Below are 72,089 nucleotides of genomic sequence, written 5' to 3'. Positions count from 1 at the left end.
TAACTGTGGATGACAATGATTATAGGAGACAGAAGCAGGGACATTGAAATAAAAGGGAAGACATAAAACTCAACAACCCAGAAATTTCAAACCGTGGATATTAGTACGTATAGCAATATAAAGACACGGGAGGATTATAAATATAATAATCCCTAGAGCATAATAGAAATAAACAGATTCTTCAGGTGGGAGTTGGAAAAGAAGAACGATCATTGCGATAGTTAGAATAAGAACAAGGATCAAAACAGGGTTAAGCATTTTCATAAATCTATTGAATTTAGGAATTGAGTATAGAAGTGGTGAAAACAAATGGACCGGAAAAGGTAAATTTATAAAGGAAATATCAGACATAGTAATCGAGGCAGATTACCGTATTTAATTATAGAGATCTTAATTTACTTACTCACCGAAGAATCAAATCTTTTAGGTTTCGATGATCTTCTCGAAATCCCTTGAATTCCGGAATTCAACCCAGGCTCCGTCAAAAGTTAAGACGAATCCTTATTTTTCCTATTTTAATCTTTTGTGATAGCTTCATTCGTATTCTTCGAATAATCGAATTATTTTATCCATATTACTCAATGATGATAAAACTCAATTTATCAACTTATATTCGTCATGAAAACATTTTTATTGTTAGCCTTGACCACCTCACTCAAATTTCGGGACGAAATTTCTTTAACGGGTAGGTACTGTGATGACCCGGGAATTTCTGACCAAATTTAAACTTAATCTTTATAGGTTTTCGACACGATAAGCAAAGTCTGTTAGACTGAATCTCAAGAACTTTGAGTTGTGTTCATGAATCATTTAACATTGACCATTCCCGACGCTTCACGAACATATGTTGTAATTAGATATATATATATATATACAAATATAAGTTTATATAATAAATCAAAATATTAGAATACAACTTAATCAATTGACTTAATTATATAAAATATCATACAAGATAAAAAGTGGTATTTTGAAATGAAAATATAGATATTTTATGTATGATTATTATAATAATGTGATATATTTATAATGTGTAAATGTTAAATATTCAATTAAAGATATTATATAATGTTATATGATTATTGAATATTACATAAGTAGTAATATACTATTAAATTAAAATATAGTTATTATAGTAATATTATTAATATTTTTATTATTATTAATATTAATGTTAATATTAATAATTAATATCAGCATTAGTTATATTATTAAAGATATTATATAGATTTGAAAGTTAATGAATTTAATTTGTTATCTTTACAAGTATCATTATTACCTTTATTGTTATTACTAATGTAAATATTCAATATTAATATGAGTGTTATCATTTTTATGTTGTAAATTAAATAAAAATGAAATTTGATACAATTAACAAATTGTGCAACTAATTAAAATTTAAAATATAGTTATTAATATAGTTATTATTACTCTCAAAATAAATACTAATATTAACATTATAGTATCATCACTTTTAGTAAAAATTGTAAATTTAATTAAGATTATCAAAAGTAGTATTATTAAATGATTACAAAAATTATCATTTCCATTATATTTTTTTTATTAAACTATTTTTTTTTGTATTATTATTATGAAATCATTATTATTAATATTAATACTTATATTATTATTATTACTAATGTAATTATTATTAATATTATTAGTAATATTTATTATCAATATTTATATTTTATTATTAATATCTAGAATAAGTTTATAACATCGAATTTGGAATATGGAGCTGTGTGGGTACCTTTATCCTGTAGTTGATTTAGATCTTTTCTCTAATACAGATTCCCAGTCGAATAACAACAGCCTATACAATCCAAATCTGTTAAACATCTCCATCTTCTTTATTTATTCTGTTTTTTTTTACTCGACGATTCCTCTTGTCGACTGAATGTGCTGTGGCATAATTAAATTACTCTGTCATTGTTAATTCGTCTACATATCTATTTTCATTCTCACATAAACGATTACAACTGCTGCAAATTGAATTAACAGAAAAATTAAAAACAAATTTTTAAGAAAACCGTTAGTTTCTCTGTTTCTTTTTAATTTTCCAAAACCCTCAAATTTGAATCTCATTTTAAATTCTATAAATGTGAAGATGTTAGAAATCTTTTACTTAGACTCTCTGTAAAGTTTCAAATATTAATTTTTCATATTGAGTTCGAATTAATCGAGTCAAAGTTTTGAAAATAAAAGTCAACTTTTATTCTTTGATCAAATTAAAGATTTGAAGATCGATTCTGTTGAAACTAATAATTTGGAAAGTTTCTGGGTGGGATTTGAAGTACAGTTTGTGTTAAAATTCTAGTCTAAAACCTTCTAGATTACCGAATTGGATTTTGAGTTTATATGTGTTCTTCAAAAACTGTTACAGCGTATATTTTTTTTATTTTTTTTGTTTTTACTAATTTAATTTTTCGTATAAAGATTCTATATATATTTTAGATGCTAATACTAATTATTTAATTAATTTTAAACGTGGAAAAAACGTTTGGAATCGAAGTTGGGTCGACTGGATATAGAAGAAAGGAAGAAGATAGAACAGAAAATAATAATCGGGTTAAATAAATAACATTTGAGCTTTAAAACAGAAAGAGAGCAGCAGCTCAGATGGTTAAGGGGTTGTGCGGGTTTTCGAGAGGTCTCGGGTTCGAACCCGGCTGTTGTCAGTCTTCTCTTTTTGAGCTTTTCCTTCAAGGTAGCCAATTTAATTATTATTAATATTATTATTATTATTATTGTTATTGTTATTATTATTATTAACATACCTATTATTATTATGTTAAAGTGTATTATTAACAAAAATGATTATTAATATACTTTACAATGTTATCAATACTATTACTATTATTATTATTATACTTATAAATTATTAGTTTTATCATTTAAAACATATTATTAATATTATTAGTATTATTATTATTGTTATCATTAGTATTAGTATTAGCATTATAACTACTATTATTAGTGTCAAATACTACGATTCTCTATGTCATTTGTATTAATACAAATGTCATGAACATTAATATCATTTTAGTACTAGTCTTAAGTATTATTATTATTGTTATTATCATTATTATGTTTATTATTATTACTAGTGGAATGAGTATAAATACTAATAATATCATCTTTATTAATAATATAAATATTAGTAATGTATTATTAAACTTATTATTTTTATCATTAATTGTAAGATGAATAGTTTTATATAAAAATACAACACAACAATAATAAAATATACATGTCACTATACTATTATTAATAAAATGATAATTACTAAACTATATATATATATATATATATATATATATATATATATGTATATATATATATATATATGTATATATATATATATATATATGTATATATATATATATATATATATATATATATATATATATATATATATATATATATATATATATATATATATATATATATATATATATATAAGGTATAAATTAATACGTAAATATATATTGTTATCATATATAGACACTCTAATATATATTTTTGTAACATATTATAAAGAATGATAAAGATTAGTTATATTATATATATATATATATATATATATATATATATATATATATATATATATATATATATATAAACTAAATATATTAAATTGATCTAAATAACAAATGACATAACAAGTATATTATTAATAATATTTTATATAAACTTACTCAATTACAATTATGTGTATTAACAAATAAACAGACGATATAGGTTCGTGAATCCGAGGCAAACCCTGCATTGTTCCGCTGTCTAATGACGTCATATGTATTTTTACTACAAAATACATTATCGTGAGTTTCATTAATCCCTTTTTAAATGCTTTTGCAATATATATTTTTGGGACTGAGAATACATGCGCTGTTTTTATAACTGTTTTACGAAATAGACACAAGAATTTGAAACTACATTATATGGTTGAATGATCGAAATCGGATATGCCCCTTTTTATTAAGTCTGGTAATCTAAGAATTAGGGAACAGACACCTTAATTGACGCGAACTCTAAAGATAGATCTATCGGGCCCAACAAGCCCCATCCAAAGTACCGGATACTTTAGTACTTCGAAATTTATATCATGTCCGAAGGAGGATCCCGGAATGATGGGGATATTCTTATATGCATATTGTGAATGTCGATTATGAAATGTCCCGTTCTTATTGATTAAAAACGTTCCATATTAATTGATTTCGTTGCGTGGTTTTGACCTCTATATGAGACGTTTTTCAAAGACTGCATTCATTTTAAAACAAACCATAACCTTTATTTCATCAATAGAGGTTTAAAAAGCTTTACGTAGATTATCAAATAGTGATAATCTAAAATATCCTGTTTACACACGACCATTACATAATGGTTTACAATACAAATATGTTACAACAAAATAAGTTTCTTGAATGCAGTTTTTACACAATATCATACAAGCATGGACTCCAAATCTCATCCTTATTTAAGTATGCGACAGCGGAAGCTCTTAATAATCACCTGAGAATAAACATGCTTAAAACGTCAACAAAAATGTTGGTGAGTTATAGGTTTAACCTATATATATCAAATCATAATAATAGACCACAAGATTTCATATTTCAATACACATCCCATACATAGAGATAAAAATAATTCATATGGTGAACACCTGGTAGCCGACATTAACAAGATGCATATATATAAGAATATCCCCATCATTCCGGGACACCCTTCGGATATGATATAAATTTCGAAGTACTAAAGCATCCGGTACTTTGGATGGGGCTTGTTGGGCCCGATATATCTATCTTTAGGATTCGCGTCAATTAGGGTGTCTGTTCCCTAATTCTTAGATTACCAGACTAAAAATGGGCATATTCGGTTTAATAATTCAGCCATAGAATGTAATTTTAGATACTTGTGTCCATTTCGTAAAACAGTTATAAAAGCAGCGCATGTATTCTCAGTCCCAAAAATATATATTGCAAAAACATTTAAAAAGGGATTAATGAAACTCACTTTCACAGACTTTTTACTTCGTCGAGAAGTAAGACTTGGCCACTGGTTGATTCACGAACCTATAACAATATATACATATATATCAAAGTATGTTCAAAATATATTTACAACACTTTTAATATATTTTGATGTTTTAAGTTTATTAAGTCAGCTGTCCTCGTTAGTAACCTACAACTAGTTGTCCACAGTTAGATGTACAGAAATAAATCGATAAATATTATCTTGAATCAATCCACGACCCAGTGTATACGTATCTCAGTATTGATCACAACTCAAACTATATATATTTTGGAATCAACCTCAACCCTGTATAGCTAACTCCAACATTCACATATAGAGTGTCTATGGTTGTTCCGAAATATATATAGATGTGTCGACATGATAGGTCGAAACATTGTATACGTGTCTATGGTATCTCAAGATTACATAATATATAATACAAGTTGATTAAGTTATGGTTGGAATAGATTTGTTACCAATTTTCACGTAGCTAAAATGAGAAAAATTATCCAATCTTGTTTTACCCATAACTTCTTCATTTTAAATCCGTTTTGAGTGAATCAAATTGCTATGGTTTCATATTGAACTCTATTTTATGAATCTAAACAGAAAAAGTATAGGTTTATAGTCGGAAAAATAAGTCACAAGTCGTTTTTGTAAAGGTAGTCATTTCAGTCGAAAGAACGACGTCTAGATGACCATTTTAGAAAACATACTTCCACTTTGAGTTTAACCATAATTTTTGGATATAGTTTCATGTTCATAATAAAAATCATTTTCTCAGAATAACAACTTTTAAATCAAAGTTTATCATAGTTTTTAATTAACTAACCCAAAACAGCCCGCAGTGTTACTACGACGGCGTAAATCCGGTTTTACGGTGTTTTTCGTGTTTCCAGGTTTTAAATTATTAAGTTAGCATATAATATAGATACAGAACATGTGTTTAGTTGATTTTAAAAGTCAATTTAGAAGGATTAACTTTTGTTTGCGAACAAGTTTAGAATTAACTAAACTATGTTCTAGTGATTACAAGTTTAAACCTTCGAATAAGATAGCTTTATATGTATGAATCGAATGATGTTATGAACATCATTACTACCTTAAGTTCCTTGGATAAACCTACTGGAAAAGAGAAAAATGGATCTAGCTTAAACGGATCCTTGGATGGCTCGAAGTTCTTGAAGCAGAATCATGACACGAAAACAAGTTCAAGTAAGATCATCACTTGAAATAAGATTGTTATAGTTATAGAAATTGAACCAAAGTTTGAATATGATTATTACCTTGTATTAGAATGATAACCTACTGTAAGAAACAAAGATTTCTTGAGGTTGGATGATCACCTTACAAGATTGGAAGTGAGCTAAGTATTCTTGATTTTATGTAACTAGAACTTGTAGAATATATGAAGAACACTTAGAACTTGAAGATAGAACTTGAGAGAGATCAATTAGATGAAGAAAATTGAAGAATGAAAGTGTTTGTAGGTGTTTTTGGTCGTTGGTGTATGGATTAGATATAAAGGATATGTAATTTTGTTTTCATGTAAATAAGTCATGAATGATTACTCATATTTTTGTAATTTTATGAGATATTTCATGCTAGTTGCCAAATGATGGTTCTCACATGTGTTAGGTGACTCACATGGGCTGCTAAGAGCTGATCATTGGAGTGTATATACCAATAGTACATACATCTAAAAGCTGTGTATTGTACGAGTACGAATACGGGTGCATACGAGTAGAATTGTTGATGAAACTGAACGAGGATGTAATTGTAAGCATTTTTGTTAAGTAGAAGTATTTTGATAAGTGTATTGAAGTCTTTCAAAAGTGTATAAATACATATTAAAACACTACATGTATATACATTTTAACTGAGTCGTTAAGTCATCGTTAGTCGTTACATGTAAGTGTTGTTTTGAAACCTTTAGGTTAACGATCTTGTTAAATGTTGTTAACCCAATGTTTATAATATCAAATGAGATTTTAAATTATTATATTATCATGATATTATCATGTATGAATATCTCTTAATATGATATATATACATTAAATGTCTTTACAACGATAATCGTTACATATATGTCTCGTTTAAAAATCATTAAGTTAGTAGTCTTGTTTTTACATATGTAGTTCATTGTTAATATACTTAATGATATGTTTACTTATCATAGTATCATGTTAACTATATATATATATCCATATATATGTCATCATATAGTTTTTACAAGTTTTAACGTTCGTGAATCACCGGTCAACTTGGGTGGTCAATTGTCTATATGAAACATATTTCAATTAATCAAGTCTTAACAAGTTTGATTGTTTAACATGTTGGAAACATTTAATCATGTAAATATCAATCTCAATTAATATATATAAACATGGAAAAGTTCGGGTCACTACAGTACCTACCCGTTAAATAAATTTCGTCCCGAAATTTTAAGCTGTTGAAGGTGTTGACGAATCTTCTGGAAATAGATGTGGGTATTTCTTCTTCATCTGATCTTCACGCTCCCAGGTGAACTCGGGTCCTCTACGAGCATTCCATCGAACCTTAACAATTGGTATCTTGTTTTGCTTAAGTCTTTTAACCTCACGATCCATTATTTTGACGGGTTCTTCGATGAATTGAAGTTTTTCGTTGATTTGGATTTCATCTAACGGAATAGTGAGATCTTCTTTAGCAAAACATTTCTTCAAATTCGAGACATGGAAAGTGTTATGTACAGCTGCGAGTTGTTGAGGTAACTCAAGTCGGTAAGCTACTGGTCCGACACGATCAATAATCTTGAATGGTCCAATATACCTTGGATTTAATTTCCCTCGTTTACCAAATCGAACAACGCCTTTCCAAGGTGCAACTTTAAGCATGACCATCTCTCCAATTTCAAATTCTATATCTTTTCTTTTAATGTCAGCGTAGCTCTTTTGTCGACTTTGGGCGGTTTTCAACTGTTGTTGAATTTGGATGATCTTCTCGGTAGTTTCTTGTATAATCTCCGGACCCGTAATTTGTCTATCCCCCACTTCACTCCAACAAATCGGAGACCTGCACTTTCTACCATAAAGTGCTTCAAACGCCGCCATCTCAATGCTTGAATGGTAGCTGTTATTGTAGGAAAATTCTGCTAACGGTAGATGTCGATCCCAACTGTTTCCAAAATCAATAACACATGCTCGTAGCATGTCTTCAAGCGTTTGTATCGTCCTTTCGCTCTGCCCATCAGTTTGTGGATGATAGGCAGTACTCATGTCTAGACGAGTTCCTAATGCTTGCTGTAATGTCTGCCAGAATCTTGAAATAAATCTACCATCCCTATCAGAGATAATAGAGATTGGTATTCCATGTCTGGAGACGACTTCCTTCAAATACAGTCGTGCTAACTTCTCCATCTTGTCATCTTCTCTTATTGGCAGGAAGTGTGCTGATTTGGTGAGACGATCAACTATTACCCAAATAGTATCAAAACCACTTGCAGTCCTTGGCAATTTAGTGATGAAATCCATGGTAATGTTTTCCCATTTCCATTCCGGGATTTCGGGTTGTTGAAGTAGACCTGATCGTTTCTGATGCTTAGCTTTGACCTTAGAACACGTCAAACATTCTCCTACATATTTAGCAACATCGGCTTTCATACCCGGCCACCAAAAATATTTCTTGAGATCCTTGTACATCTTCCCCGTTCCAGGATGTATTGAGTATCTGGTTTTATAAGCTTCTCTAAGTACCATTTCTCTCATATCTCCAAATTTTGGTACCCAAATCCTTTCAGCCCTATACCGGGTTCTGTCTTCCCGAATATTAAGATGCTTCTCCGATCCCTTGGGTATTTCATCCTTTAAATTTCCCTCTTTTAAAACTCCTTGTTGCGCCTCCTTTATTTGAGTAGTATGGTTATTATGAATCATTATATTCATAGATTTTACTCGAATGGGTTCTCTGTCCTTCCTGCTCAAGGCATCGGCTACCACATTTGCCTTCCCTGGGTGGTAACGAATCTCAAAGTCGTAATCATTCAATAATTCAATCCACCTACGTTGCCTCATATTCAGTTGTTTCTGATTAAATATGTGTTGAAGACTTTTGTGGTCGGTATATATAATACTTTTGACCCCATATAAGTAGTGCCTCCAAGTCTTTAATGCAAAAACAATCGCGCCTAATTCCAAATCATGCGTCGTATAATTTTGTTCGTGAATCTTCAATTGTCTAGACGCATAAGCAATCACCTTCGTTCGTTGCATTAATACACAACCGAGACCTTGCTTTGATGCGTCACAATAAATCACAAAATCATCATTCCCTTCAGGCAATGACAATATAGGTGCCGTAGTTAGCTTTTTCTTCAATAACTGAAACGCTTTCTCTTGTTCATCATTCCATTCAAATTTCTTCCCTTTATGCGTTAATGCAGTTAAGGGTTTTGCTATTCTGGAAAAGTCTTGGATGAACCTTCTGTAGTAACCAGCTAGTACTAAAAACTGGCGTATGTGTTTCGGAGTTTTCCACTTTTCAACCGTTTCTATCTTTGCCGGATCCACCTTAATACCTTCTTTGTTCACTATGTGATCGAGGAATTGAACTTCTTCCAACCAAAATGCACACTTTGAAAACTTAGCGTACAATTCTTCCTTCCTCAATACTTCTAACACCTTTCTCAAATGTTCACCGTGTTCTTGGTCATTCTTTGAGTAAATAAGTATGTCATCAATGAAAACAATGACAAACTTGTCAAGGTATGGTCCACAAACTCGGTTCATAAGGTCCATGAACACAGCTGGTGCATTAGTTAAACCAAACGGCATGACCATAAACTCGTAATGACCGTAACGTGTTCTGAAAGCAGTCTTTGGAATATCATCTTCTTTCACCCGCATTTGATGATACCCGGAACGTAAGTCAATCTTTGAATAAACAGACGAGCCTTGTAGTTGATCAAATAAGTCGTCGATTCTCGGAAGTGGGTAGCAGTTCTTGATGGTAAGTTTGTTCAACTCTCGATAGTCGATACACAACCTGAATGTACCATCTTTCTTCTTGACAAACAAAATAGGAGCTCCCCACGGTGATGTGCTTGGTCGAATGAAACTACGCTCTAAAAGTTCTTGTAATTGGCTTTGCAGTTCTTTCATCTCGCTGGGTGCGAGTCTGTAAGGAGCACGAGCTATTGGTGCAGCTCCTGGTACAAGATCTATTTGAAATTCAACGGATCGATGTGGGGGTAATCCCGGTAATTCTTTCGGAAATACATCGGGAAATTCTTTTGCAATGGGAACATCATTGATGCTCTTTTCTTCAGTTTGTACTTTCTCGACGTGTGCTAGAACAGCATAGCAACCTTTTCTTATTAGTTTTTGTGCCTTCAAATTACTAATAAGATGTAGCTTCGTGTTGCCCTTTTCTCCGTACACCATTAAGGGTTTTCCTTTTTCTCGTATAATGCGAATTGCATTTTCGTAACAAACGATCTCTGCTTTCACTTCTTTCAACCAGTCCATACCGATTATCACATCAAAACTCCCTAACTCTACTGGTATCAAATCAATCTTAAATGTTTCGCTAACCAGTTTAATTTCTCGATTCCGACATATTATTTGCTGAAATTAATTTACCATTTGCTAATTCGAGTAAAAATTTACTATCCAAAGGCGTCAATGGACAACTTAATTTAGCACAAAAATCTCTACTCATATAGCTTCTATCCGCACCCGAATCAAATAAAGCGTAAGCAGATTTATTGTCAATAAGAAACGTACCCGTAACAAGCTCCGGGTCTTCCTGTGCCTCTGCCGCATTAATATTGAAAACTCTTCCGCGTCCTTGTCCATTCGTGTTCTCCTGGTTCGGGCAATTTCTAATAATGTGGCCCGGTTTTTCACATTTATAACAAACTACATTGGCATAACTTGCTCTGACACTACTTGCTCCGCCATTACTCGTTCCGACACCATTTGTTCCTTTCGTTCTATTAACCCCTGGTCCGTAGACCTCACACTTCGCCGCGCTATGACCATTTCTTTTACACTTGTTGCAAAATTTGGTGCAGAACCCCGAGTGATACTGATGTTAAAGCAGGGGGGTATAAAATACTATTAAATTTTAGCAGAAAAATACTATTAAATACGATACAATTTTACACAAGATATTTATTTATTTATAGAATGGATATACTTAAACCTTGCTACAACACTTATAGGCAGTGTACCTAATCGTACAGTAGTGTAGTTTTTAGTAAGTCCGGTTCGTTCCACAGGGAAATCTTTAAGCAAAGCTCAACGCTATATTAGTTTACTTTTATAAAAATACAAATATATATATATAAATAATATTATTATTATAAAGGGGGGTTTTTACCGTTTAATGACCGGTTTGTCGATTTTAAAACTTTAGTCGCAGTTAAAACCTAATGTAAAATATAAGCGTAAAGTAAATAACGATAATGAAATTGCGAATAATAAAAATGCGATAAAAATTAAATTGCGATAATTAAAAAGTACGATAATTAAAAGTGCGATAAAATGAAATAACAATAAATAAAAGTGCGATAATTAGAAGTGCAATTAAATATACAATAAAGGAAATAAAATATGATATAAAAGAATTATGCTTATTTAAACTTCCGTAATCATGATGTTTGACGTGTTAATTTTAGTTTTATGCCCATGGGTTAATTGTCCTTTGTCCTGGATTATTCAATATGTCCGTCTGGTTTTTGTCCATAACAGTCCATCAGTCATAAATATAAATTGCAAGTGTCCTTGTCAAATTATTATTATACCCGAAGATAAATATTCCAACTAATTGGGGATTCGAATTGTAACAAGGTTTTAATACTTTGTTTAATGAATACACCAGGTTATCGACTGCGTGTAAACCAAGGTTTTACTACTTTGTTAACAATTACACCAATTACCCTTGAATGTAATTTCACCCCTGTTTTAATTATTCTAGTGGCTATTAATCCATTCCCGTGTCCGGTTAAATGAACGATTATTCGTACATATAAATACCCCGCCCATCGTGTCCGATCGAGTGTATATGGTAATTTATAGGGACGCCCAATTGTAAATCTTTATATTAACATTAACAAACTTTCATTTAGTTAAACAAATATAAAGCCCATTAATAGCCCATAGTCTAGTTTCCACAAGTGTCGTTCTTTTGTCCAAACCCCAATTATGGTACAAAGCCCAATTACCCAATTTTAATAATTAGCCTAACATCATGATTACTTCGTTTTAAACAAGCATAATAATAACTTAGCTACGAGACATTAATATAAAAAGGTTGAACATAACTTACAATGATTAAAAATAGCGTAGCGTTACACGGACAGAATTTCGACTTACACCTTTACAACATTCGCTAACATACCCTTATTATTAGAATTATAATTAAAATTAAAATATAAATATAAATATATTACGTATATGAAGAGGAAGAGAAAAATGATATTTATTTTGATCAGAATTCGGGTTGATTTATAGCCAGGAATGATTTTTGGGGCTCCGCGACTCGCGGCAAAAAGCCCTTCAAACTCCGCGAGTCGCGGAGAGGTATTTTCAATTTACTCCCTTGGAGTTTCTGGCTGCCGACAGTTTTAAATATATATATATAATATATATATAATTAATATAATTAATTATATATTATATTATATTTATATATATAGTTAACTTGTAATTTTTAGTCCGTTGCGTCGAGCGTTAAGAATTGACTCTGGTCCCGGTTCCGGATTTTCGAACGTCCTCGCGTATAATTTAATATCTTGTACTTTGCGTTTTGAATCTTGTACTCTTGTGATTTCGAGACGTTTCTTATCAATAATTGGAACCTTTTTGATTGTCTTTTGTACTTTTGAGCTTTTTGGTCGTTTGCGTCTTCAATTCGTCGAATCTGTCTTTTGTCTTCACCTTTTATTATTTAAACGAATATCTCTTGTAAATAGAACAATTGCAACTAAAAGCTTGTCTTTCTTGAGGAATAATGCTATGAAATATATGTTCGTTTTTAGCATTATCAAATATTCCCACACTTGAGCGTTGCTTGTCCTCAAGCAATATCGTCTTTGAAATACTAGAATCACTTTTTTATTCTTCACACTTTGTACATCAGTGATTTCTATACGGCGGTATAAACAATGGTAGTAACGATATGGTTTACAGTCCCACATGACTATAAAAATTTAGATCCATTAAGGAAATTGGATCTTTATGAAAACATTTGATCTTTTGAAAATTAAATCTAGTTTTTACCCTAGATAAGTTTTCCGGAATAACCCTTTACCGGTGTTTGCAAAATATTTTTGTGGGTTTGGTGGGTTTCAGATTTGAAAATTTTAGCTCAAAACTTGCGGTTTTGTGTCACCCACTTGCTAACCTTGTATTAGGAAAGCAACACGTCCAGTTTACTTGTTCCGTATATTCCCTTTCGGCAAACTACCGTCCGGTTGTAAAGGAAAGCGTTGAACAAGCAACTGTTTAAGGCAATGTCCCGTGACATGCTTTTGATTATGGTCTTATAACGTGTCGGACGCAATTACTATCCTTGGTAGGAGCAATAGTAAAGATCATCCTTTGATTTTTTTCGGTCTGGCACAAAGTCCTGTCTTGACCATGTTATGCAACCACCGTTCTTACGGTTGACACCCGATTTAGTTCAGGTGACCTAATGAATTCCAGGTGAATTCCTAGGATTTTACGTTCAATGGTAATGAACGCATTGAAAATAGGGTTTTCAGAAAACAAATCGGTTTATAATTTTGATCAAAATATTTTCTCGTTTAAGCTCGAGTTTAGATATCATTGAATTCCATGAGTTTGTAATTCTCAATCTTTAAGGTCAATCTCAAGGATTGAGTAATATCAGGCTTAAAAGCTGATTTTTAATCTTTAAGGAGATTATCCTTTCTGGGAATCTGATTCATTAGTCTTATCCAGCTAATTTGCACGGTGCCTCCCCATTGTACGAGATAAATCCTTCTCATGGTTAGGATAAATCTGACCACTTGGCGACCCTGTTTAATGCTGAGGTCCGTGGATTTCCTGCTGATTTTAGTGATGACTTTTCTAGATTTTTCGTCAACCTACAGCTGGTCTGAACGACAACTTCATGACCTAAATCAAGAATCGCGTGTCTTTTTCGGAAGACTTTACTTCCTTTTAGTGATGGAATTGATTCATCGTGTAGATCCATCTCTTCTTTTCTTTCATCGGGTAAAACAGTTTAGTTTAGTTCAAAGCAAAAGTATTTTCAGTTATTTGTTACAAATATATGTGACATATGTTTAAAATAACTTGGTAAATTTTCCCACACTTGGCTTTTTATTTTTCTTTTTATCGTCCTCTATTCCATTTTAAATGAATTTTAACATTTTAGTTTGTTTCTCAATTTATGTCCTTTCCGAGGTAACAATAATTTCGGTGTTTGAAACCTAGTTTTATCGTTCATAAATATGTATAAACATGATTTTGAATTCATTTAATTGAAAATTTTGAAAAATTTTACTAGAATTGGGTAGTCAGTATATAAGACTAGGGCTGTTCTTTTTTATCAGAGAGCACTAGATTCTAATACAACTACTGCTTTACTAGTATTTTTAATGGTAACCAAGTGTTTAATATAAAAATTTTAAAATCCGAAAGAATTTAATCCCTTCCCACACTTAAGATCTTGCAATGCCCTCATTTGCAAGAAATCAGTAACAATTTAAATTATTGAGGGTGATTTGTGTGAAAATGATTAAATTTTTACCAAAGTTTCCAAATATATTGGCGTTTGTTTGCTGAATGATAAATGGTGCACGTCATTTGTTCATTCCGTCTTGTTGTTATTTCACATGTATTTTGCATCATTGTCGTCAAAATTACTTGCTTTTGCTGAACTTAATGCCAGTCTTTGAAAATGCGTTGTTTTACCCTGTTGTGTACATAAGATAAACTGCAAACATATATACATATTTTTGAAGTTTGGTATATTACCCCACATTCAAAAATTATTAAAATCTAAGAATAAAAGTTAGATAAATATAAAAATGAATACAATATTAACAAAAAATATTAAACATATCAATAATTACAAATTACAAAATAAAAATAAAAATAAGTAAACTAAGGATGATATTGGTACCAATAGGGGTTCCACGCATAACCATAAGTGCTATAGAATGCCTCGGCAGGGTCATACGTAGGATATGGTGGCTGCATCTCTATCGACCAAGGAGGGAAGACGGGTTTCGGTGTAGGAATATAGTTTCTACCTATGTGTTGGCAATGCGCTATGATCTGGTTCTGATGAACTTGCCAATCTTCAAATGCTCTCTGTCTAGCATTTTCGTATTCCTGAGAAGCTATAAACCTTTGCATTTCTTGCATCTGGTTCCCCCCTCCTACATTACCTTGTTCCTGGTTTCTCTCTACCTGTGGATGTCTACCATTGTATCGTACTGCGGCGTTATTTCGCCGCTTCAACACTTTCGCACCATGGTATACATTTAAACCTATAGTGTCGCGGGGTTCTGGCTCTTCTACTAATAATCCCCCCCGACTTATATCCACACCGAGATATTCACCAATCAAAGTAATAAAAATACCACCTCCTATTATGCTATGTGGACGCATCCCTCGAACCATAGCTGATAAATAATAACCCACACAATATGGTATACTTACAGCGCTGTGTGGGTCTCGAATACACATATGGTAAAACAGATCTTGTTCATTTACCTTTTCTTTGTTTTTACCCCTTTGTGTAATCGAGTTAGCTAAAAACCTATGTATTACTCTTAATTCGGCTCTATCTATATCCAAATAAGAGTAGTTTCCCCCTTTAAAACGGTGATGGCTTGTCATTTGACTCCACACACCGTGTGTATCAAAATTCTCATCTATTTTCCTACCGTTTAGTATCAATCCTCTACAATCGGCAGACGCTAATTCCTCAGGCGTATATATACGTAAAGCCTGAGCCATGTCCAGTAAAGACATGTGGCGCATCGAACCGCCTAACAAAAATCTAACAAAAGAACGATCGGTTAAACTAGCTACCCGATCATTCAACTCTATACTACATAACAACTCTTCACACCATACTTTATATACAGGTCTGCGTATGGTGAATAAACATATCCAGTCATTAAAAGAAGAATTACCATACCTCTGTACCAGTAATTCCCTAATTGGCCCGGCCAATTCTACAGCTTCCAAGGGTCCCCATTCTATGACCCTTGGTACCTCAACAACCTTAGAGTGAAGAGTATGCAAACCCCGTTGATATTTTGGATAATCTATCCAAAGTCTGTCAAATCGCAGGTTCGGGTGCAACTGTTCCAAGTGCATATCTGAAAAGGTCATGACTGGATGAGGTACATCCTGCTTGTAGTAGTTATCTACCTCCTGTTGTTCCAAGTTCTCAGCAGGAGCATGGCGGGCTTGGGATGAAGATTCACCCCTTTCAGTCTGCAAAACACATCAAACACAAATTTTGTGCATCCAAATATGCATTAGTGTCAGCAAAATCATCAATCAAAATAATTACAATGACATTATCAATTTATATCAAACTTAAGCTTATTTTCACATTTTTATCAAATCTACACTTTTTCAAATAAGCATATACGAAAATTTTCGCCAAGTTCATAAGCATTCAACTCAAATAACATGTCAAAATAATCATTACTAGCAATCAAACAAGTCTCAAATGGCATTATCTTTCAAAAATCAAGTTCATGAATTTTGGACTTGAAAAAGTCCACTTTAATTCTCAAAATCATGTTTAGGCTCAAAGTTTGGATCATTTAACTACCTAGACATGTTACACTACTCAATTTAGCAATAATTCATGACAAAAATCGGCCATAACCTGTTTATATCAAAAAGCCCCAAATTGCTCAAGAACACAAACCCTAGATTCTAAAGATTTTGAAGTTTTTGGCTTCAAATCATGTTAACAAGCATCAATCTAGGTTATACATGCATAATATACTAACAATTTAACACTAATTACACTAAAAATTAACAAAATTCAAATTATGAAAATATGCTCAAGAACACACTAAAATTCGGATTTAAAGGTGATTTGGGGTGTAATTGTACCTGTTTTCTTGAGTAGTTCCTAGATATCATCCTTCTCAACATGATTGTAGTGAAAAATTTGAAGATTAACGGTGAAAAATTGAGTTTTTGGGATGATTTTTCGTGGGTTTTCCGGGGTCTTTTTTCGAGCTGTTAAAATTGCAGTGTTTTTGTGTGTGGTGTGTACAGATCGTGCAGCTGGTTATATTTTTTTTCTGTAATTTTGTCCCTCCGCGAGTCGCGGAGGTTTTCACTCAAAACTCCGCGAGTCGCGGAGTTACTTTTTTTTTTTTTTTTTTTTTTTTTTTTTTATAATCTTTAACTTATAAAACAATTAAGAAATTAATTTTAAAATTTTGTTTCCCTTGTTATTTAGGACGAGGTCGTTTCGGATTGATGTCCTAGTCCGTCCCTCGACAAAATTTTTAAAATTTGTCTTTTTGTAGCGATTGTTTTAAAAGCTAAGATTTTTGGGTTTTTTCAATGTTTTTGGCATACTTTAAATCAATAAGATTAAAAATAATGATAATAAAAGTTCTCGTCCCTCCCTCGGGTAAAGCAATTTCGGTTCAAAGACCTAGTCTTCAACTTACGACGAATTTTAAAAATCATATTCTTAACTTAATGAGATAAAGTAAATTTTTGTTTTTAAATTCACACAACTTAAATAATAAATTCAAAATTAAAAAATTAAAAATTAAAAATTCACACCAAACTTAAAATTTGAAATGCATAAAATTAAAATTCATATTTTAAAAAAATTAAAAATTCACACCAAACTTAATTTAATTTTTCAAATATTTACAATTTTAAATATATTGTTTTTATAAAGTTTACAATATTAATTTAAGATTTAAATATTAATTTTAAAAGCATGGTAAAAATAAAATTGAAAATCTTTTTGTCTTTTTATCCCACTTTAATCAATCAAATATTATCAAAAATATGCGCCCCTCTTTTCGGTAAAGTAATTTCGGTTCCAAGACCTAATTTAACTCATGACGAATTTTTAAAATATTTTGGGTTGATTGATTAAAGATATTTATACCTTAAGAATAAACGTTAAATTTCGCAGTGATGTAATAAATTTTTGAACAATATCAATAATTTCGGTCGCCAAACCTAATTTTATTTAATACCAATTTAATACTTTTTAGCGAACAAATTAGCGTTTATTATCAAAAGGTTAAAAATAAAAATAAAAACTGTACAGACATACCTGTGAAATAGATTTCTTAGTTATATGATCTATTATATTCATAAGATAGTCGGTTTAATTGGTTTTCCATGGCTGCATAGGCGTAACCTCTAGCATTCATTGTCTTTTCTTCTAAACATATGAACGGTCCGTCTCTGCATAAAGTAACAAATTCGGTATTTGAATAGGTTTGATTATTTGAACATTTACCTCCATGTGACCATTTTCCGCATTTGTGACATTTTTCTAGGTGTCGTGCTCTTCTTTTCGCTGCGGATTTTGATTTTCCTTTACCAAATTGTAACTTATTATCTTCGCATCTGGATCCTTTTCTAACTCCGTCCATTCTTTCTCTGATTACTGATACTATTTCACTCGGGAGTATGTCATTATTTCGTTTAGTGATCAAAGCGTGTAGCATTAGACCATGGTTTAGTTCACAGGTAGTCTTCATTTCGTAAAAACCTAAAAAAAATAAAAATTCAGAATGGGGGGAGAAGACTAGTTCTTTAGGGTCTGCTAGGGAAAGACCATACGTGTTCCATTTTCGAGAACTACACGAAAACAGACAATCTAACTCTAACAGAAATACATATTATCCTTTAAAGACTTGATTCTCCCCACACTTAGTTAGCTGTGGTGTCGAAATTGTGATTAACTTCGTTGTCGACTTCCATCGGACCATGTATGTAATGTTTAACTCTGTGACCATTAACTTTAAATTCAATCCCATTTGAATTTATTAATTCTATCGTTCCGTATGGGAAAACTCTTTTTACTATGAATGGTCCAGACCATCTTGATTTCAATTTTCCAGGAAATAGCTTGAATCGTGAATTGAAAAGAAGAACTCTGTCTCCTTCTTTAAATTCTTTTGAACTTCTGATTCTTTTATCATGCCATTTCTTCGTTCTTTCTTTATAGATTAACGAATTTTCGTATGCTTCGTGTCTTAATTCTTCTAATTCGTTTAGTTGACTTAATCGTAGACGTCCGGCTTCATGTAAATCAAGATTACATGTCTTCAAAGCCCAAAATGCTTTGTGTTCAATTTCTACTGGAAGATGACATGCTTTTCCATAAACAAGTCTAAAAGGTGTGGTTCCAATTGGAGTTTTGTAGGCTGTTCTAAAAGCCCAGAGTGCATCCTCCAATTTAATGGACCATTCCTTCGGATTTGATCCTACGGTTTTCTCTAGAATACGTTTTAAAGCTCGGTTTGTATTTTCAACTTGTCCACTTGTTTGTGGATGATATGCGGTGGAGATTTTATGAGTTACTCCATATCTTTTAAGAACTTTCTCAAGTTGATTATTACAGAAATGAGTACCCCGATCACTTATTAAAGCTTTCGGTGTTCCAAACCTTGCAAAAAGATGTTTTAAAAAGTTGACTACAACTCGTGCATCGTTAGTTGGGAGAGCTTGTGCTTCCGCCCATTTAGATACATAATCAATGGCTACGAGTATATATAGATTATTATGAGATTTTGGAAATGGACCCATAAAGTCAATACCCCAAATGTCAAATACTTCACATACTTGGATGACATTTTGTGGCATTTCATCACGTTGACTTATTTTTCCGGCCCTTTGACATGCATCACAGGATTTGCAAAGAAGGTGTGCGTCTTTGTAAATTGTAGGCCAATAGAATCCAGCTTCATAAACTTTTCTTGCTGTTAGTTGAGGCCCATAATGCCCTCCTGTTGGTCCTGTGTGACAATGGTTTAAAATTTTACTAGCTTCATCTCCAAATACGCATCGGCGTATTATTCCATCGGGACAACTTTTAAACAGATGTGGATCTTCCCAGAAATAGTGTTTTATATCACTGAAGAATTTCTTTCGTCTTTGGTACGATAATCCTTTTTCAAGGAATCCACAAACTAAGTAGTTTGCATAGTCTGCAAACCATGGGATTTCTTTATAATCTATCTTCAATAGATATTCATCAGGAAAGTTGTCTTGTATGGCCGATTCATTCAGAACTTCTAATTCGGGATTTTCAAGACGAGAAAGATGATCAGCGGCGAGATTTTCTGCTCCTTTTTTATCTCGGATTTCAATATCAAACTCTTGTAAGAGTAAAATCCAACGGATTAATCTTGGTTTAGCATCTTGTTTTGAAAATAGGTATCTAAGAGCAGAATGGTCGGTATAGACCACCGTTTTTGCTAGAACGAGATATGATCGAAATTTGTCAAAAGCAAAGACAATAGCAAGGAGTTCTTTTTCAGTAGTTGTATAGTTCGTTTGTGCTCCTTGTAATGTTTTACTAGCATAATATATAGGTTGAAATCGTTTTTCAATCCTTTGTCCTAAAACGGCTCCCATTGCAAAATCACTTGCATCGCACATTAGTTCGAATGGTAGATTCCAATTTGGTGTTATCATGATCGGCGCATTAGTGAGTTTTTCTTTAAGAATATTAAAAGATTTGATACATTCATCTGAAAAGATGAATGGCGCATCCTTTTCTAGGAGTTTATTCATAGGAGTGGCAATTTTAGAAAAATCTTTTATAAAACGTCGGTAAAAACCGGCATGCCCTAGAAAACTCCTAACTCCTCTAACATTTGTGGGATGTGGAAGTTTAGCAATTACATCTACTTTAGCTCTATCCACTTCAATTCCTTCTTTTGAAATTTTATGTCCAAGAACGATGCCTTCTTTAACCATGAAATGGCATTTCTCCCAATTAAGTACTAGATTTGATTTTTCGCATCTAATTAGCATTCGTTCCAGATTAACTAGACATGATTTAAATGTATCACCGAAGACTGAAAAGTCATCCATGAATACTTCCATGCATTCTTCTATCATGTCGTGAAAAATCGCCATCATGCACCTTTGAAAGGTTGCAGGGGCGTTACAAAGTCCAAATGGCATTCTTTTGTAAGCAAAAGTACCATAAGGGCACGTGAATGTGGTTTTCTCTTGGTCTTCGGGTGCTATTGGAATTTGAAAATATCCGGAAAATCCATCTAGAAAACAATAGTAACTATTTCCGGCTAATCTTTCCAACATTTGATCTATGAAAGGTAAGGGAAAGTGATCTTTTCTGGTGGCGTCATTTAATTTTCTATAATCAATACATACACGCCATCCTGTTACAGTCCTAGTAGGAATAAGCTCATTTTTCTCATTTGTGATGACAGTCATGCCACCCTTCTTAGGTACGCATTGAACTGGGCTTACCCATGGACTATCAGAAATTGGATATATCAAACCTGCATCTAGCAGTTTAATAATCTCTTTCTTAACTACATCTTGCATATTAGGATTTAGTCTTCGTTGGCGTTGCACATACGTTTTATGACCTTCTTCCATAAGGATTTTATGTGTGCAATACGAAGGACTTATTCCTTTAATATCATGAATCTTCCATGCAATGGCTGGTTTATGAGCTTTCAACACAGAAATGAGTTGTGATTTCTCATTTTCAGTAAGAGAAGACGATATTATTACAGGTAATTCAGATTCACCATGTAAATAAGCGTATTCCAAATGGTTTGGAAGTGGCTTTAACTCTAATTTCGGAGGTTCTTCTATCGATGATTTATATCGATATCTGTCTTCTTCTTTTAGCATTTGAATTTCTTCTGTTGTTGGTTCATATCCATTAGCTATAAGTGTAGCTAACATTTCAGCTTCATCAATTGGTTCATTACCTTCTCCTAAAGAACATTCTCCTGTTCCTTGTAGTTCTGGAAATTCTTCTAATAATTCTGCATGTGCATCTATAGTTTGAATATAATAACATGTATCATCTGCAGATTGTGGTTGTTGCATTGCTCTATCAACTGAAAAGGTAACACTCTCATCCTCTATACTTAGGGTCAGTTTCTTACCGAACACGTCTATCATTGCTTTAGCCGTGTTTAAGAATGGTCTTCCTAATATGAGAGGAACTTGAGAATCTTCTTCCATGTCCAAAACAACAAAATCTACTGGAAATACTAAAGTACCAACTTTAACTAGCATGTTCTCCATTATCCCTCTAGGATATTTTATTGATCGGTCGGCTAGTTGTATGCTTATTCTTGTTGGTTTTAATTCTCCAAGGTCTAGTTTAGCGTATAGTGAATACGGCATTAGATTTATACTAGCTCCTAAGTCTGCCAATGCTTCTATTGAACTAAGACTACCCAGAAAACATGGAATTGTGAAACTTCCTGGATCAGATAGTTTTTCTGGTATCTTATTCAACAGCACTGCTGAACAATTAGCATTCATAGTAACAGCCGAGAGTTCTTCCATTTTCTTTCTATTAGTGATTAGATCTTTCAAGAATTTAGCATACCTTGGCATTCCTGAAATCACATCAATGAAAGGAAGATTTACATTTATTTGTTTAAACATATCCAAGAATTTGGATTGCTCGGCTTCTAGTTTTTCCTTCTTCATTTTACTCGGGTAAGGAAGTGGTGGTTGGTATGGTTTAACATAAGGTTTATCCTTAACTGTGTTATCTTCATTAACCTTTTCAACTACCGGTTCTTTTTCCTTATCTTGATCAGGTTGTGGTTCTAATGGAGTAGGAATAGTTTCATCAGAAGTTACAGGTATTTCAGGTGGTTTAAGTGTTGTACCACTTCTTGTGGTAATAGCTTTAGCTGTTTCATTCCGGGGGTTAGCGTTTGTATCGCTAGGTAAACTTCCCGGTTTTCTTTCACCTATTAACCTTGCTAGGTTACTTACTTCTTGTTCCAGATTTTGAATAGAAGCTTGTTGATTTCTAAATGCTTGAGCATTTTGTTCATTGGTTTGTTTTTGAGATGTGAAAAACTGCGTTTGAGTTTCAACTAGCTTCGTCATCATATCTTCTAAATTTGGCTTTTTATCATCGGTTTGTTGTGGTGGTTTGTTTTGAAAATTCGGTCTTTGCTGATTGTAAGTATTATTGGATACTTGTTGATTGCTAGGACCTTGTTGGTTGTTGTATGGAATATTTCGGTTATAATTCTGGTTTTGATTGTAAATCGGTCTTGGCGGTTGATAATTATTCTGATAATTATTTCCAGGCCTTTGGTTTATGTATGAAATATTCTCTCTTTGTTCCATTGTTAATTCAATACTGAGACAATCTTTTGTCAAATGTGGTCCTCCACACTGCTCACAACTAATTCGTATTGAGTGAATATCCTTAGTCATCTTTTCCATTCGTCTCTCCACAGCATCTATCTTTGCGGAAATGGAATCTAAGTCATGGCTAGAATCGGCTCTAGCTGCTTTAGATGATCTAATGATATCTTTTTCTTGGTGCCACTCATGTGAGTGGGAAGCAGTGTTATCAATAATTTTGTAAGCATCAGTTTCGGTTTTCTTCATAATCGAACCACCAGCTGCTATATCTATGTCTTTTCTTGTAGTGATGTCGCATCCTCGGTAAAATATTTGTACTATTTGACAGGTGTCTAAACCATGTTGCGGACATCCTCTTAACAACTTTCCATATCTTGTCCATGCCTCATATAAAGTTTCATTTGGTTTCTGTGTGAACGTAACAATTTCTGCTTGAAGTCTTACGGCTTTAGATGCGGGAAAAAATTGTTTAAGAAATTTATCAATTAAAACGTCCCATGTATCGATCGCCCCTTCAGGTAACGATTCCAACCAATCTTTGGCTTCTCCCTTTAAAGTCCAGGGAAATAACATGAGATATATCTGTTCATCCTCCACTTCTCGGATTTTAAATAGTGTGCAGATCCTATTAAAGGTACGTAGATGTTCATTTGGATCTTCCTTCGGCGCACCACTAAATTGGCATTGATTAGTCACCATGTGTAGAATTTGTCCTTTGATTTCATAATCTGGCGCATTAATGTCTGGATGAGTAATTGCGTGACCTTGGCCAGTGCGTTTAGCTCTCATTCGGTCTTCCATACTTAAAGGTTCCAGATTCTCCATAATTGAATTTGTTGAATCGGAATCACTAGATGATTCTGATTTAATAGTTCGTTCCTCAACAATCTCTGTTTGAATGATTGGTGGTTCCGGAGGAAAGTTTAATGGTTCAGGATCTACGAACCGTTCCTGAATATTTTCTGGATTCTCAATTGTGAGGTTGGGTTCAAAAAATGGATTATCGGAAATTTGAACTGAAGTACTTGGTCGACTGGATGACGATTCTAAAGAAAAATCAACGGCGGTTATATTTGTTAAACGATGTCTTGATCGAGTTACAGGTGGTGAACGTACAAAAGGTGATGAACGTCTTGCTCGGTGCATTCACAGAATATCCTATTAGTTTTTAAAAGGAAAGAAAAATTATAATAAGTTATCCAATCAATAGACTTTTCTGATTTTGCCCACGTTTCGAATAGCCAAAAGATGCAGCAGAGGGGCAGGATTCGTTTGGTCTCAATATAATTGAGGACTGTTTGGCTCCAATAACCCGGTCCACGTACAAATCCAACTATTACTACGAACCAGAAAATTTTGATGTCTATCAATTTAACCACTTAAAATAAATTTTCGTAATTTTAAGAAATTTAGATAAGAAGTAGAAAAAAAATTCTAAGTCCTAAAAACTAGAATGGCGAGAAATAAGAGAGAAAAAGATTGCGCGTCGAAAAATGTCGAAAAAGAAAAAAAAATGGTTGAAAAATAAAAGGTGACGGAAAAATAAAAGAAACTTATCAAAACTTAAAAATACTTAACTAATTTAACCTTATTACTATAACTAACTTAAAATTATAATCGCAAATTGAAATTACTAATTGAAATGATAATTGATACATAGTAAAAGGTCTAAAAATATTAAAGCTTACAAGGAAAAACTAAATCCCAAATGGAAATAACTTAAAAAGAAACTAAAACTTAAAAAGGTGTCGCAAAATTCTAAAGCACCTAAATCTTAGTCTAAAGAAAAAGCACTTAAGGAATTCTACGGCAAAGCCTAAAAATATAGGAGTAAAAATAACTATAGCAAATACTAAGTTTAAAATTAATTATGAGCTAAAAAAAATACAAATATTACGCTACAATGATTAAAAAGGTACAAAATATAAAAATATACAAAAAGTTGTAAAAAGTACAATTTTTATAAAAATATTATTTTTATATTATTTATTTAATTAAAACTACTAATTTTACAATTTTAATAAAACTAATTAAACAAAATACATAAATATAAAGTAAAAAGTAAAAATAAAACTAAAATTAATAATAATAATAATAATTAAGTAATTAATAATAATAATAATAAATTAAAACCCGTGATTAGGGTTTTGTCCGTGTGTCAGAAACCCTCCGCGAGTTGCGGTGAATAAAGAGGAAAACCCCGCGAGTCGCGGGGATCCAGAAATCAGTTGACAGGTTTTGTTTTTACGCGTTTTTTCTTTATTTTTTTTTTTTTATTTTCTATTTTGTTTTCTGTTTTTAATAAACGATTTTTAATAAAATTTATATTTTTATAAATTAAAATAAAGATAAAGAAACTTATAAAACTTAAATATTTAACAAAATCCTAAAAATACTTATATTTTTGTTTTTTCTTTTTATATTTTTGAATGATTAAAACGTAATTTTTACAAAAACGACTTTTAATAAAAGTAAATAAAAATCTTTTTTTTTTTTATTAGCGTTGCGCTTCCGGCTTTTAAGATAGTTCCCCGGCAGCGGCGCCAAAAATACTTGATGTCGAACGAGGTGTATATAAAATAGTTTATAATTTTAGCAGGAAATACTATTAAATACGATACAATTTTACACAAGATATTTATTTATTTATAGAATGGATATACTTAAACCTTGCTACAACACTTATAGGCAGTGTACCTAATCGTACAGTAGTGTAGTTTTTAGTAAGTCCGGTTCGTTCCACAGGGAAATCTTTAAGCAAAGCTCAACGCTATATTAGTTTACTTTTATAAAAATACAAATATATATATATAAATAATATTATTATTATAAAGGGGGGTTTTTACCGTTTAATGACCGGTTTGTCGATTTTAAAACTTTAGTCGCAGTTAAAACCTAATGTAAAATATAAGCGTAAAGTAAATAACGATAATGAAATTGCGAATAATAAAAATGCGATAAAAATTAAATTGCGATAATTAAAAAGTACGATAATTAAAAGTGCGATAAAATGAAATAACAATAAATAAAAGTGCGATAATTAGAAGTGCAATTAAATATACAATAAAGGAAATAAAATATGATATAAAAGAATTATGCTTATTTAAACTTCCGTAATCATGATGTTTGACGTGTTAATTTTAGTTTTATGCCCATGGGTTAATTGTCCTTTGTCCTGGATTATTCAATATGTCCGTCTGGTTTTTGTCCATAACAGTCCATCAGTCATAAATATAAATTGCAAGTGTCCTTGTCAAATTATTATTATACCCGAAGATAAATATTCCAACTAATTGGGGATTCGAATTGTAACAAGGTTTTAATACTTTGTTTAATGAATACACCAGGTTATCGACTGCGTGTAAACCAAGGTTTTACTACTTTGTTAACAATTACACCAATTACCCTTGAATGTAATTTCACCCCTGTTTTAATTATTCTAGTGGCTATTAATCCATTCCCGTGTCCGGTTAAATGAACGATTATTCGTACATATAAATACCCCGCCCATCGTGTCCGATCGAGTGTATATGGTAATTTATAGGGACGCCCAATTGTAAATCTTTATATTAACATTAACAAACTTTCATTTAGTTAAACAAATATAAAGCCCATTAATAGCCCATAGTCTAGTTTCCACAAGTGTCGTTCTTTTGTCCAAACCCCAATTATGGTACAAAGCCCAATTACCCAATTTTAATAATTAGCCTAACATCATGATTACTTCGTTTTAAACAAGCATAATAATAACTTAGCTACGAGACATTAATATAAAAAGGTTGAACATAACTTACAATGATTAAAAATAGCGTAGCGTTACACGGACAGAATTTCGACTTACACCTTTACAACATTCGCTAACATACCCTTATTATTAGAATTATAATTAAAATTAAAATATAAATATAAATATATTACGTATATGAAGAGGAAGAGAAAAATGATATTTATTTTGATCAGAATTCGGGTTGATTTATAGCCAGGAATGATTTTTGGGGCTCCGCGACTCGCGGCAAAAAGCCCTTCAAACTCCGCGAGTCGCGGAGAGGTATTTTCAATTTACTCCCTTGGAGTTTCTGGCTGCCGACAGTTTTAAATATATATATATAATATATATATAATTAATATAATTAATTATATATTATATTATATTTATATATATAGTTAACTTGTAATTTTTAGTCCGTTGCGTCGAGCGTTAAGAATTGACTCTGGTCCCGGTTCCGGATTTTCGAACGTCCTCGCGTATAATTTAATATCTTGTACTTTGCGTTTTGAATCTTGTACTCTTGTGATTTCGAGACGTTTCTTATCAATAATTGGAACCTTTTTGATTGTCTTTTGTACTTTTGAGCTTTTTGGTCGTTTGCGTCTTCAATTCGTCGAATCTGTCTTTTGTCTTCACCTTTTATTATTTAAACGAATATCTCTTGTAAATAGAACAATTGCAACTAAAAGCTTGTCTTTCTTGAGGAATAATGCTATGAAATATATGTTCGTTTTTAGCATTATCAGATACTTTTCACACCTTTGGCATAGCTGCTTCTGATTGTTGTTGTTGTTGTTGTTGTTGTTGCGATTGTTATTGTTGTTGGGACGATTGTTGTAGTTGCTGTTGTTGTTGTCGTTGGGCCGTTTGTTGTAGTTGCGATTGATGTTGCGATTGTTGGGATAATTGTTGCGATTATTGTTGTAATTGCTGTTGTTGTTGTATTGGTGATTCTTATCACCGTTTTCCTCCCACTTTCTTTTGACTTGCTTCACATTGGCCTCTTCAGCAGTCTGTTCTTTAATTCTTTCTTCAATCTGGTTTACTAGTTTGTGAGCCATTCTACATGCCTGTTGTATGGAGGCGGGCTCGTGTGAACTTATATCTTCTTGGATTCTTTCCGGTAATCCTTTCACAAACGCGTCGATCTTCTCTTCCTCATCTTCGAATGCTCCCGGACACAATAGGCACAATTCTGTGAATCGTCTTTCGTACGTGGTAATATCAAATCCTTGGGTTCGTAACCCTCTAAGTTCTGTCTTGAGCTTATTGACCTCGGTTCTGGGACGGTACTTCTCGTTCATCAAGTGCTTGAATGCTGACCACGGTAGTGCGTACGCATCGTCTTGTCCCACTTGCTCTAGATAGGTATTCCACCATGTTAACGCAGAACTTGTGAAGGTATGCGTAGCCTACTTCACTTTGTCCTCTTCAGTACACTTACTTATGGCAAACACCGATTCGACCTTCTCGGTCCACCGTTTTAATCCGATCGGTCCTTCGGTTCCATCAAATTCCAAAGGTTTGCAGGCAGTGAATTCTTTGTAGGTGCATCCTACACGATTTCCTGTACTGCTAGATCCAAGGTTATTGTTGGTATGTAGCGCAGCCTGTACTGCGGCTATGTTTGAAGCTAGAAAAGTACGGAATTCCTCTTCATTCATATTCACGGTGTGTCTAGTAGTCGGTGCCATTTCCTTCAAAATAGTTAAATGGAACAAGTTAATCATACAGAATATTAAGAGTAGTTAATAGTATTTCGTAGCATAATATGAACTCATTTATAAAAGCTTTTTCTTCATATTAGCATTTTATAAGTTTAAATTCGGGTAGTACCTACCCGTTAAGTTCATACTTAGTAGCTAATATACAATTCAACTACTACAATTCTATATAAAAAACTGATTATAATAATATTTCGCGTTCAAACTTTTACACAATATTTTACAAACTTACAATACCGCTTATTTTACATATAGCATGAAATATAGCACACAATAAATTTGATACAAGATGGTTGTGAAGATAATTCTAGCTAGTACACAAGTCGTTCAGCAAAGGTAATAAAGACACGTAATTCATACGTCCAGAAACAAGTCATGCATTCTGGTTTTACTAGGATTACTTCCCATCCTTGGTCTTGTGGAACATAACCGTTATGGCCGTTGATAAGACAGCGTGTTGTAACGTCGTCAAAGGGACGAGGGTTATGTAATGTCCAACAGTCCCGTAACAATCTAAAAACCTTATTTCTTACCCCAATTACCGACTCCGTCACTTGTGGAAACGTTTTGTTTAATAGTTGTAGCCCGATGTTCTTGTTCTCACTTTGGTGAGAAGCGAACATTACTAATCCGTAAGCATAACATGCTTCTTTATGTTGCATGTTAGCCGCTTTTTCTAAATCACGAAGTCCAATATTCGGATATATTGAGTTAAAATAATTTCTTAACCCATTGCGTAAAATAGCATTTGGGTTCCCCGCAATATATGCGTCAAAGTAAACACATCGTAACTTATGGATTTCCCAATGTGATATCCCCCATATTTAGAACGAAAGCCTTTTATAAACCAAGGCATTCTTGGAACGTTCTTCGAATGTCTTACAAAATGATCTCGCCTTAAATAGTTGTGCCGAAGAATTCTGACCGACTCTAGACAAGATTTCATCAATCATGTCTCCGGGTAGGTCTCTTAAAATATTGGGTTGTCTATCCATTTTGTGTTTTTATACTGTAAAATAGACAAGAGTTAGATTCATAAAAAAAAAATACTTATTAATACAAGCAATTTTTACATATATCATAAAGCATAAGCACACTATATTACTTATATTACACCACACGAATACAACTATCTTATTCCGACTCGCTTGTTTCTTCTTCTTCAGTTTTGGTTCATTTTTCCAAGTTTCTAGGGATATATGATGTTCCCCTAATACGAGCCGTCATTATCCACATTGGTTTAGAAAAACCTGGTGGTTTAGAGGTTCCCGGGTCATTGTTACAACTTAAGGACTTCGGGGGTTGACGATACATATAAAGTTCATCGGGGTTGGAATTAGATTTCTCTATTTTTATGCCCTTTCCCTTATTATTTTCTTTTGCCTTTTTAAATTCAGTTGGGGTAATTTCTATAACATCATCGGAATTCTCGTCGGAATCCGATTCATCGGAGAATTGGTAATCCTCCCAATATTTTGCTTCCTTGGCGGAAACACTATTGACCATAATTAACCTTGGTCGATTGGTTGAGGATTTTCTTTTACTTAACCGTTTTATTATTTCCCATACCGGTTCTATTTCTTCATCCGGTTCCGATTCTTCTTCCGGTTCCGATTCTTCTTCCGGTTCCGACTCTTCTTCCGGTTCCTCTTCGGGAACTTGTGAATCAGTCCACGAATCATTCCAATTTACATTTGACTCTTCATTATTATTAGGTGAGTCAATGGGACTTGTTCTAGAGGTAGACATCTATCACATAATATCAAACGCGTTAAGAGATTAATATATCACATAATATTCACATGTTAAAAATATATAGTTTCCAACAAAATTTGTTAAGCAATTATTTTTCAAGTAAACACGGTCGAACTCCAGACTCACTAATGCATCCTAACAAACTCGATAAGACACACTAATGCAAAATTCTGGTTCTCTAAGACCAACGCTCTGATACCAACTGAAATGTCCCGTTCTTATTGATTAAAAACGTTCCATATTAATTGATTTCGTTGCGAGGTTTTGACCTCTATATGAGACGTTTTTCAAATACTGCATTCATTTTAAAACAAACCATAACCTTTATTTCATCAATAGAGGTTTAAAAAGCTTTACGTAGATTATCAAATAATGATAATCTAAAATATCCTGTTTACACACGACCATTACATAATGGTTTACAATACAAATATGTTACAACAAAATAAGTTTCTTGAATGCAGTTTTTACACAATATCATACAAGCATGGACTCCAAATCTCGTCCTTATTTAAGTATGCGACAGCGGAAGCTCTTAATAATCACCTGAGAATAAACATGCTTAAAACGTCAACAAAAATGTTGGTGAGTTATAGGTTTAACCTATATATATCAAATCATAATAATAGACCACAAGATTTCATATTTCAATACACATCCCATACATAGAGATAAAAATAATTCATATGGTGAACACCTGGTAACCGACATTAACAAGATGCATATATATAAGAATATCTCCATCATTCCGGGACACCCTTCGGATATGATATAAATTTCGAAGTACTAAAGCATCCGGTACTTTGGATGGGGCTTGTTGGGCCCGATATATCTATCTTTAGGATTCGCGTCAATTAGGGTGTCTGTTCCCTAATTCTTAGATTACCAGACTAAAAAGGGGCATATTCGGTTTAATAATTCAGCCATAGAATGTAATTTTAGATACTTGTGTCCATTTCGTAAAACAGTTATAAAAGCAGCGCATGTATTCTCAGTCCCAAAAATATATATTGCAAAAGCATTTAAAAAGGGATTAATGAAACTCACTTTCACAGACTTTTTACTTCGTCGAGAAGTAAGACTTGGTCACTGGTTGATTCACGAACCTATAACAATATATACATATATATCAAAGTATGTTCAAAATATATTTACAACACTTTTAATATATTTTGATGTTTTAAGTTTATTAAGTCAGCTGTCCTCGTTAGTAACCTACAACTAGTTGTCCACAGTTAGATGTACAGAAATAAATCGATAAATATTATCTTGAATCAATCCACGACCCAGTGTATACGTATCTCAGTATTGATCACAACTCAAACTATATATATTTTGGAATCAACCTCAACCCTGTATAGCTAACTCCAACATTCACATATAGAGTGTCTATGGTTGTTCCGAAATATATATAGATGTGTCGACATGATAGGTCGAAACATTGTATACGTGTCTATGGTATCTCAAGATTACATAATATATAATACAAGTTGATTAAGTTATGGTTGGAATAGATTTGTTACCAATTTTCACGTAGCTAAAATGAGAAAAATTATCCAATCTTGTTTTACCCATAACTTCTTCATTTTAAATCCGTTTTGAGTGAATCAAATTGCTATGGTTTCATATTGAACTCTATTTTATGAATCTAAACAGAAAAAGTATAGGTTTATAGTCGGAAAAATAAGTTACAAGTCGTTTTTGTAAAGGTAGTCATTTCAGTCGAAAGAACGACGTCTAGATGACCATTTTAGAAAACATACTTCCACTTTGAGTTTAACCATAATTTTTGGATATAGTTTCATGTTCATAATAAAAATCATTTTCTCAGAATAACAACTTTTAAATCAAAGTTTATCATAGTTTTTAATTAACTAACCCAAAACAGCCCGCAGTGTTACTACGACGGCGTAAATCCGGTTTTACGGTGTTTTTCGTGTTTCCAGGTTTTAAATTATTAAGTTAGCATATAATATAGATACAGAACATGTGTTTAGTTGATTTTAAAAGTCAATTTAGAAGGATTAACTTTTGTTTGCGAACAAGTTTAGAATTAACTAAACTATGTTCTAGTGATTACAAGTTTAAACCTTCGAATAAGATAGCTTTATATGTATGAATCGAATGATGTTATGAACATCATTACTACCTTAAGTTCCTTGGATAAACCTACTGGAAAAGAGAAAAATGGATCTAGCTTAAACGGATCCTTGGATGGCTCGAAGTTCTTGAAGCAGAATCATGACACGAAAACAAGTTCAAGTAAGATCATCACTTGAAATAAGATTGTTATAGTTATAGAAATTGAACCAAAGTTTGAATATGATTATTACCTTGTATTAGAATGATAACCTACTGTAAGAAACAAAGATTTCTTGAGGTTGGATGATCACCTTACAAGATTGGAAGTGAGCTAAGTATTCTTGATTTTATGTAACTAGAACTTGTAGAATATATGAAGAACACTTAGAACTTGAAGATAGAACTTGAGAGAGATCAATTAGATGAAGAAAATTGAAGAATGAAAGTGTTTGTAGGTGTTTTTGGTCGTTGGTGTATGGATTAGATATAAAGGATATGTAATTTTGTTTTCATGTAAATAAGTCATGAATGATTACTCATATTTTTGTAATTTTATGAGATATTTCATGCTAGTTGCCAAATGATGGTTCCAACATGTGTTAGGTGACTCACATGGGCTGCTAAGAGCTGATCATTGGAGTGTATATACCAATAGTACATACATCTAAAAGCTGTGTATTGTACGAGTACGAATACGGGTGCATACGAGTAGAATTGTTGATGAAACTGAACGAGGATGTAATTGTAAGCATTTTTGTTAAGTAGAAGTATTTTGATAAGTGTATTGAAGTCTTTCAAAAGTGTATAAATACATATTAAAACACTACATGTATATACATTTTAACTGAGTCGTTAAGTCATCGTTAGTCGTTACATGTAAGTGTTGTTTTGAAACCTTTAGGTTAACGATCTTGTTAAATGTTGTTAACCCAATGTTTATAATATCAAATGAGATTTTAAATTATTATATTATCATGATATTATCATATATGAATATCTCTTAATATGATATATATACATTAAATGTCTTTACAACGATAATCGTTACATATATGTCTCGTTTAAAAATCATTAAGTTAGTAGTCTTGTTTTTACATATGTAGTTCATTGTTAATATACTTAATGATATGTTTACTTATCATAGTATCATGTTAACTATATATATATATCCATATATATGTCATCATATAGTTTTTACAAGTTTTAACGTTCGTGAATCACCGGTCAACTTGGGTGGTCAATTGTCTATATGAAACATATTTCAATTAATCAAGTCTTAACAAGTTTGATTGTTTAACATGTTGGAAACATTTAATCATGTAAATATCAATCTCAATTAATATATATAAACATGGAAAAGTTCGGGTCACTGCAGATTACCAGGTGTTCAATCCATATGAATGATATTTTGTCTCTATGCATGGGACGTATATTTATGAGAACTGAATATGAAATCTTGTGGTCTATTAAAATTATGAAATGATTATTTATGTTAAACTAATGAACTCACCAAACTTTTGGTTGACACTTGAAAGCATGTTTATTCTCAGGTATGAAAGAAATCTTCCGCTGTGCATTTACTCATTTTAGAGATAATACTTGGAGTCATTCATGACATATTTCAAAAGACGTTACATTCAAGTCATCGAGTTCATCAAGATTATTATTGAGTCAATTTATAGTTGGATATATTATGAAATGGTATGCATGTCTGTCAACTTTAGATGTAATGAAAGATTGTCTTTTCAAAAACGAATGCAATGTTTGTAAAATGTATCATATAGAGGTCAAGTACCTCGCGATGTAATCAACTGATGTGAATCGTTTATAATCGATATGAACTTCGTCCGGATGGATTAGGACGGGTCCTTTCATTCTCTAAGTACCATTTCTCTCATATCTCCAAATTTTGGTACCCAAATTCTTTCAGCCCTATACCGGGTTCCGTCTTCCCGAATATTAAGATGCTTCTCCGATCCTTTGGGTATTTCATCCTTTAAATTTCCCTCTTTTAAAACTCCTTGTTGCGCCTCCTTTATGAGTAGTAAGGTTAGTGTGAATCATTATATTCATAGATTTTACTCGAATGGGTTCTCTGTCCTCTCTGCTCAAGGCGTCGGCTACCACATTTGCCTTCCCCGGGTGGTAACAAATCTCAAAGTCGTAATCATTCAACAATTCATTCCACCTACGCTGCCTCATATTCAGTTGTTTCTGATTGAATATGTGTTGAAGACTTTTGTGTCGGTATATATAATACTTTTTACCCCATATAAGTAGTGCCTCCAAGTCTTTAATGCAAAAACAACCGCGCCTAATTCCAAATCATGCGTCGTATAATTTTGCTCGTGAATCTTCAATTGTCTAGACGTATAAGCAATCACCTTCGTCCGTTGCATTAATACACAACCAAGACCTTGCTTTGATGCGTCACAATAAATCACAAAATCATCATTCCCTTCAGGCAATGACAATATAGGTGCCGTAGTTAGCTTTTTCTTCAATAATTGAAACGCCTTCTCTTGTTCATCCTTCCATTCAAATTTCTTCCCTTTATGCGTTAATGCAGTCAAGGGTTTTGCTATTTTGTAGAAATCTTGGATGAATCTTCTGTAGTAACTAGCCAATCCTAAAAATTGTCGTATATGCTTCGAAGTTTTTGGGGTTTCCCACTTTTCAACGGTTTCGATCTTTGCCAGGTCCACCTGGATACCTTCTTTGTTCACTATGTGACCGAGGAATTGAACTTCTTCCAACCAAAATGCACACTTTGAAAACTTAGCGTACAGTTTTTCTTTCCTCAATACTTCTAGCACTTTTCTCAAATGTTCTTCGTGCTCTTGATCATTCTTTGAGTAAATAAGTATGTCATCGATGAAAACAATGACAAACTTGTCAAGATATGGCCCACACACTCGGTTCATAAGGTCCATGAACATAGCTGGTGTGTTAGTCAATCCAAACGGCATAACCATAAACTCGTAATGACCATAACGCGTCTTAAAAGCAGTTTTTGGAATATCATCCTCCTTTACTCGCATTTGATGATATTCAGAACGTAAATCGATCTTCGAATAAACCGACGAGCCTTGTAGTTGATCAAATAAGTCGTCAATTCTCGGCAGTGGATAACGGTTTTTGATGGTAAGTTTGTTCAACTCTCTGTAGTCACACAACCTAAATGTACCATCCTTCTTCTTGACAAACAAAACAGGAGCTCCCCATGGTGATGTGCTTGGTTGAATGAAACCACGTTCTAATAGTTCTTGCAGTTGGCTTTGCAGTTCTTTCATCTCGCTGGGTGCGAGTCTATAAGGAGCACGAGCTATTGGTGCAGCTTCTGGTACAAGATCTATTTGAAATTCAACAGATCGATGTGGAGGTAGTCCCGGTAATTCTTTCAGAAATACATCGGGAAATTCTTTTGCGACGGGAACATCATTGATGCTCTTTTCTTCAGTTTGTACTTTCTCGACGTATGCTAGAACAGCATAGCAACCTTTTCTTATTAGTTTTTGTGCCTTCAGGTTACTAATAAGATTTAACTTTGCGTTGCTCTTTTCTCCGTACACCATTAAGGGTTCTCTTTTTTCTCGTACAATGCGAATTGCATTTTTATAACATACGATCTCTGCTTTCACCTTCTTCAGCCAGTCCATGCCAACTATTACATCAAAACTCCCTAACTCTACTGGTATCAAATCAATCTTAAATATTTCGCTACCCTGTTTAATTTCTCGATTCCGGCATATATTATCTGTTGAAATTAATTTACCGTTTGCTAATTAGAGTAAAAATTTACTATCCAACGGCATCAATGGACAACTTAATTTAGCACAAAAATCTCTACTTATATAGCTTATATCCGTACCCGAATCAAATAAAACGTAAGCAGATTTATTGTCAATAAGAAACGTACCCGTAACAAGCTCCGGGTCTTCCTGTGCCTCTGCCGCATTAATATTGAAAACTCTTCTGCGGCCTTGTCCATTCGTGTTCTCCTGGTTCGGGCAATTTCTAATAATGTGGCCCGGTTTTCCACATTTATAACAAACTACATTGGCATAACTTGCTCCGACACTACTTGCTCTGCCATTACTCGTTCCGACACCATTTGTTCCTTTCGTTCTGTTAACCCCTGGTCCGTAGACCTCACACTTCGCCGTGCTATGACCATTTCTTTTACACTTGTTGCAAAATTTGGTGCAGAACCCCGAGTGATACTTTTCACACCTTTGGCATAGCTGCTTCTGATTGTTGTTGTTGTTGTGGTTGTTATTGTTGTTGGGATGATTGTTGTAGTTGCTGCTGTTATTGTTGTTGTTGTTGTTGTTGTTGTTGTTGTTATTGTTGGGCCGTTTGTTGTAGTTGCGATTGATGTTGCGATTGTTGGGATAGTTGTTGCGATTATTGTTGTAATTGCTGTTGTTGTTGTATTGGTGATTCTTATCACCGTTTTCCTCCCACTTTCTTTTGACTTGCTTCGCATTGGCCTCTTCAGCAGTCTGTTCTTTAATTCTTTCTTCAATCTGGTTCACTAGTTTGTGAGCCATTCTACATGCCTGTTGTATGGAGGCGGGCTCGTGTGAACTTATATCTTCTTGGATTCTTTCCGGTAATCCTTTCACAAATGCGTCGGTCTTCTCTTCCTCATCTTCGAACGCTCCCGGACACAATAAGCACAATTCTGTGAATCGTCTTTCGTACGTGGTAATATCAAATCCTTGGGTTCGTAACCCTCTAAGTTCTGTCTTGAGCTTATTGACCTCAGTTCTGGGATGGTACTTCTCGTTCATCAAGTGCTTGAATCCTGACCACGGTAGTGCGTAAGCATCATCTTGTCCCACTTGCTCTAGATAGGTATTCCACCATGTTAACGCAGAACTTGTGAAGGTATGCGTAGCGTACTTCACTTTTTCCTCTTCGGTACACTTACTTATGGCAAACACCGATTCGACCTTCTCGGTCCACCGTTTCAATCCGATCGGTCCTTCGGTTCCATCAAATTCCAAAGGTTTGCAGGCAGTGAATTCTTTCTAGGTGCATCCTACACGATTTCCTGTACTGCTAGATCCAAGGTTATTGTTGGTATGTAGCGCAGCCTGTACTGCGGCTATGTTTGAAGCTAGAAAAGTACGGAATTACTCTTCATTCATATTCACGGTGTGTCGAGTAGTCGGTGCCATTTCCTTCAAAATAGTCAAATGGAACAAGTTAATCATACAGAATATTAAGAGTAGTTAATAGTATTTCGTAGCATAATATGAACTCATTTATAAAAGCTTTTTCTTCATATTAGCGTTTTATAAGTTTAAATTCGGGTAGTACCTACCCGTTAAGTTCATACTTAGTAGCTAATATACATTTCAACTACTACAATTCTATATGAAAAACTGATTGTAATAATATTTCGCGTTCAAACTTTTATACAATATTTTACAAACTTACAATACCGCTTATTTTACATAAAGCATGAAATATAGCACACAATAACTTTGATACAAGATAGTTGTGAAGATAATTCTAGCTAGTACACAAGTCGTTCAGCAAAGGCAATAAAGACACGTAATTCATACGTCCAGAAACAAGTCATGCATTCTGGTTTTACTAGGACTACTTCCCATCCTTGGTCTTGTGGAACATAACCGTTATGGCCATTGATAAGACAGCGTGTTGTAACGTCGTCAAAGGGACGAGGGTTACGTAATGACCAACAGTCTCGTAATAACCTAAAAACCTCATTTCTTACCCCAATTACCGACTCCGTCACTTGTGGGAACGTTTTGTTTAATAGTTGTAGCCCGATGTTCTTTTTCTCACTTTGGTGAGAAGCGAACATTACTAACCCGTAAGCATAGCATGCTTCTTTATGTTGCATGTTAGCCGCTTTTTCTAAATCATGAAGTCCTATATTCGGATACATTGAGTCAAAATAATTTCTTAACCCGTTGCGTAAAATAGCATTTGGGTTCCCCACAATATATGCGTCAAAGTAAACACATCGTAACTTATGGGTTTCCCAATGTGATATCCCCCATCTTTCAAACGAAAGTCTCTTATAAACCAAGACATTCTTGGAACGTTCTTCGAATGTCTTACAAACTGATTTCGCCGTAAATAGTTGTGTCGAAGAATTCTGACCGACTCTAGACAAGATTTCATCAATCATGTCTCCGGGTAGGTCTCTTAAAATATTGGGTTGTCTATCCATTTTGTGTTTTTATACTGTAAAATAGACAATAGTTAGATTCATAAAAAAAAATACTTATTAATACAAGCAATTTTTACATATATCATAAAGCATAAGCACACTATATTACATATATTACACCACACGAATACAACTATCTTATTCCGACTCGCTCGTTTCTTCTTCTTCGGTTTTGGTTCGTTTTTCCAAGTTTCTAGGGATATATGATGTTCCCCTAATACGAGCTGTCGTTTTCCACAACGGTTTAGAAAAACCTGGTGGTTTAGAGGTTCCCGGGTCATTGTTACAACTTAAGGGCTTCGGGGGTTGACGATACATATAAAGTTAATCGGGGTTGGAATTAGATTTCTCTATTTTTATGCCCTTTCCCTTATTATTTTCTTTTGCCTTTTTAAATTCAGTTGGGGTAATTTCTATAACATCATCGGAATTCTCGTCGGAATCCGATTCATCGAAGAATTGGTAATCCTCCCAATATTTTGCTTCCTTGGCGGAAACACCATTGACCATAATTAACCTTGGTCGGTTGGTTGAGGATTTTCTTTTACTTAACCGTTTTATTATTTCCCCCACCGGTTCTATTTCTTCCTCCGGTTCCTCCTCTTCCGGTTCTGATTCTTCTTCCGGTTCTGATTCTTCTTCCGGTTCTTCTTCGGGAACTTGTGAATCAGTCCAATATATATTCGACTCTTCGTTATTATTAGGTGAGTCAATGGGATTTGTGCTAGAGGTAGACATCTATCACATAATATCAAACATGTTAAGAGATTAATATATCACATAATATATACATGTTAATAATATATAGTTTCCAAAAAATGTTAAGCAATCATTTTTAAAGAAAACACGGTCGAAGTCCAGACTCACTAATGCATCCTAACAAACTCGATAAGACACACTAATGCAAATTTTCTGGTTCTCTAAGACCAATGCTCGGATACCAACTGAAATGTCCCGTTCTTATTGATTAAAAACGTTCCATATTAATTGATTTCGTTGCGAGGTTTTGACCTCTATATGAGACGTTTTTCAAAGACTGCATTCATTTTTAAAACAAACCATAACCTTTATTTCATAAATAAAGGTTTAAAAAGCTTTACGTAGATTATCAAATAATGATAATCTAAAATATCCTGTTTACACATGACCATTACATAATGGTTTACAATACAAATATGTTACATCGAAATCAGTTTCTTGAATGCAGTTTTTACACAATATCATACAAACATGGACTCCAAATCTTGTCCTTATTTTAGTATGCAACAGCAGAAGCTCTTAGTATTCACCTGAGAATAAACATGCTTTAAACGTCAACAAAAATGTTGGTGAGTTATAGGTTTAACCTATATATATCAAATCGTAACAATAGACCACAAGATTTCATATTTCAATACACATCCCATACATAGAGATAAAAATCATTCATATGGTGAACACCTGGTAACCGACATTAACAAGATGCATATATAAGAATATCCCCATAATTCCGGGACACCCTTCGGATATGATATAAATTTCGAAGTACTAAAGCATCCGATACTTTGGATGGGGTTTGTTAGGCCCAATAGATCTATCTTTAGGATTCGCGTCAATTAGGGTGTCTGTTCCCTAATTCTTAGATTACCAGACTTAATAAAAAGGGACATATTCGATTTTGATAATTAAACCATAGAATGTAGTTTCACGTACTTGTGTCTATTTTGTAAATCATTTATAAAACCTGCATGTATTCTCATCCCAAAAATATTAGATTTTAAAAGTGGGACTATAACTCACTTTCACATATTTTTACTTCGTCGGGAAGTAAGACTTTGCCACTGGTTGATTCACGAACCTATAACAATATATACATATATATCAAAGTATGTTCAAAATATATTTACAACACTTTTAATATATTTTGATGTTTTAAGTTTATTAAGTCAGCTGTCCTCGTTAGTAACCTACAACTAGTTGTCCACAGTTAGATGTACAGAAATAAATTGATAAATATTATCTTGAATCAATCCACGACCCAGTGTATACGTATCTCAGTATTGATCACAACTCAAACTATATATATTTTGGAATCAACCTCAACCCTGTATAGCTAACTCCAACATTCACATATAGAGTGTCTATGGTTGTTCGAAAATATATATAGATGTGTCGACATGATAGGTCGAAACATTGTATACGTGTCTATGGTATCTCAAGATTATATAATATTCAATACAAGTTGATTAAGTTATGGTTGGAATAGATTTGTTACCAATTTTCACGTAGCTAAAATGAGAAAAATTATCCAATCTTGTTTTACCCATAACTTCTTCACTTTAAATCTGTTTTGAGTGAATCAAATTGCTATGGTTTCATATTGAACTCTATTTTATGAATATAAACAGAAAAAGTATAGGTTTATAGTCGGAAAAATAAGTTACAAGTCATTTTTGTAAAGGTAGTCATTTCAGTCGAAAGAACGACGACTAGATGACCATTTTAGAAAACATACTTCCACTTTGAGTTTAACCATAATTTTTGGATATAGTTTCATATTCATAATAAAAATCATTTTCCCAGAATAACAACTTTTAAATCAAAGTTTATCATAGTTTTTAATTAACTAACCCAAAACAGCTCGCGGTGTTACTACGACGGCGTAAATCCAGTTTTACGGTGTTTTTCATGTTTCCAGGTTTTAAATCATTAAGTTAGCATATCATATAGATATATAACATGTGTTTAGTTGATTTTAAAAGTCAAGTTAGAAGGATTAACTTTTATTTGCGAACAAGTTTAGAATTAACTAAACTATGTTCTAGTGATTACAAGTTTAAACCTTCGAATAAGATAGCTTTATATGTATGAATTGAATGATGTTATGAACATCATTACTACCTCAAGTTCCTTGGATAAACCTACTTGAAATAAGAAAAATAGATCTAGCTTCAAAGGATCCTTGGATGGCTTGAAAGTTCTTGAAGCAGAATCATGACACGAAAACAATTTCAAGTAAGATTTCCACTGGAAATAAGATTGTTATAGTTATAGAAATTGAATTAAAGTTTGAATATGATTATTACCTTGTATTAGAAAGATAACCTACTGTAAGTAACAAAGGTTTATTGATCTTGGATGATTACTTGGAATGGATTTAGAAAACTTGGAAGTAAACTTGCAATCTTGGAAGTATTCTTGATTTTATGAAACTAGAACTTTTGGAATTTATGAAGAACACTTAGAACTTGAAGATAGAACTTGAGAGAGATCAATTAGATGAAGAAAATTGAAGAATTAAAGTGTTTGTAGGTGTTTTTGGTCGTTGGTGTATGGATTAGATATAAAGGATATGTAATTTTGTTTTCATGTAAATAAGTCATGAATGATTACTCATATTTTTGTAATTTTATGAGATATTTCATGCTAGTTGCCAAATGATGGTTCCCACATGTGTTAGATGACTCACATGGGTTGCTAAGAGCTGATCATTGGAGTGTATATACCAATAGTACATACATCTAAAAGTTGTGTATTGTACGAGTACGAATACAGGTGCATACGAGTAGAATTGTTGATGAAACTGAACGAGGATGTAATTGTAAGCATTTTTGTTAAGTAGAAGTATTTTGATAAGTGTCTTGAAGTCTTTAAAAAGTGTATGAATACATATTAAAACACTACATGTATATACATTTTAACTGAGTCGTTAAGTCATCGTTAGTCGTTACATGTAAATGTTGTTTTGAAACCTTTAGGTTAACGATCTTGTTGAATGTTGTTAACCCATTGTTTATTATAATAAATGAGATGTTAAATTGTTATATTATCATGATATTATGATATATAATATATCTTAGTATGATATATATATAGTTAAATGTCGTTACAACGATAATCGTTACATATATGTCTCGTTTCGAAATCATTAAGTTAGTAGTCTTATTTTTACATATGTATTTCATTGTTAATACACTTAATAATATATTTACTTATCATTTAACATAATTAACCAAGTGTATCAATATCTTAATATGATTCATATGTACCTAGTAAGACGTTGTTATAACGATAATCGTTATATATATCGTTTTGGAGTTTCTTAAATTAATAGTCTCATTTTTATGTATATAACTCATTGTTAAAATACCTAATGAGATACATACTTATAATAAAATCATGTTAACTATATATATAACCATATATATGTCATCGTATAGTTTTTACAAGTTTTAACGTTCGTGAATCACCGGTCAACTTGGGTGGTCAATTGTCTATATGAAACCTATTTTAATTAATCAAGTCTTAACAAGTTTGATTGCTTAACATGTTGGAAAGACTTAATCATGTAAATAACAATTTCATTTAATATATATATAAACATGGAAAAGTTCGGGTCACTACAGATCAAGGATGTGATTGCGTTCTCGCACGGCTGCCTTGATGGTGTTATCCACATGTTTGATCTATCGGCGGGTTTATTCTTTGTTTGAAAGTTGAATCGGGTGGATGATATTGTGTACGTGTAGATCGCTTGGGCGATGGGGTTAATTGGGTCGTGTCGGATTCAAACGACCCGTTATCTCCAAAACTAAGGAGGTATGTGCCATAGCCAAAGAGAGGTTCTTGTTTCTCAAGCTAGTAATAAAAGGATCGAATTATAGCTCAACTGTATTTTTGGTGCCGAAAGACTTCACTTGCTCGAAGGTTATCGGGTGAAGTGCGGCATAATTTGGATGCAAATCCAGCGGTATCAAAAGGAGGTATAATCAGTGGGTCAAGTTGTTATTGTATGATTATGATGATGTTGATGATGTTAGGTTAAGATGGATGTTGTTTAACGTCTTCTCGAGTGGGAGATTGTTGGAGTGCGAAGCTTGTTAAACAAGGATTCGAAAAAGAATTTCGGTTCAAGTAAAAAGGCGCGCCGCGGGCTCTCCTAGGCGCGACGTGACCTAGATTGTGAACAGGGGTCAAGCTGAAGAAAGTTTCCGTTTTGATTTTTTCCTTGGAGGCGCACCGCGGATCATTCTGGGTGCGACGCAGCTATGCCCTGACGAGGAAGTTTACAAAAACGAATTTTCTTGTTCCCAAAGCTATTTCTTTGTTGAGTTTTTCCTATTTAAGCATCTTATTATAACCCATACATGTATCCACGAAATTTATCAATAAAAGAACTCTCTTTGGTACCAAGGATTAAAGTAATCATTCGTGATTACATATAACCTCGTTAAATTTTCTTGTCTTTATCGTTTTTGCTATTTTTTTCATATACATCAATTATTTTTGTTTATTGTAAGTGGGTTTGATAACCTATGGTTATCTAGTCTTGTTGGGGCTAATGTGCTTTATTCCTAACATATATCATATGAAAACAATTTCCAATAAAATAAGATTCGAAAATTAGTTACTTATGGACGTTAGAAATGAAAGGTTGTAACCCTTCGTTTAGGCGAGAAATACATGTTTGGTATTTTAGCGAAAAAACTATTAGGTACATGCTTTCAGTATATGGGTATGCTATAAAGTTATAAATACCGCTTTGTATAGAAATTGTAAGGTTTAGTATCAAGGACGGGTTGTTAATTGTTAAAGGAAAATGGTCAAACTCGAGTTCATGGTTTTTTATGGTGAATCTTCACAGCTCGAATGATGCTAGAAAGAAGAGATTATTATGGGATAAACTCCTTAACTTCATGAATAACAATGAGGGTGAATATGTGTTGTTTGGTGACTTTAATGAGGTAAGAGAGGAGTCGGAAAAGTTTGGGTCAATTTTTCATCCGGATGAGGCTAATGTTTTCAATTTGTTTATTGGTAGCTCGGGTCTAGTTGATATACCTCTCGGTGGTAGAAAGTTTACTTGGATGAACAAGTCGGCTTCGAAAATGAGCCGAATAGATAGGGTTCTCGTTACTTCTAACATTTTTGAATATTTTGCAGATTTAAAACTTACCACTCTTGTTCGTGGCTACTCCAATCACCTTCCTTTGCTGTTACAAGATCTAAAGCACGATTTTGGCCCAACACCATTTAAGTGTTTTAATTCTTGGTACCTTTTTTCGGACTTTGATGCTATGGTGAAAGATGCTTCAAGTGAGATCATGGATAATAGAGCGTTTTATCACGATAAAATGAAGTTGATGAAGCAAAGGATTAAAAAATGGGTTAAATCAAAAAAGGCTAACATGGTCCTGAGGAAAGTTGAGATTTTTTCAAGAATTAATGATATAGACATATTGGTCGAATCTGGTAATGATACGGAGGAAACTCGCATTGAAAGAAGGGACTTAATGCAAGAACTCGATACTTTAAATAGGGTCGATGACATGGATATTATTCGAAAGTTTCGGGTGAAATGGGACGCGGAAGGTGACGAAAACTCCAAGTATTTTCATTGTTTATTGAAACAACGGAGGAACGGCCAAATGATTAAAGGTATAACGGTTAATGGTGAATGGTTAACGGATCCTAATGCAACCAAACAAGCATTTTTTGAGTTTTATGCTAATAAATTCGCTGGTCAATCATCGACCTATCTCGACCTTGGTCACCAGCGAGCTGTTTAACATCCGTGGCAGCGAATGATCTTGAGAAAGGGATTTATGAGGATGAGATACGATCGGAGGTTTGGGATTGTGGTAGCGATAAAGCCCGGGTCCTGATGGTTTTAATTTTAGTTTCATAAAAAGTTATTGGGATATTGTTAAAGTAGAGGTGATTAAAACAGTAGTTGAAGCCTTCCAAAGTAAAAGTATGCTAAGATGTTCGGGTTCCGCTTTTATCACTTTAATTCCCAAAGTCAAAAATCCTTCCTTCATCAAGGATTACTGTCCAATTTCTTTAATTGGTGTGATTTATAAAATCTTTACTAAAATTTTGGCGAATAGATTGGAAAAAGTGTTGGATAATATTATTAGTAAAGAACAGTCGGCTTTTTTGGCGGGTAGACAAATATTAGACGGGCTTTTGATTTTAAATGAAACGATTGAATGGTATAAAAAGAAAAAGGAGAAGCTAATCATTTTCAAGATTGATTTCGAGAAAGTATACGATTCCGTTAATTGGGACTTTCTTGATTACATGTTGAGGATTAAGGGTTTCGGTCATATTTGGAGATCGTGGATCAGAATAATTTTGACATCGGCTCGTACTTCGATTCTCATTAACGGGAGCCCTACGAAGGAGTTCGTAATTCGTCGGGGGTTACGTCAAGGTGATCCATTAAGCCCTTTCCTATTTTTGATTGTGATGGAAGGGTTACATATTTGCATCAAAGAAAAATTTCTGGAAGGCCATTTCTGTGGTGCTACGGTCAGTAATCCTCCGATTTCTATTTCTCACTTATTTTATGCTGATGACATAATTTTTGTTTGTAATTGGCATAGAAATAATTTAGTTGCAATCCTTCAAGTCCTTGCCACATTTCATAAGGCTTCGGGATTAGCCATCAACTTGGCTAAATCATCATTATACGGTATAGGGGCGAATGAAAGTGATTTAGATTCGATGGTGGATATTGCTCGTTGTTCTAAAGGTACATTACCGTTTTCGTACCTTGGTCTTCAAATGGGTGTCTTGATGAATCGGGTTAATAATTGGTATGGTTTCATTGAACAGTTTAAAAAAAAGCTATCTGGATGGCAAGCGAACTTATTATCAATTGGCAGACGGACAACTTTAGTAAAATCGGTTCTTGGATCGATGGGCATTTATTATCTTTCCCTATATAAATGCCCCGAAATGGTTGTTAATGAAGTTGAGAATATCCGTGCTTCAATTTTTTCGGGAAACACTCATGACAATAGAAAGATGCATTGGATTAGATGGGATCAAGTGCTAGCTTCGAAGGAAAACGGAGGTTTATCTATTGGAAGTATTCGCGCTTTCAATCATTCGTTACTTCTTAAATGGGTTTGGCGTTTTTATATGAATAATGATGCAATGTGTGTAGTGACCCGAACTTTTTCATGTTTACATATATTAAATGAAAACTATACTTACATGATTAAATGTTTCCAACATGTTAAGTAATCAAACTTGTTAAGACTTGATTATTTGAAATGAGTTTCATGTAGACAATTGACCACCCGAGTTGACCGGCAATTTACGAACGCTAAAACTTGTAAAAACTATATGATGATATATATATATGGATATATATAATATATATATATATATATATATATATATATATATATATATATATATATATATATATATATATATATATATATATATATATATATATATATATATATATATAGTTAACATGATATTATGATAAGTAAGTATCTCACTAGGTATATTAACAATGAGTTATATACATAAAAAAATGAGATTACTAAGTTAAGAAACTCAAAACTATATATATAACGATTATCGTTATAACAATGCCTTACTAAATACATATGTATCATATTAAGGTATTGTTACACTATATTTAACATGATAAAATGATAATTATATATATCATTATGTATGTTAACAATGAACTACATATGTAAAACAAGACTACTAACTTAAGAATTTCGAAACGAGGCTTATATGTAACGATTATCGTTGTCACGACATTTTAATGTATATATATCATATTAAGATATATTCATACATCATAATATCATGATAATGTAATAATTTAACATCTCAATAGATATAATAAACAATGGGTTAACTACATTAAATGAGATCGTTAACTTAAAGGTTTCAAAACAACACTTACATGTAACGACTAACGATGACTTAACGACTCAGTTAAAATGTATATACATGTAGTATTTTAAGATGTATTCATACACTTTTGAAAGACTTCAAGACACATAGCAAAGTACTTCTACTTATAAAAAATTCTTACAATTGCATTCTCATTCATTTTCATCAACAATTCTACTCGTATACACTCGTATTCGTACTCGTACAATACACAGCTTCTAGATGTATTTACTATTGGTATATACACTCCAATGATCAGCTCTTAGTAGCCCTTGTGAGTTACCAAGACATGTGGGAACCATCATTTGACAACCAGCATGACTTATGAGCATGAAAACAAAAACTAGCAACCTTATATTGACTAAGCATTAGGCATTTTTTTTCAAACAACACACACATCACATTTCTTTGATTTTCTAATCCAAATTCTCTCCATCTTAACTCTCTCTAAGCTTAAGAACATCTATACTTCAGTAATATTTATCATCTAGGTCAATCTAGCTTCAATTACAATCAAGAAACATCATCATTCAAGAACACATCAAGAACACTTCACAAATACTTTCAAGCTTACTAGCTTACTTCCAATCTTGCAAATCCATTTCAAGTGATCATCCAATCTTAAGAAATCTTTGTTATTTACAGTAGGTTATCTTTCTAAATCAAGGTAATACTCATATTCAAACTTTGATTCAATTTCTATAACTATAACAATCTTAATTCAAGTGATAATCTTACTTGAACTTGTTTTCAAGTCATGATTCTACTTCAAGAACTTTCACACCATCCAAGATCCTTTGAAGCTAGATCAATTTTTGTCACTTCCAGTAGGTTTACCTACTAAACTTGAGGTACTAATGATGTTCCTAACATCATTCGATTCATATATATAAAACTATCTTATTCGAAGATTTGAACATGTAATCACTAGAATATAGTTTAGTTAATTCTAAACTTGTTCGCAAACAAAGTTAATCCATCTAACTTAACTTTTAAAATCAACTAAAACATGTTCTATATCTATATGATATGCTAACTTAATGATTTAAAACCTGGAAACACGAAAAACACCGTAAAACCGGACATACACCGTCGTAGTGAAACCGGGGGATGTTTTGGGTTAGAAAAATAAAAACTATATTAATCTTTAAATTGAAAGTTTGTTTTTTGGAAAAATAATATTTCATATGAACATGATACTATATCTAAAAAATATGGTTAAACACAAAGTTGAAGTATGTTTTTCAAAATGGTCATCAAGATGTCGTTCTTTCGACAGAAATGACTACTTCTTTAAAAAATAACTTGTAACCTGTATTTCCGACTATAAACTTATACTTTTTCTGTTTAGTTTCATAAATTTCAGTTCATTATGAAACCATAGCAACTTTATTCACTCAAAACGGATTTGTAACGAAGAAATGATGGGTAAAACAAAATCGAATAATTTTGCTTGTTGTAGCTACGTGAAATTTGTAACAAATCTATACAAATCATAACTTAACTAACTTATATTGTATTATACATGTATTCTAACATATATTATGTAATCTTGGGATACCATAGACACGTATACAATGTTTTGACATATCATATCGACCCATCTATATATATTATTTGGGAACAACCATAGACACTCTATATGCAGTAATGCTCGAGTTAGCTATACAGGGTTGAGGTTGATTCCAAAATAATATATATACTTTGAGTTGTGATCTAGCTTGAGACTTGTATACACTGGGTCGTGGATTGATTCGAGATAATATATATTGATTTATTTCTGTACATCTAACTGCGGACAACTAGTTGTAGATTATAACGTTGGACTGTTAACTTAACAAACTTAAATCGTTAAAACGTAATAAAAAAATGTTGTGAATATATTTCGATCATACTTTGATATATATGTATACATTTGTCATATATTCGTGAATCAACCCGTGGTCAAGTCTTACTTCCCGACGAAGTAAAAATCTGTGAAAGTGAGTTATAGTCCCACTTTTAAAATCTAATATTTTTGGGATGAGAATACATGCAGCTTTATAAATGTTTTACAAAATAGACACAAGTACGAAAAACTACTTCTATGGTTGAATGATCGAAGCCGAATATGCCCCTTTTTGCTTGGTAGCCTAAGAATTAGTAAACCAGTCTACTAATTGACGCGAATCCTAAAGATAGATCTATTGGGCCCAACAAACCCCATCCGTTGTAGCGGATGCTTTAGTACTTCGAATTTATCATGTTCGAAGGATATCCCAGAATGATGGGGATATTCTATATGCATCTTGTTAATGTCGGTTACCAGGTGTTCACCATATGAATGATTTTTATGCAGATTGCATGTTATTGAAAAATGGAAATGAAAATCTTGTGGTCTATTATTATGATTTGATAAATATATAGGTTAAACCAATAACTCACCAACATTTTTGTTGACGTTTGAAGCATGTTTATTCTCAGGTGATTGTTAAGAGCTTCTGCTGTTGCATACTAAATTAAGGACAAGATTTGGAGTCCATGCTTGTATAATATTGTTTAAAAACTGCATTCGAGAACATACTTTGTTGTAACATATTAATATTGTAAACCATTATGTAATGGTAGTGTGTAAGTGTGATATTTTCAGATTATCATATCTTGGTAATCTAGGTTGTGTCCTTTAAACCTTGTCGATAAAATAAAGGCTATGGTTTGTTTTAAAAACGAATGCAGTCTTTGAAAAAGTCTCATATAGAGGTCAAAACCTCTCAAAGAAATCAATTAATATGGAACGTTTATAATCATTATGAACGGGACATTTCAGTTGGTATCCGAGCGTTGGTCTTAGAGAACCAGAAATTTGCATTAGTGTGTCTTATCCAGTTTGTTAGGATGCATTAGTGAGTCTGGACTTCGACCGTGTTTTCTTTAAAAACGATTGCTTAACACTTTTGTTGGAAACTACAAATTGTTAACATGTAAATATTATGTGATATATTAATCTCTTAATGTGTTTGATATTGTGTGATAGATGTCTACTTCTAGTACGAATCCCATCGACTCACCTAATAATAATGAAGAGTCGAATATATATTGGGAAGATTCACAAATTCTCGAAGAGGAACCGGAAGAGGAGGAACCGGAAGAAGAGGAACCGAAAGAAGAGGAACCGGAAGAAGAGAAACCGGAAGAAGAGGAACCGGAAGAAGAGGTTCCGGAGGAGGAAATAATAGGAACCACAGAAAAACAGTTAAATAAAAGAAAATCCTCAACCAACGCATCAAAGTTAATAATGGTGAATGATGTTTCCACTGAGGAAACAAAATATTGGGAAAATTACCAATTTTCTGATGAATCGGATCCCGATGATGTTATAGAAATTACCTCGACCCAATTTGAAAAAGCAAAAGAAAATAATAAGGGAAAAGGCATCAAAATAGAGAAACCTAATTCCAACCCCATGAATCTACGTTAACATGAAATACCCTGATGGGGTGTACCGTAAACACTCGTATTTCTTAAACTTTCACTATAACTCTGGAACATCTAAGCCACCAGATTTTTCTAAACCATTTGTGAAAACGACGGCTCGCATTAGAGGAGCACCATATATCCCTAGGAAGTTAGCAAAACCAACCAAGTTCGAAGAAGAAGAAACCAGTGGTTCATATTAGAGGGTTGTAATCATGTTGTGTAATATATGTATTGTAGCGTGATTGTACTTTTATGTTCTATGTATAAATTGCTTGTATTATCTGTTAATTATCTTTTACGAATCTAATCCTTGTCTATTTTACAGTATAAAAACACAAAATGGACGTTAAGGATAGACGACCGAATATTTTAGAAGACCTACCAGGGGATATGATTGATGAAATCTTGTCTAGAGTCGGTCAGAATTCATTGGCACAACTATTTATGGCGAAATTAGTTTGTCTAACATTTGAAAGACGTTCCAGGAATGCCTTAGTTAATAAAAGGCTTTCCTTTGATAGATGGGGTATATAACATTGGGGAGACCATAAGTTACGCCGTGTTTTCTTTAAAGCATTGAATGCGGAACCCAGATGTAATTTTACGCTACGGGTTGAGAGCCTATTTTGACTCTACCTATCCCAACATAGGACTTCGTTCTTTAGAAAGAGCTTCAAACATGCAACATAAAGAAGCATGTTATGTCTACGGGTTAGTAATGTTCGCTTCTCACCAAATCGAGAAAAAGAACATAGGATTGCAACTACTAAATAAAACATTCCCACAAGTGATGGATTCAGTAGTTGGGGTGAGAAATAAGGTTTTTAGATTATTACGGGGCTGTTGGGCATTACGTAACCCCCGTCCTTTTGAAAACATTACTACATGTTGTCTTATCAATGGCCACAACGATTATGTTCCACAAGACCAAGGATGGGAGATAGTATTAATAAAACCAGAATGCATGACTTGTTTATGGACCTATGAATTACGTGTCTTTATTGCCCTTGCTGAACGACTTGCGTATTAACTAGAACTGTCTTCACAACTACCTTGTATCAAAGTTATTGTGTGCTATATTTCATGCTATATGTATAATAGCGGTATTATAAGTTTGTAATATTGTATAAAAGTTTGAACGCGAAATATTATTATCAGTTTTTCATATAGAATTGTAGTAGTTGAAATTGTATATTAGCTACTAAGTATGAACTTAACGGGTAGGTACTACCCGTATTAAAACTTATAAAGCGGTAATATGAAGAAAAAGCTTTTATAAATGAGTTCATATTATGCTACAAAATACTATTGACTACTCTTAATATTCTGTATAATTAACTTGATTCTTTTGGCTATTTTTGAAGGAAATGGCACCAACTACTCGTCAGAACTTGAACATGAGCGAGGAAGACTTCCGTGTTTTTCTTGCTACCAACATAGCCGCAGTACAGGCTGCAATGCAAAACAACAATAATAACTCTGAATCTAGCAATGCAGCTAACGCCACTAGAAATCATGTAGGATGCTCCTACAATAAATTTACTGCCTACAAACCTTTGGAATTTGATGGAACCGAAGGACCAATCGGATTGAAACGGTGGACCGAGAAGGTCGAATCGGTGTTTGCCATAAGTAAATGTACTGAAGAAGATAGGGTGAAGTACGCCACACATACCTTCACAGGTACTGCGTTAACATGGTGGAATACCTATCTAGAACAAGTGGGACAAGATGCTGCTTACGCACTACCGTGGTTAGCATTCAAGCACTTGATGAACGAGCATTATCATCTCAGAAACGAGGTCAATAAGCTTAAGGTAGAGCTTAGAGGATTACGAACGCAAGGTTTCAACATTACCACATACGAACGACAATTCACAGAGTTGTGCCTATTGTGTCCAAGATCGTTCGAAGATGAAGAAGATAAAATCGACGCATTTGTAAAAGGGTTACCAGAAAGGATTCAAGAAGATATAAGTTTACACGAGCCCGCCTCCATACAAAAAGCAAGTCGAATGGCTCATAAACTCATAAATCAAATTGAGGAAAGAATTAAAGAGCAGGCGGTCGAAGAAGCCAACATAAAACAAGTCAAGAGAAAGTGGGAAGAAAACAGTGACAAGAGTCACCAACACAACAGTAACAATCACCTCAACAATCATCACAACAATAATCACAAATTCAATCGCACCATTTATCGCAACAACAAATGCCCCAACAACAAAAATAACCACTACAACAATTGTCCCAACAACAATAACAACCACAATAACAACAATTCCTATAACAACAAGATTCAGAATCAGCCATGCCAAAGGTGTGAGGAGTCCTACCAGAATGGGTTCTGCACAACATTTTGCACCAAGTGTAAAAGAAATGGCCATAGTGCGGCGAAATGTGAGGTCTACGGTCCAGTGAATAACAGAATTAAAAGAACAAATAATGTCGGAACAAATAACGCCGCCATAGTTTGTTTTGGATGTGGAAAACCGGGCCACTTTAGTAGAAATTGCCCGAAAATCAGGGGAATACTAATGGGCAGGGCCGCGGAAGAGTTTTCAATATTAATACGGCAGAAGCGCAGGAAGACCCAGAGCTTGTTACGGGTACGTTTCTTATTGACAATAAATCTGCTTATGTTTTATTTGATTCGGGTATGGATAGAAGCTATATGAGTAGAGATTTTTGTGCTAAACTAAGTTGTCCACTGACGCCTTTGGATAATAAATTTTTACTCGAATTAGCAAAAGGTAAATTAATTACAGCAGATAATATATGTCAAAATCGAAAAATTAAACTGGTTAGCGAAACGTTTAAGATTGATTTGATACCAGTAGGGTTAGGAAGTTTTGATGTGATAATCAGTATGGACTGGTTGAAAAAGGAGAGTACAGAAATTATATGTTACAAAAATGCAATTCGCATTGTACGAGAAAAAGGAACACCCTTAATGGTGTACGGAGAAAAGAGCAACGCGAAGCTAAATCTTATTAGTAATTTGAAGGCGCAAAAACTAATAAAAAAAGGTTGCTATGCCATTCTACCACACATCAAAGAAGTCAAACCCGAAGAAAAGAACATCAATGATGTTTCCGTCGCAAAAGAATTTCCTGATGTATTTCCGAAAGAATTACCGGGACTACCTCTACACCGATCTGTTGAATTTCAAATAGATCTCGTACCAGGAGCTGCACCAATAGCTCGTGCTCTATACAAACTCGCACCCAGCGAAATGAAGGAACTCCAAAGCCAATTACAAGAACTTTTAGAGCGTGGTTTCACACGACCAAATACATCACCATGGGGAGCTCCTGTTTTGTTTGTCAAAAAGAAGGATGGTACATTCAGGTTGTGTATCGACTACCGAGAGTTGAACAAACTTACCATCAAGAATCGTTACCCACTACCAAGAATCGATGACTTATTTGATCAACTACAAGGATCGTCAGTTTATTCGAAGATTGATTTACGTTCTAGGTATCATCAAATGCGAGTGAAGGAGGATGATATTCCGAAGACTGCTTTCAGAATGCGTTACGGTAGGTTGACTAACGCACCAAGCTGTGTTCATGGACCTCATGAACCGAGTGTGTGGACCATACCTTAACAAGTTTGTCATTGTTTTCATCGATGACATACTTATTTACTTCAAGAATGATCAAGAGCACGAAGAACATTTGAGAAAAGTGCTAGAGTTGTTAATGAAAGAAAAACTGTACGCTAAGTTTTCAAAGTGTGCATTTTTATTGGAAGAAGTTCAATTCCTCGGTCACATAGTGAACAAAGAAGGTATTCAAGTGGATCCGGCAAAGATTGAAACCGTTGAAAAGTGGGAAACCCCAAACACTCCGAAACATATACGCCAATTTTTAGGACTGGCTGGTTACTACAGAAGGTTCATCCATGATTTTTCAAAAATAGCAAAACCCTTGATTGCATTAACGCATAATAGGAAGAAATTTGAATGGAAGGATGAGCAGGAGAAAGCGTTTCAATTGTTGAATAAAAAGTTAACTACGGCACCTATATTGTCATTGCTCGAAGGGAATGATGATTTTGTGATATATTTTGATGCCTCAAAGCAAGGCCTCGGTTGTGTATTAATGCAACGAACGAAGGTAATTGCTTATGTGTCTAGACAATTGAAGATTTACGAGCATAATTATACGACACATGATTTGGAATTAGGATCAGTTGTTTTTGCATTAAAGACTTGGAGGCATTACTTATATGGGGTCAAAAGTATTATATATATCGACCACAGAAGTCTCCAACATATATTTAATCAGAAGCAACTGAATATGAGACAGCGCAGGTGGATTGAGTTGTTGAATGATTACGATTTTGAGATTCGTTACCACCCAGAGAAGGCGAATGTGGTAGCTGACGCTTTGAGTAAAAAGGACAGAGAACCTATGCGGGTAAAAGCTATGAATATAATTATTCGTATTAACCTTACTACTCAAATAAAGGAGGCGCAACAAGGACTTTTAAAAGAGAGAAATTTGAAGAGTGAAATACCCAAAGGTTCGGAGAAACATCTTAATATTAGGGAAGACGGAACCCGGTATAGAGATGAAAGAATTTGGGTACCAAAGTTTGGAGATGTGAGAGAAATGGTACTTAAGGAAGCACATAAGACCAGATATTCAATACATCCCGGAGCGGGAAAGATATACAAGGATCTCAAGAAACACTTTTGGTGGCCGGGTATGAAAGCTGATATTGCTAAATACGTAGGAGAATGTTTGACGTGTTCTAAGGTTAAAACTGAACATCAGAAACCATCAGGTCTACTTCAACAACCTGAAATCCCCGAATGGAAATAGGAAAACATTACCATGGATTTCATTACTAAATTGCCAAGAACTGCAAGTGGTTATGATACTATTTGGGTAATAGTCGATCGTCTCACCAAATCAGCACACTTTTTTCCAATAAGAGAAGATGATAAAATGCAAAAATTGGCACATTTATACTTGAAGGAAGTCGTCTCCAGACATGGAATACCAATCTCTATTATCTCTGATAGGGATGACAGCTTTGTTTCAACATTCTGACAGACGTTGCAACAAGCATTGGGGACTCGTCTAGACATGAGTACTGCATATCACCCACAAACTGATGGGAAAAGTGAAAGGATGATACAGACCCTTGAAAACATGCTACGAGCATGTGTTATTGATTTCGGAAACATTTGAGATCGACACCTACCGTTAGCAGAAGTTTCCTACAACAACAGGTATCATTCGAGTATTGAGATGGTGCTGTTTGAAGCACTTTATGGTATAAAGTGTAGGTCTCTGATTTGTTAGAGTGAAGTGGAGGATAGACAGATTACGGGTCTAGAAATCATCCAAGAAACCACAGAGAAAATCATCCAAATTCAACAACGGTTGAAAACCGCCCAAAGTCGACAAAAGAGCTACGCGGACATTAAAAGAAAAGATATAGAATTTGAAATTGGAGAGATGGTCATGCTTAAAGTTTCACCTTGGAAAGGTGTTGTTCGATTTGGTAAACGGGGGAAACTAAATCCAAGGTACATTGGACCATTCAAGATAATAGATCGTGTCGGACCAGTAGCTTACCGACTTGACTTACCTCAACAACTCGCCGGGGTACATAACATTTTTCATGTCTCGAATCTGAGAAATGTTTTGCTAAAGAAGATCTCACCATTCTGTTAGACGAAATCCAAATCAATGAAAAAGTTCAATTCATTGAAGAACCCGTCGAAATAATGGATCGTGAGGTTAAAAGACTTAAGAAAAATAAAATACCAATTGTTAATGTTCGATGGAATGCTCGTAGAGGACCCGAGTTCACCTGGGAGTGTAAAAATCAAATGAAGCTGAAATACCCGCACCTATTTCCAAAAGATGCGTCAACACCTCCAACTGCTTAAAAATTTCGGGACGAAATTTATTTAACGGGTAGGTACTGTAGTGACCCGAACTTTTCCATGTTTACATATATTAAATGAAAACTATATTTACATGATTAAATGTTTCCAACATGTTAAGTAATCAAACTTGTTAAGACTTGATTATTTGAAATGAGATTCATGTAGACAATTGACCGCCCGAGTTGACCGACGATTCACGAATGTTAAAACTTGTAAAAACTATATGATGATATATATATGGATATATATATATATATATATATATATATATATATATATATATATATATATATATATATATATATATATATATATATATATATATATATATATATATATATATATATAGTTAACATGATATTATGATAAGTAAGTATCTCACTAGGTATATTAACAATGAGTTATATACATAAAAAAATGAGATTACTAAGTTAAGAAACTCGAAACGATATATATAACGATTATCGTTATAACAACGCCTTACTAAATACATATGTATCATTTTATGGTATTGTTACACTATATTTAACATGATAAAATGATAATTATATATATCATTATGTATGTTAACAATGAACTACATATGTAAAACAAGACTACTAACTTAAGAATTTCGAAATGAGGCTTATATGTAACGATTATCGTTGTAACAACATTTTAATGTATATATATCATATTAAGATATATTCATACATCATAATATCATGATAATGTAATAATTTAACATCTCATTAGATATAATAAACAATGGGTTAAGTACATTAAATGAGATCGTTAACTTAAAGGTTTCAAAACAACACTTACATGTAACGACTAACGATGACTTAACGACTTAGTTAAAATGTATATACATGTAGTATTTTAAGATGTATTCATACACTTTTGAAAGACTTCAAGAAACATATCAAAGTACTTCTACTTATCAAAAATGCTTACAATTGCATTCTCATTCATTTTCATCAACAATTCTACTCGTATACACCCGTATTCGTACTCGTACAATACACAACTTCTAGATGTATTTACTATTGGTATATACACTCCAATGATCAGCTCTTAGCAGCCCTTGTGAGTCACCAAGACATGTGGGAACCATCATTTGACAACTAGCATGACTTATGAGCATGAAAACAAAAACTAGTAACCTTATATTGACTAAGCATTAGGCATTTTTTTTTCAAACGACACACACATCACATTTCTTTGATTTTCTAATCCAAATTCTCTCCATCTTAACTCTCTCTAAGCTTAAGAATGTCTATACTTCAGTAATATTGATCATCTAGGTTAATCTAGCTTCAATTACAATCAAGAAACATCATCATTCAAGAACACATCAAGAACACTTCACAAATACTTTCAAGCTTAATAGCTTACTTCCAATCTTGCAAATCCATTTCAAGTGATCATCCAATCTCAAGAAATATTTGTTATTTACAGCAGGTTATCTCTCTAATTCAAGGTAATACTCATATTCAAACTTTGATTCAATTTCTATAACTATAACAATCTTAATTCGAGTAGAAATCTTACTTGAACTTGTTTTCGTGTCATGATTCTACTTCAAAAACTTCCAAACCATCCAAGATCCTTTGAAGCTCTAGATCATTTCTTGTCATTTACAATAAGTTTACCTACTATACTTGAGTTAGTGATGATGCTCATAACATCATTCGATTCATATATATAACTATCTTATTCGAAGATTTAAACTTGTAATCACTAGAACATAGTTTAGTTAATTCAAAACTTGTTCGCAAACAAAGTTAATCCTTTGAACTTAACTTTTAGAATAAACTAAATACATGTTCTATATCTATATGATATGCTAACTTAATGATTTAAAACCTGGAAACACGAAAAACACCGTAAAACCGAACATACGCCGTCGTAGTGAAACCGGGGGCTGTTTTGGGTTAGAAAAATAAAAACTATCTTAATATTTAAATTGGAATTTTGTTTTCTGGAAAAATAATATTTCATATGAACATGATACTATATCCAAAAATCATGGTTAAACACAAAGTTGAAGTATGTTTTTCAAAAGGGTCATCAAGATGTCGTTCTTTCGACAGAAATGACTACCTCTTTAAAAAATGACTTGTAACCTGTATTTCCGACTATAAACTTATAATTTTTCTGTTTAGTTTCATAAATTTCATTTCATTATGAAACCATAGCAACTTTATTCACTCAAAACGGATTTGTAACGAAGATATGACGGGTAAAACAAAATCGAATAATTTTGCTTGTTGTAGCTACATGAAATTTGTAACAAATCTATACAAATAATAACTTAACTAACTTATATTGTATTATACATGTATTCTAATATATATTATGTAATCTTGGGATACCATAGATACGTATACAATGTTTTGACATATCATATCGACCCATCTATATATATTATTTGGGAACAACCATAGACACTCTATATGTAGTAATGCTCGAGTTAGCTATACAGGGTTGAGGTTGATTCCAAAATAATATATATATTTTGAGTTGTGATCTAGCTTGAGACTTGCATACACTGGGTCATGGATTTATTCGAGATAATATATATTGATTTATTTCTATACATCTAACTGTGGAAAACTAGTTGTAGATTACTAATGTTGGACTGCTAACTTAACAAACTTAAATCGTTAAAACGTAATAAAAAAATGTTTTGAATATATTTCGATCATACTTTGATATATATGTATACATTTGTTATAGGTTCGTGAATCAACCCGTTACAAAGTCTTATTTCCCGACGAAGTAAAAATTTGTGAAAGTGAGTTATAGTCCTACTTTTAAAATCTAATATTTTTGAGATGAGAATACATGCAGCTTTATAAATGTTTTACAAAATAGACACAAGTACATGAAACTACTTCTATGGTTGAATGATCGAAGCCGAATATGCCCCTTTTTGCTTGGTAGCCTAAGAATTAGTAAACCAGTCTACTAATTGACGCGAATCCTAAAGGTAGATCTATTGGGCTCAACAAACCCCATCCGTTGTAGCGGATGCTTTAGTACTACGAATTTATCATGTTCGAAGGATGTCCCGAAATGATGGGGATATTCTATATGCATCTTGTTAATGTCGGTTACCAGGTGTTCACCATATGAATGATTTTTATGAAGATTGCATGTTAATGAAAAATGGAAATGAAAATCTTGTGGTCTATTATTATGATTTGATAAATATATAGGTTAAACCTGTGAAGACCCGTCCTAAACCATCTGGACGAAGTCCATATCGATTATAAACGATTCACAACAGTTGGTTACATCGCGAGGTACTTGACCTCTATATGATACATTTTACAAACATTGCATTTGTTTTTGAAAAGACAATCTTTCGTTACATCGACAGTTGACGGCATGTATTCCATTTCATAATATATCAAACTATAATTGACTTAATAATAATCTTGATGAACTCAATGACTCGAATGCAACGTCTTTTGAAATATGCCATGAATGACTCCAAGTAATATCTTTAAAATGAGAAAATGCACAGCGGAAGATTTCTTTCATACCTGAGAATAAACATGCTTTAAAGTGTCAACCAAAAGGTTGGTGAGTTCATTAGTTTAACATAAATAATCATTTCCATCATTTTAATAGACCACAAGATTTTTATTTTCAGTTCTCATAAATATACGTCCCATGCATAGAGACAAAAAAATAATCATTCATATGGATTGAACACCTGGTAACCGGCATTCACAATATACATATAAGAATATCCCCATCATTCCGGGATCCTCCTTCGGACATGATATAAATTTCGAAGTACTAAAGCATCCGGTACTTTGGATGGGGCTTGTTGGGCCCGATAGATCTATCTTTAGAGTTCGCGTCAACTAGGGTGTCTGTTCCCTAATTCTTAGATTACCAGACTAAAAGGGGCATATTCGATTTCGATCATTCAACCATATAATGTAGTTTCAATTACTTGTGTCTATTTTGTAAAACAGTTATAAAAACAGCGCATGTATTCTCAGTCCCAAAAATATATATTGCAAAAGCATTTAAAAAGGGAATAATGAAACTCACCTAATGTATTTTGTAGTAAAAATACATATGACTATATTGAACAATGCAGGGTTGGCCTCGGATTCACGAACCTATATCATTTATATATATATTAATACATATAATCGTAATTGAACAATTTCAATTAATATAACTTATTTTATATATTATATATACTTAATTTGTATATATTCATTTATAATTACTAATATTTATATAGTTTTATTAATATATTTGGTTACTATAATTATAAAAATATTTAATTGGTTATATATGAATTTTTATATAAAAATGTTAATATGATTAATACATACTTATATGTAATATTATTAAGAGTATATTTTTTTTATATACAAAAATATTTACTTGGTAACATAATATCAATAATAGTAATAAAAGTTGTATTTGCTTTTAATGATAATAATACAACTACTTATGATAATAATAAAAATAATAATGACATTCTTATTAAAAATGATTCTTTTAATAATATTATAGTTATTAAAATATTAATAATGATAATAAGAATAATAATACTTTTACTAAACGATATTTATAAAAATAATATTTTTTAACAATAATGATAACAACAATAATATCAATGATGTTAATAATAATAATAATAATAATAATAATAATAATAATAATAATAATAATAATAATAATAATAATAATAATAATAATAATAATAATAATAATAATAATAATAAAAATAATAATAATAATAATAATAATAATAATAATAATAATGTTGGTATTGAAAACTACCTTCCAAAGCTTTTCCTAAAAATAATATGCCTCAAACCGGACTCGAACCCAAGACCTCTCGGTTAACACACACAACACCAAACCACTCAACTGAAACTGTTTTTCTGATATTATTTGAAAACTAATTATATTTAACCCGTTATGTTTCTGTTTTATTTTCCTAATCCATCCATCCTTAACTACTATTAATCATCTTCATTATCCTAATCGTACACATCACCATCTTTAAACCCGTTACATCATAACCACCATCATCATACCTTTCATCAAGATTAAAATCATAAAATCATAATCATACTAATTATCGTTTTCCTTACACGATCATAATCATAAATCATAAATCATCATCTTTACTCGCATCATTACTACTTAATTTACTCGATTGCCATCAACAGTGTAATTTATCATAATCGATCATCATAAACTGTTACTATCGAATATTAATATAATCGTAATTATCATTTTCTGATAAATGTGGTTGTTGATTCGGCCCAAACAAAACATGGCAGCCCAAAGATAAGATGACCCATTTATATAGCCCAAGAAACAACTAAAAATCCCACGATGTAACCAAAGTTTAATTAGGCAATTAAAAGGGTGTCGGTGTTGGTTGATAGCGATAGAGAAGAAAAGAAACAAGAACTAGCAGCAGTCCAACAAGCGGTTCTCGTTATTGTGTAACCGAAAAAGAAAATGGAAGCATAAAAGCATCTCTTATCTACCGTTCGCTGGTCAGTTATTTGGAAGAAAAAAGACGGCAACATTAGTAGAAAACAGTGGCGTATGGTGATGGTGTTTTGCGATGGTTGATGGTGGTTTCAGGTCTGCAATAACATCGTAGCAGTAGCTGTAGCAAGGTGGCATTTGTACCATAAAACAGTAGCGAACACAGGAGATAGTAGTAACCCGTATCATCTTTATTCGTTATCAAATTTGTCACTATTCATCGACTGGGTTTTGAAATCGACAGTTAAAAGGTGGTGGTGAGAATGAGATCAAGGTGGCCGAAGGTGGTTTTTGGGTATTGTTAATCGAAAGCATGAAACAGAAATGAAACATAAGTGGGTTTAGTGAAGGGTGATATTAAGGTGACGAGGGTTCGAGGTTCACGATGATGGTGAGTGGTTATAGGGTGGTCGAAGCTCGATGATGGTGGTGACGGTTCTCCGGTGATGGTGGGTTGTTGAAGAAGGGGAAGGAAGAAGAAAATACAATATATAGGGTGATATAGGTGGAAATGATTCTGTGTATCCATATATATATATATATATATCTATATATATCTATATATATATCAATACATAACTATAACTATAACTAATAATTAATAATACTAATATGATATTAAAATTAGAAAGTGGGATGTGAGGAAACAAAATATGTAAACGGGTGTGATGGTGTCTTTCTTAAGATGCATATATATATATATATATATATATATATATATATATATATATATATATATATATATATATATATATATATATATATATATATATATATATATATATATATAATATATATAATATAACATAAAGTAATAATATAGAATGAAAATAGAAAGAAAGGTGTTGTTGTGCGGATGTCGACTAGTAACATAAAGGAAAGAAGAATTTGTTGTTTTATCATGCAAAGCATCTTTATCACATATCATATAATAATTTAAAAGGATACAGTAATCAAAATAGTAATATATTTATATTTCAGTAATTCTGATTCGATCACATTGTGTCTTGGTTCAATTCATGGAACCAATTGAGAATAGAATTTATAATATAATAATAATAATATAATAATATATAAATTATTCAATCATAAGTTTAAAACCAACGTGCCTAAACAGTAAACTCAATAGTATAGCAGCCATTTTAATTTGGTTGTTTCTACTGACAGCTTTCATGGAGTGCTATATCGTACTCTGTTGAAAATCAGTGGCGGATAAAATTATTCAGAAGAATCCCATATTTTTAAATTAACTATATTTATTTATTTTAGTCATTATAGTATAAAATTCGGTCATTAACTATTAAATAAAAATTACATTAATTATTCACTCCCAACCCCAAGTAAAATATGAAAAGTTTTAAAATTCAACAAATGGTTCCTAAATGTATCCTTAATGAGCCTAAAATTTATAGAACTCATTTTCGGATCACCGTTTATTTTAAAATAATATCAGTTTGAATGTAACTTGTTTAATATTAATTGGAACATCAATGAGTATTACAAGTATTTAATATTTATTTTTATTATACTTTATTTATATATATAAATATATTTTTAAATAATAAATATTATAATATCATATCTCATAATAACAATATTTAATATTTCAAATTATACTTCAAATTATATACACACAAATCTATTTACAATTAATTGTTCGTGAATCGTCGGGAATAGTCGAAGGGTAATTGATTACATGAACACAGTTCAAAGTTTTTGAAACATCAACATTACAGACTTTGCTTATCGTATTGAAATCAAATAAGATTTAAGTTTAAATTTGGTCGGAAATTCCCGGGTCATCACAGTACCTACCCGTTAAAGAAATTTAGTCCTGAAATTTGAGTGAGGTCGTCATGGCTAACAATAAATATGTTTTCCTGACGAATATGAGCTGATAAATAGAGTTTTATCATTATTGAATAATACAGATAAAATAATTCGATTATTCGAAGAGCACGAATGAAGTTATCGCAAAAGAGTGAAATGAATAAATGAAGTTTTGTTTTAATTTTTGACGTTGTCTTGGTTGAATTCCGGAATTCAAGGGATTTAAAAAAAATCTCCGAAATCTAAAAGATTTGATTCTTCGGCGAATAAGGAACTTAAGATCTCTATAATTAAATACGGTGATCTGCCTCGATTTCTCCGTCTGATATTTCCATTATAAATTAAATTCTTCCGCTCCATTATTCTCACCATTCCTATACTTTCTTTCTTAATTCATACATCCAAAAGATTGTGAAAATGCTTAATCCAATTCTGATCCTTGTCCTCATCCTTACTATCGCAACAATCATTCTCCTTTTCCAACTTCCACCAGAGGAATCTGCTTTCTTCTACTTCGCCCTTGGGATTTAGTGCTTTTAATTCTCTCGTGTCTTTATGTTGTGATAAACATTGATATTCACGGTTTGTAATATATGTGTTGTTATCGGGCTTTATATTATCCCTTATATTTCGGAGTCCTTACTTCTGTTTTCTATAATCATTGTCATCCCCAGTTAACATTCTCTCCTATTTGCTGTGATTTATACTCCAATTTCTATTTCGAGCCTTGTCCCTTCGTTTCTTCTTTTTGCGATTAGGCACCGATTGTAATGGTCCAGAATTTGTGGATATAATTTTCAGAATGAACATAGCTAACGTTCTAAGAAGAAAATCGAAATGGTACGATCTTGATTTGTTAAAGGACTGAATCATCAAGAAATATTTTCTTGATATTTTAGAGGTTTAAATAGAATGCAAGAGTCGTGTAACATGGCACATGATGACGTTAGAGTCTGTGAATCATCACGTTTCATTATAAACTCAGCATGACTTACTGTAATATAATCACATTGATCAAGTGTCATTATATTATACTAACTCATGCATCAGTCTCCAACACCACTTCAAAATCATTCATAGTTTAAGCTCGGAAATTTACAGAGTATAAAACTAACAGTTTTTTTTATTTATGATGTAACACAGATAGCACGAAGAGATTAATGATTTTAGATAAGAATAGTTATAAAAATATCTTCAGAAATATGGAGGATATTTATAATGAAAGATACGACGATATCTTGGAATTTCTATTATCGAAGGATGGTGAGGAAAATTTGTCCGCAAGAGTTTGGAGTCAGGAGCAAGGTATTCGCTAAAGATTTCAGCAGGCATTGAATCATTTGGATTCTTTGAAGTCAAACTTATTCTTTGTGATTTATCCACGGCTTCCTTCATAGTTTCGCATAATCCGCTTTTTGGTACTAAATTTTCTATTGAATGTTTCCAACATAATGATACACAGGAAGCACGAAGAGGTATACAATTTCAGACGAGAATATTTATGAAAATATCCTCAGAAATATCGAAGATATTGATGATGATATTTTGGAATTTCTAAGTTCGATGGTTGATGAGGAAGATTTTCCGCAAGATTTTAACATGAGTACAGAGCAAGATATTCGTTGAAGGTTTCATCGGATCCAGAATTACCTAGATTCTTTGAATATATGGTATGGTCCTTGTATTTGTCCTTGGTCTCCTTCGTGGTTAGCTCAATCCGTTTTCCAGTTCCAACTTTTCTGAGCTTTTCCAACATACTATTCTTTATCATCAAACTTTCGATGATTATGGTCGTTTACGGTTGTCTATGGTTTATGCTGCTTCATTCAGCTTTTTCAACATTCAGAGTATTGATTTGTAACTGAGTGCTTTTCAGAATTCCAGAAGGAGAGATCATAATTCTAAGAGATAAATGTCATACATATAATTGTTGATGTAGATATGCTGTGAGTTTTCAAAGTACTGATTGCTGATTCCCGGTAATTGTTATGGCAGTTCTCGTTACCAGATGCGGATGAGTATATGATAGGGTTTCAATGAATAAATATAATGATTTGTCAGAGAGATTTAAGCCAAAAAGCAACGAGGTTGCTGGTACGTCTGCTGGTAATATGGTGGAATATAAAAGAATTCTCCGGTATCAAAAGGGTAATCATATATATCAGGATTATAGTAAGGCTACTTCGAATGAAAAGTCGAAGTTGACTTGCTAGAGCTGTGACAAAATTGGCTACCTTGAAAAGGGATCGCAAAGTTATTTTTGCTAATAAATGCCAAAGGATCTGACGCGGCTATGTGTTAAACTTTTACTCAGTTGTCGAGAGTTTCTCAGGTGCATAACTATATGCATAAATCTTTTCTTCCGTAGATGAAGTGCGGTTGATTCATCCTATCAATTGAGGTGTTTTGAAGAATCATGAAAGGTTTGAACGCAGAATGTAATCGTGAAGATACAAATGAGGTTTAAGACGAAATCAAGTGGCAAACTTGAAGAATTGTTTAGTTTCATATGTTATATTCACTATTTTAATTCATTTTAATTGTCCAATGTTATTAGTCCACAGTCGATAGTCCACAGTCGACAGTCAAATAATTCATATATAGTTTAATATATAATATTCGAATTAATTAATACGTGTCGTGACCCGTATACGTCTCAGACTCGATCACAACTCAAACTATATATATTATTGTAGAATCAACCTCAACCCTGTATAGAGAACTTGATCATTACTGCATATAGAGTGTCTATGGTTATTCCAAATAATATATATAGATGCGTCGATATGATATGTCAAAACCTTGTATACGTGTCCCGATATTTAAAGTGCGTAAAATAAATAACAAAAATTAAATGACGATAAATAAAGTGCGTAAAGTAAATAACAGAAATTAAATGACGATAAATAAAATTGCGAGAATTAAAATTGCGATAATTAAATTGCGATAAATAAATTGCGATAATTAAAATGTAATACGGAATTAACAGTTTGCTAGGAACAGTTAGCTAGGATTTCGTTAGCGTGGATTCTTAACAAAATTTCTCATAGTTAATTTGTTTGTTTCTAACAAATTTTATCTTGTCCAATGTTTTCTTCATTATGCCACTTGTTGGATTATGATAGATCAAAATTCCAAATATGAAATTGAATGAAAATGGTTATTTCGTGGTGAACGGATTTGTATATCGGTGGATGTAAGTAGGATAGTAAATGAATATTGAATCTGATTCGAAGAATGTACAGTGTAATTTATTAATGTGAAATCTAAATATTCTTTGGGTATTACCTACGAGTTAAAATATTTTCACCATTAACAGTTTGTACAAAAGAATTTTTAATTACAATCTTTATGAAAATATACTTGCATATATATTTTCTTCAGATGTAATTATGGATTTAATGAGTTAATATGATATTAATCTCATTTGATTTACCGTTAGAACAGAAATATATATAATCTCTAAAACATTAGAGATTACATAATCGCCATGTCGAACGAAGATAAATGATGTAGAACCTCATGTAGAACGATGATTATACTCGAAGTACAGAATGAGATGTTGAGACATGTGATGTTGAGACTTGGGTTGTTGATGGTACTATTGGTGCCGGTGATGTTGCTAAAGCTGGTAAGTTTTGCACCATGTTTTCTAAATTGATTACTTGAGCGCGAAGCTCGTTGACTTCTTCTATTATTCCGGGATGATTGTCGGTCGGAACGAACGAATGACTAAGGTTTAGAATTTTAGATAGAATGTCATCGTGGAGAGATAATCTGGAAATGAGTGTGAAAATGGTGTTTTGAATGGGTTCGCCGGTAAGTACTTCAGGTTCTTTGTCAAGAGTGCAGGTTGGTGGGTGAAAAGGATCGCCTTTTTCTCGTCTCCATCGGTTAAGTAGGCTACGAACCCATCAAATGAATTGGTTGATTCATTATGGTGACACTGGTTTCGGAGTTTAGATGAAACTCCATATCAGAATAGCTGTCGAAATAACTATCGGAATAGCTATCAAAATCTGAGGGACTCTAACTGGTTGAGGGATTCATCTCGTACGATCAAATGAAGGATTTTTGATAAGAAATAGATTATAGGATGTAGATTAGTACCCTGCAATACATAATTTACATATGCATATATAATACTAAAATCCTATAAGTTACGGAGGAATCTACGGAAGCTGTCAGGCAATGGTAACAATAACAGATATGCTAAGATATGAATTTATCTATACACTGTCTATGCAATAGAGGCAATAAGACGTCTCTAGACTTTAAGGATGATAAGCAAATAATATTCGACACTAAATGATAAGCAAAACTTTTGACATGCAGACACAGTCGAAGTCCAGACTCACTAATGCATCCTAACGACTTATCAGTTAGACACGCTAATGCAGACCTGGTTTGCTAAGACCACCGCTCTGATACCAACTGTGAAGACCCGTCCTAATCCATCCGGACGAAGTCCATATCGATTATAAACGATTCACAACAGTTGGTTACATCGCGAGTGAAATGTCCCGTTCTTATTGATTAAAAACGTTCCATATTAATTGATTTCGTTGCGAGGTTTTGACCTCTATATGAGACGTTTTTCAAAGACTGCATTCATTTTTAAAACAAACCATAACCTTTATTTTATAAATGAAGGTTTAAAAAGCTTTACGTAGATTATCAAATAATGATAATCTAAAATATCCTGTTTACACACGACCATTACATAATGGTTTACAATACAAATATGTTACATCGAAATCAGTTTCTTGAATGCAGTTTTTACACAATATCATACAAACATGGACTCCAAATCTTGTCCTTATTTTAGTATGCAACAGTGGAAGCTCTTAATATTCACCTGAGAATAAACATGCTTTAAACGTCAACAAAAATGTTGGTGAGTTATAGGTTTAACCTATATATATCAAATCGTAACAATAGACCACAAGATTTCATATTTCAATACACATCCCATACATAGAGATAAAAATCATTCATATGGTGAACACCTGGTAACCGACATTAACAAGATGCATATATAAGAATATCCCCATCATTCCGGGACACCCTTCGGATATGATATAAATTTCGAAGTACTAAAGCATCCGGTACTTTGGATGGGGTTTGTTAGGCCCAATAGATCTATCTTTAGGATTCGCGTCAATTAGGGTGTCTGTTCCCTAATTCTTAGATTACCAGACTTAATAAAAAGGGGCATATTCGATTTCGATAATTCAACCATAGAATGTAGTTTCACGTACTTGTGTCTATTTTGTAAATCATTTATAAAACCTGCATGTATTCTCATCCCAAAAATATTAGATTTTAAAAGTGGGACTATAACTCACTTTCACAGATTTTTACTTCGTCGGGAAGTAAGACTTGGCCACTGGTTGATTCACGAACCTATAACAATATATACATATATATCAAAGTATGTTTAAAATATATTTACAACACTTTTAATATATTTTGATGTTTTAAGTTTATTAAGTCAGCTGTCCTCGTTAGTAACCTACAACTAGTTGTCCACAATTAGATGTACAGAAATAAATCGATAAATATTATCTTGAATCAATCCACGACCCAGTGTTTACGTATCTCAGTATTGATCACAACTCAAACTATATATATTTTGGAATCAACCTCAACCCTGTATAGCTAACTCCAACATTCACATATAGAGTGTCTATGGTTGTTCCGAAATATATATAGATGTGTCGACATGATAGGTCGGTCGAAACATTGTATACGTGTCTATGGTATCTCAAGATTACATAATATACAATACAAGTTGATTAAGTTATGGTTGGAATAGATTTGTTACCAATTTTCACGTAGCTAAAATGAGAAAAATTATCCAATCTTGTTTTACCCATAACTTCTTCATTTTAAATCCGTTTTGAGTGAATCAAATTGCTATGGTTTCATATTGAACTCTATTTTATGAATCTAAACAGAAAAAGTATAGGTTTATAGTCGGAAAAATAAGTTACAAGTCGTTTTTGTAAAGGTAGTCATTTCAGTCGAAAGAACGACGTCTAGATGACCATTTTAGAAAACATACTTCCACTTTGAGTTTAACTATAATTTTTGGATATAGTTTCATGTTCATAATAAAAATCATTTTCTCAGAATAACAACTTTTAAATCAAAGTTTATCATAGTTTTTAATTAACTAACCCAAAACATCCCGCGGTGTTACTACGACGGCGTAAATCCGGTTTTACGGTGTTTTTCGTGTTTCCAGGTTTTAAATCATTAAGTTAGCATATCATATAGATATAGAACATGTGTGTAGTTAATTTTAAAAGTCAAGTTAGAAGGATTAACTTTTGTTTGAGAACAAGTTTAGAATTAACTAAACTATGTTCTAGTGATTACGAGTTTAAACCTTCGAATAAGATAGTTTTATATATATGAATCGAATGATGTTATGAACATCATTACTATCTCAAGTTTAGTAGGTAAACCTACTGGAAGTGACAAGAAATGATCTAGCTTCAAAGGATCTTGGATGGCTTGAAAGTTCTTGAAGTAGGATCATGACACAAAAACAAGTTCAAGTAAGATTTTTACTCGAATTAAGATAGTTTATAGTTATAGAAATTGAATTAAAGTTTGAATATGAATATTACCTTGAATAAGAAAGATAACCTACTGTATATAAAAAAGGTTTCTTGATCTTAGATGATTACTTGGAATGGATTAGAAAGCTTGGAAGTAAATTAGTAAACTTGAAGGGATTTTTGAAGTGTTCTTGAAGTGTTCTTCCTATGATGATTATAGCTTGATTCTTGAAGTGATTTTTGATGAATATGATGATTAACTACTGGAAAAATACGTTCATAATAGTGTGTGTGTGTGTTGAGAGTGAATTAGAAAGAGAATTGAAAGTGAAATGGAGTGAATGATGAGTGGTAATTGGTGAGTGGGGTTAAAAGGAGTTCTAGTTAGTTGACTAGCTCATGGTAGAAGTTAAAATTGATTAGTCATACATGACATAATCAAGATTGGAATCCCATGCTAGTTCCTATTGGTATATACTCATAGTAAGTACGTTTTGAAGCTGTGTATAATACGGGTAAGAATACGACTAGAATTCTTAATGAAAGAAAAAAATGGAAAAGTAACTGTAACCATTTTCGTTAAGTATGAGTGTTTTGATATATGTCTTGAAGTCTTCCAAAAGTATTTTAATACATCTAAATACACTACATGTATATACATTTTAACTGAGTCGTTAAGTCATCGTTAGTCGTTACATGTAAGTGTTGTTTTGAAACCTTTAAGTTAACGATCTCAATTAATGTTGTTAACCCATTATTTATTATATCTAATGAGATGTTAAATTATTATATTATCATGATATTATGATATATTGATATATCTTAATATGATATATATACATTTAAATGTCGTTATAACGATAATCGTTACATATATGTCTCGTTTCGAAATCCTTAAGTTAGTAGTCTTGTTTATATGTATATAACTCATTGTTAATATACTTATGGAGATACTTACTTATAATAATCTCATGTTAACCATATGTATACCCATATGTATATATCGTCATGTCGTTTTTACAAGTTTTAACGTTCGTGAATCGCCGGTCAACTTGGGTGGTCAATTGTCTATATGAAACATATTTCAATTAATCAAGTCTTAACAAGTTTGATTGCTTAACATGTTGGAAACATTTAATCATGTAAATATCAATCTCAATTAATATATATAAACATGGAAAAGTTCGGGT

The 72,089-nt window shown here is 32.8% G+C and overlaps 1 protein-coding gene across 1 annotated transcript; it reads left to right on the top strand.

Annotated features, from left to right (window-relative positions):
* Positions 1–44,525: 44,525 nt before the first annotated feature.
* LOC139888987 (uncharacterized) lies at positions 44,526–45,467 on the top strand. The gene has a single exon (XM_071871963.1). The coding sequence runs from the start codon at positions 44,526–44,528 to the stop codon at positions 45,465–45,467; it is 942 nt and encodes a 313-aa protein (XP_071728064.1).
* The last annotated feature ends 26,622 nt before the right edge of the window (positions 45,468–72,089 follow it).

This window comes from Rutidosis leptorrhynchoides, chromosome 2, assembly GCF_046630445.1.
Source record: "Rutidosis leptorrhynchoides isolate AG116_Rl617_1_P2 chromosome 2, CSIRO_AGI_Rlap_v1, whole genome shotgun sequence".
NCBI lineage: Eukaryota > Viridiplantae > Streptophyta > Magnoliopsida > Asterales > Asteraceae > Rutidosis > Rutidosis leptorrhynchoides.
This window is presented reverse-complemented; position numbering and strand designations above follow the sequence as displayed.

Excerpts from the sequence above, each read along its gene's own strand:
- LOC139888987 (XM_071871963.1), top strand. The coding sequence starts at position 44,526 with ATGGTGAATCTTCACAGCTCGAATGATGCTAGAAAGAAGAGATTATTA.